The sequence below is a fragment of the Heptranchias perlo genome, chromosome 1, assembly GCF_035084215.1.
Source record: "Heptranchias perlo isolate sHepPer1 chromosome 1, sHepPer1.hap1, whole genome shotgun sequence".
In the NCBI taxonomy this organism is placed as follows: Eukaryota; Metazoa; Chordata; class Chondrichthyes; order Hexanchiformes; family Hexanchidae; genus Heptranchias; species Heptranchias perlo.
Window position 1 is genome coordinate 140,578,721 of NC_090325.1, and position 72,089 is coordinate 140,650,809.

Here is a 72,089-nt window from a genome sequence, read left to right on the forward strand (position 1 = left end):
TCCGATTTAAGAACGTATATGGGAATGGCCATAATGAATCCCATGGTAAGAACTCCATGACAGAATGGTGGGAAACAGAAGATTTCCCTGCCTGAAACAGCTGAAAGGTCTAGTGGTTATGGTACTGAACTTGGAACGCAGAGGTTGTGAGTTCATTACAAATTACACTGTGAAAGGTGCCATTTGCCTACATCTGATCTCAGAAATTAAGCAACAACAGACCTGGTTAGTAGTTGGATGGGAGACTGCCTGAGGATACCAATGCAAATACTATCTATCGACAGCAAATTAGCACAGAAGCTATTTCCGATGGTTTTTAAAATCGATTCACCACAAATTTTTGGCCCTTCCCATGATCCAGGCCAGTAAAGTGAGTTGTCCTGATTTTAGGCCCCAGAAATGCCGAAAACACCAAGGAGTTTTGGGGCTACTGTCCATAACTGGAGGTTTATTTGTTCTGTGCCCTTTTAGCCTGCTTAGGACCCCCCCCCCATCTCACTTATACTGAAGTCATTAATCCATTTGATTATCACTAATTACAGAAGGCCTTGGGTGTTAAATTGGACCGTGTAGCACCTGTTGTTTCTGCGCTGCACAGCCTCTCCGACAGCCAAGATGGCGTCTTGGATGCGCACGCGCGTTTCCTGCGTGATGTGCGCCAGACGCCATCTTGGTATAGGAATTTGTGCAGGCGCAGATAAGAAATGCTGGAATCATGTAAAGTAGGGAGAAAAGGGCTTCAATCAGTGTACAACGCTGATTCAAAGTGATAGACACCATTTTGGGACTTAAAACTCAATGCACAGCCTTAACCCCAACCATCTGAACATGTCTTAGAGTGCCCAGAGGTCCCCCCACCGGTGCTATTTAAAGGGACCATGCAGGATTTACAGGTTAGTGGCTGGATTAATTGCTTCTGGCTGCCGAGACATTTGTAACCATTTTTGGAGGTCTCCTAGGCTTCAATACTAGGACGCGGGGACATAGCCTAACATTTAGAGCCAGGACATGCAGGAGCAAAGTTAGAAAATGCTTCCGCGCGCAAAGGGTGGGAGACGTTTGGAACGCTCTTCTACAGACGGCAGTTGATGCCAGCTCACTTGTGAAAGTTAAATCTGAGATTGATAGATTTCTGTGAACCAAGGGTACTAAGGCATAAGGGGCTAAGGCGGGTATATGGAGTTAGGTCACAGGTCACCATGATCTCACTGAATGGTGGAACAGTTTCGAGGGGCTAAATGCCACTGCCACTTGCTGCCTCCTGATATGTGCCATCTTCTCCTGCAAGAAAGCAGGACGTGTACCTGGGTGATGTGCCTGTCATGGTTGAATAACTGCCAGTGTGTGTGGTATGTGGCCTGTGAGTTGTGGGTGGGCGGCATGAAACAGTGGTAATGTGTAAGGGTGAGAGGAAGCATCTGATGGGAAGAGTTGAGTACTGATGGAAAGAGTTTATTGGTATGTGGGGGATGGGGGGGTGTAGTGCATGGAGCAGTTGGTAGGAGACGCCACTTGATAGTTGACCTCACTCACCTTGACCACTCATGTCAAAGCATTGAACTTCTTCCTGCATTGCATCTATGTTCATGATGCTGTGCGCCTGGCATTGACTTCTTCCCCCGCTGCCTACCACTGCCTTTTGGATATACGTCTGGAGGGCCTCTTGCCCACCCCCCCTCCCCCCGCGGATATAGGATGTCCCTCCTTCTGTCCACCTCTTGCACCCAAGGTCTCTAGTGCATCAGCAGAGAATCTGGTGCATGCACTCTCACAGGCCTGGTACCAACTCAGATCGGCAGATTGGTGAGGTCTGGTGAGCAGATTGGAGGATGTGGGATTTAGTAATGCGCAACCTTTATTCAATATTTTAACATAATTCATCAGTGTGTAAACATAGGGATGGGATCTGCATCTGTATTTTACGTATGCAATGTCTGATCTCTGTTCAGACTCCATGCAGACAATAGACTGTTATTTTCAGCAAATAACAGATACCAGCTACCTTTAAGAGATTCCTAAGAAACATCCTCCCTTTAAGAGATTGAGCTCCCTCTGGTGGTGGAAAGTACGAATTGCATTCATTCCACGTACAAGGCCTGGAAAGGAAGGCTGATTGCAGGTAAGTGCTCCCTTGGGACCAAACTTGCATCTTGCCTGCGCAGGGTCCGTCGGGCGCGGAACGGACCCTTATCCAATTTTTCCCCCCTAGTGCCTGTGTCTTCACTAGAAAGTAATGGAGAAAGTAATACCTTACTGCACTAACAATTGTATGTTCACTGCTTGTTTCAGCCACATAAGTACAAGCGAGCAAGATCAAGTGCAAGTGGAAAGGAAGCCCAGGAAGTGGGACACTGGAGGACAAGCTCGCATCCTAGCTCTGCTGAGGAGGGCAGAGATCCAGACTTTAGGGTCATAGCCTTCAAAAACAATGCTTTCTGTGCAAAATTGCTGAACATATTGGACTGCCTGCCAGGGAGCTTCCACAACATCTCAGAGAATGTAGAGGAGTCTACTACCAACTTGTGTGCGGTTCTCGCACATGGCATCAACACTTTGCAGTCAACTATACAGCATGTGGTCACTTCAATGGCAAGGGCACCGATCAAGTGAACGGCTCTGTCCTGGATGGTGTCGACCTTCTTGAGTTTTGTTGCGGCTACAACCATCCTGGCAAGTGGTGAGTATTCCATCACATTTCTGACTTGAGCCTTATAGATAGTGACTAGGCTTTGAGGTGAGCCACTTATCACAGAGTACCCAGCTTCTGCCCTGCTCTTGTAGCCACGGTGTTGATCCGGCTGATCCAGTTAAGCTTCTTGAGATGCCCAAGATGGTGGGGTCTAGGCAATGATGGTGCCATTGAAGGTTCAAGGGGAGATGGCTGGGCTTTCTTTTGTTCCAGATGGTCATTACCTGACACTTATATGATGCGAATGTTATCTGCTATTTTTCAGACAAACTTGGAAGCTATCTAGGTCCTGCTGTAGGCTTGTACAGGCTGCTTCATCACTGGAGAGTCATGTAATTTGTACAAATCGACAAAACTGAATCAATTGTCAGAAGTTATTTAACAATGTTTTAAAACCGAGGGTGCAAGTCCCCCTACCAAAGGACCTTAACCTCCACTGAAGACAAGGTGGGCCAGTGACTAAATCAGGAGACCATGGGCAGGGTTAGAGGTGTACAAGTTGATAGTTTGCATATAAATTGTAAAAATAGTTAACAATAATCTCGATAAGTTCCACAACGGTATAACTTTTTGTTAATTCATCTCCCACATTTATCTTCAAAATTTTACATTCATGCTTCATCATTAATTATATGAAGAAAAACAGCTCCTTTCTGTACATAATGAATTGTTCACAATTTTATTTTTTCTAAGCAAATGCTCCTGGGTCATATGGAGGCATATTGGAGATTGTGAGAAACACTGGAATCATCACCGGGAAAACCAATGTTGGCTCCATCCTGGAGGAATCAGACCCCAGGAAATTGTACAGAACAACACAGGTATCACCAGCGCCACATGAGGAATTTTTTTTTATTTGTTCATGGGATGTGGGCGTCGCTGGCAAAGCCAGCATTTATTGCCCATCCCTAATTGCCCTTGAGAAGGTGGTGGTGAGCCGCCTTCTTGAACCACTGCAGTCCGTGTGGTGAAGGTTCTCCCACAGTGCTGTTAGGAAGGGAGTTCCAGGATTTTGACCCAGTGACGATGAAGGAACGGCGATATATTTGCAAGTCGGGATGGTGTGTGACTTGGAGGGGAATGTGCAGGTGGTGTTGTTTCCATGTACCTGCTGCCCTTGTCCTTCTAGGTGGTAGAGGTCGCGGGTTTGGGAGGTGCTGTCGAAGAAGCCTTAGTGAGTTGCTGCAGTGCATGCTGTGGATGGTACACACTGCAGCCACAGTGCGCCGGTAGTGAAGAGAGTGAATGTTTAGGATGGTGGATGGGGTGCTAATCAAGCGGGCTGCTTTGTCCTGGATGGTGTCGAGCTTCTTGAGTGTTGTTGGAGCTGCACTCATCCAGGCAAGTGGAGAGTATTCCATCACACTCCTGACTTGTGCCTTGTAGATGGTTGAAAGGCTTTGGGGAGTCAGGAGGTGAGTCACTCGCCGCAGAATACCCAGCCTCTGACCTGCTCTTGAAGCCACAGTATTTATATGACGTCACTACATGTAAACAACAATAAGAAGAACAACCTCCTAGTACTTTTAACGTAGAAAAACATCCCAAGATGCTTCACACAGGTGTAAGGAATACAGATGTCAAGCTAAAGAAGCAGAGATTAGGAGGGCTGACCAAAAGCTTGGTCAAAGAGGTTGATTTCAAGGATGGTTTTAAAAGAGGAGAGGAAAGCAGAGAGGTGGAAGGTTTTAGGTAGGGAATTGCAGACCGTGGGACTGAGGCAGCTGAAGGCACAGCCGCCAGTAGGGGGATGAAGGGAGGGGATGACTAGAAAATATTCAGAACAGATAGCATCTTAAAGAACTAGGGCTCAAAATTCAGCAATTTTGGCAGGAAAAGGTGGTATGGTGCCAGTGTAGGGGTGTATGTCAGATGTAGGCTTGCCAACTCTCCTGGATTGTCTCGGAAACTCCAGGAATTGCAGATTAATCTCCAGGACACTGCTGCAAGCAACTTAGGAGAAAAATCATACACATTAAAAAAAATGTTTTTTGCCTTTCCTTTGAAGACTTTAATTTAGTCGTCATAAAAATAATGAAGATGGGAAAATCAGCTGTTTGACTAACAGTCAAGAATAATCTAATCTGGTGACAAAGGGGTTGATTTTAGGACGGCCAAGCGGGTGCGTTGGGGGCTCGAAAAAAAGGGGAATCCCGGAGCGGGTCCGGAGCAATTAAAGCCGGCGGGATGACAATTTAAATACTTATCTAGTTGAGGTAATTGACAGACCTCAGTCACAGGAGATTTTGGCAGGGATGCAATTTTCATGGATTCTCAGCATGTTTCCCGTGCTGTGGGAAACACTCCCTGTTGGAGCAGGCGTGTTTCAGTCAGCAGCCAGTGGGAGATGCAAAGGATTTTTTGACAGTTGGGGGAACACCTCATTTAGTGCAGCAGGGCACTCTGTCTCTTCAGACAAAGTTTTGGCTGCAGCACCTTTGTCTTATCACTCAAAATTATTAATTTATACCCTAAACTCTGCTGTGCAAACACATTTACCTGCTTTGCGGAACCCCTCAAACTCACACCGTCAGGATGGGGGGGGCGCCATAGCTGCATTCATCACTTCATCCGAGGACGAGCAACATCACCAGCCTCGCCAGGCACGCCATCCGCCTCTGCCACGTGGAGCTCCACAACACAGTGCTGCGCCACAGGCACCCGCACAAAATAGTCCTGCAACTACACATACACCCACTGTAGGGTGACCCAATGGGTGGCATCAAGTGTGGGTGTTCATGGAGAACCTCATGAAAGGGACTTATTGCACAAGCCAGTCAAGAATGGCCAAGACGTGGCAGTAGTGGTGACAATACAATATTTAATGTGAGTTGAACCAAATCAAGTATAAATAAAAAACATGACAAAGCATCAAACACCCTTGTGCATCCCCTTTGTGCTCCCAAAACCTTTGCCTTACGCTTCCTACTACTCATACGTGATGCATCCCCTATGGCTGCAGCAGAGGTAGTGGCAGGTTGGATGAGGGTGACCATGAAAGAGATGCATCAGAGGGTGAGTATGAGACAGAGCCATGAGATTGTATGAGGATTGGGTTGAGTGGTAGTGGTGGGATGAGTACTGGGGAGGTGAGTAAGTGCAGGTAAGTTGAGGATGAGGTTTGAGTGGGTGTGAGGAGTGATGTGATATAGTGTTGGCAGTGCAGAAGGAGTTGTGGGGTGGGTGCAGTGATGTGAAAGACGGAGTGTAGGAGAATGAGTAAGTGTGCTCACTTTGGCTGACCTAGTTAGGTCATTGAAGCGCTTCCTGCACTGGATGCAGGTGCGGGATCTGTTGCTGATGCTGTTGACCTCCTCTGCCACCTCGACCCAGGCCTTCTTGGTGGCAGAGGCAGGCCACTTCCTCCTGTCCGCCAGGTAGAAGATCTCTCTCCTCCTCCTCACCCCATCCAGTAAGACCTGGAGTGAGGCATCATTAAACCTGGGAGCAGCCTTTTCCCTGGGCTGCTCCATGCTGTAATTTTGGCTGTTTGCTGCAGGAGCAGCATTGGAGGACTGCCCCTTTAAATAGGGCTCCTCCAGCTGACAGCCTGTGATGCGGGAGTGCAGTCCGCCCGCTGCGCAGGTTTCCAACGGGAAACCCGGAAGCCAAGGTAAGTGGCTTCAATTTACTCGCGATCGTGTGGGGAACCCACCGATTTCACTGGGCAGATTACCCACGTGCCCAGTCGACCCCCCGCTGCCAACCCGCCTCCCTGGTAATATCGGGGCCCAAGATTCTGTTCCTTTTCCAATTAGCGTGGGAAGGCAGTAGCCTGGAGGATAAACCAATGGCGAAGTATGGGTGGTCATGTGACGAAACCTCCAGGAATACACCCAACCAGAGTTGGCAAGCCTTGTCAGATATGCCAGAGTTAAAACAATTCTAAATTACATGCTGAGTTCCAATGGAACTAGGTGCTGGCAGATGTGTGCCCATTCCCAAAATGGTGCATGGATCCATATGACAGAATAATGAAGGCCAGAAATTCTGCCACTATGCCAGTGCCTGATTTAACTTAAGCCTGTGGAAAAGAGGAGTAAGTTGCCTGCATGACTGTCAAACCAGGAAATGGTTGAGTTCACAGTCTTTGACTTTCTACAATTATTGTCTGAATTATCAGCTTTGAATGAAATGATTCAGAAAATCTTTCCTTAGCTGTGCTGCAAAGAAAGGATTCTGGAAGCTACCTTGCAGCAGTTTCAGGCAGAGGAATCTTTTGTGACCTGATCTTCTCTCATACAACCCGTCATAAGACTCACTATGGCCACTCCCATGTATGTTCTTATGATGGAGGCAGAATAGGAGCAGGAGGAAGAGTAATGAAAGAGGCACGCAAGATAAGGCAGCACCAATGGTGACAGTCATTTGACTGGAGGAGGTGGACTTCAGGCACTCATGGAGCACGTGACAGGAAGTTCAGCTGCACCTTAAAGATCCCAGACTGATTTAAGGGGCATAGAGCAACAGGAGGCAGGAGTGTGGGTGAGGCCGTAAACGGCCAAAGAACCTGGCAAGGCAGGGGATGTGGAGGTCCTGCCGAACTTAATGGCAGGACCTCATTAACATTAACTTGGGGAGGGTCCCAGCAACCAGGAGGGGGGAGAAGCCCATGATCAGGAGAGGGGAGAGGCCCGCGATCGGAAGAGGGGAGAGGCCTGCGATTGGGAGGGGGAGGGAAAGAGAGCCTGCGATCGGGAGGGGGGAGAGGCCCATGATCACGAGGGGGGAGAGGCCCATGATCGGGAGGTGGGGGGAAAGAGAGCTCACGATTGGGAGGGGGGAGAGGCCCGTGATTACAAGAGGGGGGAGGCCCATGATCGTAAGGTGGGGGGGAAGAGATCCTGCGATCAGGAGGGGGGAGAAGCCCGTGATCACGAGGGGGGAGAGGCCCATGATCGGGAGGTGGGGGGAAAGAGAGCCCACGATTGGGAGGGGGGAGAGGCCCGTGATCACAAGAGGGGGGAGGCCCATGATCGTAAGGTGGGGGGGAAGAGATCCTGCGATCAGGAGGGGGGAGAGGCCCGTGATCACAAGAGGGGGGAAGAGACCCATGATCGGGAGGGCTGGGGGAAGGTCGGCAATGGGAAGGGCTGGGGGGCAATTGAGGCTGGGAGAGGCCAAAGACTTCCTTGAGGGGCTGGGGGGAGCACTCTTGTTCCTTCTGGCCCACAAGCAGTGCTGCAACAGGCACTTACCCTGTGGAGCCGGAAGCTCCAGTCTCCCTTTCTCTGCCGAGTTTCCCGACCTCTGGGAAACCCGTGCAGCTCCCAGTCGCACCGTGGGAGCCCGATGTAAATATGTTAATGAAGTGTCCCACCACGCTCGGATGCCCCGATATCCACCGCCATAAAATCGAGTCTAAAGTGTCTGAGAGGTGATCTTACAGAGATATATAAGGTAGTTATGAGAACAGACAAGGTAAACCCAGAATAGTACTTTAAGTTAAACATGATGTGGAGATGCCGGTGATGGACTGGGGTTGACAATTTTACAACACCAAGTTATAGTCCAACAATTTTATTTTAAATTCCACAAGCTTTCGGAGGCTTCCTCCTTCGTCAGGTGTTCACCTGACGAAGGAGGAAGCCTCCGAAAGCTTGTGGAATTTAAAATAAATTTGTTGGACTATAACTTGGTGTTGTAAAATTGTTTACAATTAAGTTAAACAGTGAGAGTAGGGCATGTGGTCATAGATTCAAACTAGTAAAAAGTAAATTTAGGACTGAAGCCAGGAAATTCTTCTTTGCACAATGAGTAATCAATGTATGAAATAGACTTCCAGGAATAATGGAGATGAAAATGTTAGAATCTTTTAAGAAACAATGGAATGGTGAAAATGCTGGGGCGGGGGGGATTCAGGATCTTTTTGGGAGCAAGAACTGAGATGGGCTGAATTGTCTCCCTCATCTGTAACTATCTTCTGTTCTTGTGATTTGGGAATAGGCGAGATCAGGTTTGACTGGGAGGATTTTCTTTCTATTGATAGTGGGATGGAGCTCAATATGTAAGGAAATGTGAAAGACAGATCCCTGTCCTTTGCTAGTGAAGTAGTTGATGGTGACTTTGGAGAAGGCCGGACGAATATCTTTAGCAGCTGTCAAGAGGTTGTTGCTCCTTTTCTGTCATCACCCAAAGTGAGAGAAAATCTTTTTTTTAAATTTCAAAATATACTTTATTTCATTGAATTTTAAGGATACACACTGTTCAATGTAAGTATCACAATTCAAAACCAATACATTCAAACCAAAACACTACAGATCATACACAAAAGCAATTTCATTATTACAATTCAAACACAGTATTTCTTATGGCTCATAGTGTACAATACAAGGTGGGCTGGCCTTACATGGTGGCCTTTCCCCCCCCCCTCGCCTCAGTGCATCCCACAGCACGTACTCCTGGACCTTGGAATGTGCCAGTCGGCAACACTCGGTCATGGACAGCTCCTTCAGCTGGAAGACGAGCAGACCAAAGGATCTCCTTCACCGAGTTGATGGTCTTCCAGCAGCAGTTCATATCTGTCTCGGTGTGCGCCCCGGGGAACAATCCATAGGGCAGCTCGTGGTCGGGCTGAGGTTCCGTGCTTGTTGGAAGGACCGCCCTGGGAGGGCCTTTCTCACCACCATCCAGGCTACATCCTGGTGCCTGTTGGTCAGTTCCGGCGACGAGACGTTCTGCCAAATGGCATCGGCCGTCTGGATGGGGGAGAAACCAATCAAGTCCACCCTCTCCGTTCCTTGCAGGACTCTTGGAACGTTTCGTATCGACCACTGTCTGACGGCCTTGTGGTCGAAGGGGTTCCTCCTTAGGAACTTCTCCACCTGGGTCAGGTGGGGGGGGGGGGGGGGGATGGTCCAGCTGGATGGGACATCCTATGCCTGCTCGGCCAGCGTAGCCAGACCCCGCCTTCTCAGTGGTTGGCCAAGTCGAAGCTCGGCATGTAGTGACACTTGGGGCTCGATTTTAGGGTCGGGTTACCTGCGGGTTTCCAGCGGGGGGGCCCCGAAAATCCCGATCTCCGATCACGTGACCGGATTCGGACGAAATCCCGGCCACTTCCGGGTACCGCGCTGACGTGCGGGGCTGCGCGCGCAAGCCCCGCTGGTGGGAATCCCGCAGGCAATTAAAGCCAGCGGGGTTCCACTTGAGAGTACTTACCTTGCTCGTTGTGGTCAGTTAATGAGCTGAAGCAGCTGTCAAAAGAGGAAGTGTGGGATTTTACGGTCAAAGCAGTCAGTTTCCCACACTGGGGGAAACAGGACCCTTCAAACCAGGCGTGTTGCAGCCAGCAGCCTGTGGCAGGTGCCAAGGTGCGCTCCACGGGGGAGAGCCCTCACCCATGCAGGAGGCCACCGCGTCACATAGGGCAACCCCTGCCCTCCACCAACCCCCGCCAAGCCAGAGGACAGACCGACACGAAACCGCAGCCCCAGTCCGAGGACCCACCCACCTACCCTGCACAACCCCTCACACCAACACCTGCCAGATGGGTGGTGCGTTGACATCGTCGGAGGACGAACAGGATGACCAGCCCCAGCAGCCTCGCAGTCCACGCCGTCCGCCTCGGAGAGGTGGGGCCCCCCAACACGGTGCTGCGGCACACCCACCTGCACAGCAGGAGGGAGGGCTACCGCAGAGAGAGACGCGTCGCAGAGGGCACTACCCTCGCCACAGGGTCCACAGACCGAGGCGCAGCTCCCCGGACCTCTCCAAGCAGCAGTGCACAGGGAGGCGCAGATTCGCTCGACATGTAGTCGTGGAGATCTGCAGCCTCTTTCATGCTGAGCTGCTCCTGGCTGGCCCCAGCACCAACTGCTTACCTGTCGCTGGCAAAGTCACCACTGTCCTCCACACCTTCTCCTCCGCATCCTTCCAGGGTGCAGCCGGCAACACCGCCGATGTCTCTCAGTTGTCTGCGCGGACGAGCCCTGCAAATACACCTGCACCTACTCTGCAGTAACACGATGGGTGGCATCAGTGGTGGGTCCTCATAGTGATACCCAGGAGCGGGCATTATTGGACACAATGGACAGGATTCGCGGAGACATGGCAGTGGTGGTGTCAATATAATGTGTGCTGTTTGTGGCTCTGAAATTCAATATGGGTAACACCCATGACAAACCCTCCGACACCCTTGTGCACCCCCTTCATGCTGACGAGACGTTTGCCTTACCCTGCCTACTGCACATATGTGATGCATGCCCTGTGGCTGCAGCACAGGTGGTGGCAGGTTGAGTGAGGCTGGCCGTGAGGGAGATGCACGAGAGGGTGAGTATGGGATGGAGCCATGAGATTGTATGAGGATTGGGTCGCGTGTTAGTGGCAGGATGAGTACTGGCGAGGTGAGTAGGTGGAGGTAAGATGAGGATGGGGTGTGAGTGGGCATGAAGGGTGATGTGACAGAATAGTGTTGGCGGTGCCGAAGGAGATTTGGGGTGGGGGCAGTGTTGTGGCAGACGGAGTGTAGGGGAAAGACTTCGTGTTCTCACTGTGGCTGACCTACTGCGGTCATTGCAGCGCCTCCTGCACTGTATGCAGGTGGGCGATATGTTGGTGGCGCAGGTGACCCCCTCTGCCACCTCGAGCCAGGCCTTCTTGGTGGCAGAGGCAGGCCGCTTCCTCCCACCCGCCGGGGGGAAGATCTGTGTCCTCCCCCTCCTCCTCACCCCATCTGATGATACCTGGGGTGAGGCATCATTAAACTGGGAGCAGCCTTCCCCCTGGGCTGCTCCATGCTGCAATTTGTCCCATTGGTTGCAGCATCTGTCAGTGGAGGACTGCCCCTTTAACTAGAGAGCCTCCAGCTGACAGATCGTACTGCGCATGCGCAGCCCGCCCGACGCGCAGGCCAGCGCCGTGGACCCCGGAGGAGCAGGTAATTGATTCCTATTAGTGGATTGCCTGCTACGATCGCGTGGGCAACCCACTAATTTCGCCGTTCGCGTTTTCGACGCTCCCGGAGGACCACCCGCTGGGAACCCGCAGGCCTGCTAAATTCGAGCCCTTGGTGTTTGCGTACTGGGGCTCTACACATATCCTAAGGCAGCCACACACAAAGGTGGCCATCAGGACCAGAGCAGTATTGGGGACGCTCTTTCCCCCTTTTTCTGGAGGCTTGTACATGGTGGTAATGCGGACGCGTTCTACCTTGGACCTTCAGACAAAGTGGAAGATGACGGCAGAGTTGTGGGGAATGGGCCAGACCCTAACCACGTAGAGCAACACCACGAGTACCTCACACCAGGTTCCTGTTGGTTATGGAGAGGGATCGCCCCACCCACATACCAAGCTTTTGTTTGGCCTTGGTGATCCGCTCCTCCCAGTTCTTTGTGCAGGCCAGGGGGCCCCCCAAAACCAGATCTCCAGCACCTTCAGGTAGTTGGACCTGACAGTGAAGGGGACAAGCGACCGGGCCTCCCACCTGCCAAAGAACATGGCCTCGCTTTTATTTCAGTTCACCCAGGCCCCCAAGGCCAGCTTGAGATGGTCGCAGATGCCCATCAGTGTATGGACTGACTGCTGATCGGAGCAGAAGACGGTGACGTCGTCCATGTACAGGGAGGCCTTAACCTGAGAGCCTCCGCTGCCTGGGATCGTCACAGCCCCACCCCCATCCCCCCCCCCCCGCCCCACCCAATACCTGCGTCCTTTATGATGGACTCGGCAAACGGTGAAATGGTGAAAGAGAGGAATTTTAAGGGGGCTTTTGAAAATGGGGGAGAGGTTTCAAGACAAAGAGATTTTGGGAGAGAATCCAATCACGGGAAATTGGGCAGCCATCTACATCCATCAGCGTTAGTCATTTCTAAGTACTTGAGGGCCACCTCTTGTGGCCCTTTGGGTGGTGTAGCCACACAGCAGACCGAATTAGATCCAAGATGACAGAGGTTCAGTTACAAGCATAGACAATTTATTTTGTTTTCACAGAATAAATCAACCCATTCCCCCCTAATTCTTTCTTCCACTCATGATTACACCGTACAACCATAGCCATCGTGGTCCCATGCTAACCACATGCTGGCTTGCATCAGGTTCAAAGTCAGAAGGGTCAGTATCGCACAAGTGGTCAAATGTGACTTTTGTGCTGGGTGTCCTTCTCTTTTTTCTCTCTATGGCTTGTCTTGGGTCTTGACTTGAACGTTTCCTGGTAACTTGGGCTTTGTGCCTGAGGTGCAGACAGATGGAGCTGCTGTTTGCAACTATTTTGTATATTTCTGAGTTTGTGTTTTAAGAGAGTGCAGTCTGTTTCTGTGGTGATTTCTGTAGGAGTCAAATCTTCCCAGCTTTCCCAGCTTTGGAAAGTCACCATAAGCATTTTATATTGTGATATGGGACACTCCCTTTGCTGCTTCAGTGGTCACTCAATTCTGATATGCAAGAGTCTAAAAAAAATCTTTCTTGTTTCCCCCAGCTTGGTACTGGACCATTCTAGTTCCTATCCTTAATGAAATGCGATATACAAGGCCACTGGTTTGCAGTGACTAAGTGAAATTCTAGTTTTACGACATGGGAATCCAAGATGTTTACCACGGTTTTCGGAATCACATTCTGGGTTCCACCGGTATTTAGAAATCAATGTTGCAGATTTGGATAATTTAATAATTATGACTTTATTAGCTATTCCTAATGACTGTACCCCTTGTGAGGGTTTGTTTAGCAGTGTAACATCCCTACTACACTCCAAAAGAACTGCCATTTAGTGATCAGAAATGGATTTAAAAATGTACAATCCTACAGTATACTATCAAGCAAACACAGTAACTCTGATTTTAACTCAAGGCACGAATCGGTCAGCAGAAAGCCCCCATGACATTGTGAATGTGACGCTCGTGTAATTTTAACTCCCAGGCCTTATTTCCATCTGATTGATGGGCTGCTCTCCCACTCATGTCTGGAATCAGGCAGCCTGCCCAAATGACACCTGCAATTTCTGGCAGATCTCCCAAGCTTTATTTAAAGCGGGGATGCACCTCTTAAAGCGAGGTTGCATTTCCCTGCTTTCATTTTTGCCTGAACAATTATGGAGAATATTTTGGTAGCACAGATGAGTCACGTGGCTGCCCCATCTTCCCCTCCCCCCCACCCCATTCCTGATTATGTGGTGCCTCCCTGATGGATGATATCAGGCCAAGGAGGGAGGCCCTCTTCCACAGCTGACGCAGGAGTATCCCCAAAGCCTTTTTTTTATTCGTTCATGGGATGTGGGCGTCGCTGGCGAGGCCGGCATTTATTGCCCATCCCTAATTGCCCTTGAGAAGGTGGTGGTGAGCCGCCTTCTTGAACCGCTGCAGTCCGTGTGGTGAAGGTTCTCCCACAGTGCTGTTAGGAAGGGAGTTCCAGGATTTTGACCCAGCGACAATGGAGGAACAGCGATATATTTCCAAGTCGGGATGGTGTGTGACTTGGAGGGGAACGTGCAGGTGGTGTTGTTCCCATGTGCCTGCTGCTCTTGTCCTTCTAGGTGGTAGAGGTCGCGGGTTTGGCAGGAGAAGAAGCCTTGGCGAGTTGCTGCAGTGCATCCTGTGGATGGTACACACTGCAGCCACTGTGCGCCTGTGGTGAAGGGAGTGAATGTTTAGGGTGGTGGATGGGGTGCCAATCAAGCGGGCTGCTTTGTCCTGGAATCTCTTCTTCCTTTTGGAAGTCAGGCGGGGAATTTATTAACACCTGGAAAACCTGGAAGATAAAGATCAATATGTGTGGCCTTCTCACATGGCAGGAAGGAATGGATTTAATTAGTTAGCAGGATATTCATCATCCTGTGTGTGTATATATGTTAGAAGCTTATCAAAACATTGCATGGCAAAATGTTTCTGATGGTAAAATAATCGCATCCTGTGTTCACAAACTGGAACAGATAACGAAGATATATTCCCTTTGGTTGTTGGAGGAGCCTTACCTTTTAAAAAATATTTCATCAAAAAACCTGCAAGAGTCACTTTTATGCAGATAAATAAGAAAGAAACCACTTTCAGAAGTAACCAACCTGGCACAGCAGTTAGTTCAGGTTGCATTGCATCACTTCCTAAAAACATCATTCAAAAACAGCTCCTGAAGAAATATTTGAGTCAGAAACACTTACAGGAAACAGGAAATGGTGATGCTTCTTTTGAGTAAGAGAGGAAATCAGAATACAATGGCACTGTATGCACACTCTCTATAAAGGTAACATGAACCAGCGGAATTCAAGACTGTATTTGGTTCTGACGGTGACCCTCTTATTTTCTGGCAACAGTAAGTGTCACTGTAAAATGTTGTTGTGTTAAACCTGGCTGAAAACTGCTGCACTGCCTGCCATGCAGCCTCTGGCTTACTTCAGTGAATAGTTACGCCCAGATGCCCGAGAGATTTGACAGCAACATGCTTTGATATTTAAGCGCACTCTAAAACAAGTATGTCTCCTTCAGGTTTCTTAATGGGACTTGATGTTGGCTATAATTTTTCTTACGACAGATTAACTGGTTTGGAGGCTGATTTACACGGTTATTTGAAAATTTATACATGTTCAAATCTGCCTGCATAGACTGTGGCATTGATCTGTTCTTTGAGTTTTTTCCACCCCACTTGAGAAATCCACCAACTGGCATTTGGCCAGATAAGGAGGTGTAAAAACACCTAGCACTCTAAAACTTATTGCTTGCAGTCATCCACAGTCACTCATTATGAGTGGCAGCCATTCACTATGATTTAAAATGTGATCTCTTTTGATATTTGTAACTCTAATCATAACTCTTGCTGATCATAAATGTAACTCAGCATTTTTCTGAAGTTGACTGTCCTGTCAGTATATCTAGTTAATTATGTGCATAAATTGCATATCTTTTAAATTCCAATTAATTTATTTATTGTTGTGCCTTGCATTTAATATAATCTTTACATGTTACTGAGGAGCTGTTGTATCGCTGTTTCCTCAAGGTTGCCTTTCAAATGAGCTCCTATTCACTATCAGGCACATCCTGTAGACAGGATGACTGTGCCATGAGGTTGCAGGGAATTTGTTGATGGCCCTGATCCTGCACATAGGACTGTGGAGCCGGGAGGAGCACAGAAGAACGTTTAAAATATTTTTTTAAACTCAGCTTTCAATGACGGCCGCGACAGCCGGTGAAGTACATAAGGGACCTCACGCCTGTTAAAGGCAGCCGGCAGGGACGCCTGAAAAAAGGCCTGACCCAATTTTGGATTGGACATTTTTCAGGTGCCCTTGAGGCGCAGGATGTTGGTCCCTGAAATTGGGCCTCGTTGTGCCTGTTTTACACCCAGAAACTGGGTGCAACAAGGTCCATTTTCCATCCCAATGTGTTATACAGGGAGCCCAGGTAATAAGGGAAAGGGAGAAAATAATTTTTAAAAGCAGAAGCTGCTTTGTGAATTTGACCTTTGTAACAAATCGCTACATTTCAAGGGAAGGGGAGGAACGGGAAAGCTGGCAGGGTCCCACCAGCCCACCCATGATGGCTGACCATGGAATGGCATTGACAGCAACTGGAGTGGTTTTCGTTCAGTCAGTCCTTGCCAGGGAAGGAAGCTGCACAGTGGGAGAAAGCAGTGAGAAATTAAAAGGGAAAAATATAAATAAAATTAATTGACGTTATTGTTATTTATTATGTTTGAGCTTTTTGCCATTGTTTTTCACATTGTAAAATATTAATTATTCATGAAAGAGAAGAAATGCTTGGCTACCTTCAAAGTGCTCCATGGTTTAAATTTTTTTTACAAATCTAAATTTACTCTCATTCTTTCAGAGATTCTCTTTTCTCAATCCTCTGTTTTGAATCCACCATTGTACAGTGTTGAGAAAATAGATTGCTAATGCAAATACAGCCTGCAGAATGAAAAACATCACAAAAGAAATGCACAAAAAATCATTTGCAGTACTGAAATACTTTTGAAATAATTAATTTAGTTCCCAGCTTGATGAATCTCTCTGGTTCTTTGTTTTGATATCATTTGATTCTAACTGCACCCATGCATTGAAATTATTGAGAGGAATACAAATGAGCTTGTTCAATTTGTAATCGATCCATGGCAGAGATTCTAAGGAGAGTGTCTTTCTCTGCAAGAGATAAATTGCTTTCACTGGATACTGAATGGTGAAGTCATGCCTTTCATTCCATTATGCGCCCTTCTCTCCATACAATTGCTTAAACCTCCTTCAGCATCTTTTTTTTATTTGTCTGATTGGAGCAATCTTAAAAAATAGACACCCAATTTTAACTCAGGACTGGAATCGTGGTGCAGGGGACCAAAGTGGGCGGCGATCCGTCTGGCTCCCCGGAGCGTAAGGCCCCGGAGATTTTAACTCCCGAGTCTCATGGGAATACCCCGACACTGACTCCCGCTCAGAGTCGGCAGGGATGACATTAACGCCATCCGTGTGGATGAAATTTGGGGGTGGGTCAGGCCCCCACCGGGGACCCACAGAAACAGTCCACGGCAAGGTGAGGAAGGGACAGGATCTGTAAAGTTTGCAATCGTGGAAGGGGTGTAAGCCCAGGGCGGGGGAGTCCCGAGGTATCCTTGTGGGGTCAGGAAGAGCACTTGCCTGGGCCTCTTGTGGCCAGCATGCTGCCTGTGGCCAGTAAAAGCTGGCAGGTCTGAGACTGTGCGACCCTTAGCCGACCTGCAATTAAAATGGCGTGTGCATCCCGATTACATAATTGGGTGGTGACCGCTATTTAAATTAGACCCCCAATTCTCTGGGGCAGGTGGCCTTCCCATGCCTGATTCAAGTAAGGTAGGTTGGTGGGGGACAGGAACACATTGGGAATGCAGCGCAAACCCCCTTGCCATCTTAAGCTCTGGAATTCCCTCCTTAAGAGTCTCCACTTCTCTACCTTTCTCTCCTCCTTTAAGACGCTCCTTAAAACCTACCTCTTTGACCAACCTGTCCTAATATCCCCTTATGTGGCTTGGTGTCAAATCATGTTTGATTACGCATCTGTGAAGCGCCTTGGGATGTTTTACCACATTGAAGGTGCTATATCAATGCAAGTTGTTGTTGTGGTTGTCACTATACACTTGTGCCTTTGAATAAGGTCTCTGAGGGGCAACATGTAAATGAGGAAAAGGAAAGCATCACTCCAAAGGTCACTGTGTTGAGACATGAAGAGAAACAATTACTGGAGATGACTATATTGGGACATGCAATGGAAATACTGCAAAAGAAAGGCAGTGGAAAGAAGTCGGAGTGATCGACTGTCATCACAAATTGCAACTCCTTCAAAATGCCACTTGCATCCTATCCCATATTAAGTCCTGTTCCTTGCTATGTTTCACTGGCTCACTATCCGACTACACATAAATTTCAAAATCCTTGCCCTCAACTACAAATCCCTCTATGACCATGCTGCTCTCTATCTCTGCAATCTCAGTCAGCCCTATGTTCCTGTTCACATTCTCCGCCCTTCTGATTCTGGCTTCCTTTCCATTCTGAAGGATTCTCGTTAAGCCCCTCTGCCTTTCTTGGCTGTCCTTCAAAAGCCTCCTCAAAAACCCCTTCCAATTGGCTTTCAGTCACCGCCCCTAATCCTTCTCCCTCCATTTTTCAGTTCCAGATGTTTTCACTTCTGGAAAGCACCTTGGGATATTTTATTATGTTAAAGGTAATCTATAATGCTAGCTGCTGCTGTTACTGTTTACTGTGTCAAACACCATGGAGAAGTTAAGGACAACAAATTAGAATAATGCACCTTGTTACAGAAGAGGAAAGGGAGTTTAGATATGGAATGGTTGTTAGAGAGGCAGAGGCATCATGGGAGATTTTTATTTAAGGACAGTGATGGTGGCAGATTAAAGAGGAGGGAAATGGAGCCGATACTAACTGTTTGTATTGTCTGTGAGCATTGTGGCACAGTGATGTGGTCAGGAGCTGGTCAGGAGCTGGTGGGAAGAGGATCAAGGAAGTAGGAATTGGGTCTCAGAGGAAATCAGCTTGGTGAGGGCTGAAGGGGAGATGGAGGGCATTAAAGAACAATATCTGGCTCTTCCAGGGTAAGGGAAAAGCTGGTGGGGACAGGAGATGGAGGAGAGGACGAGGTTCCGGCTAAGACAGTTGGAATGATGGGGCACGACGATCCCCATGCCTTTGTTTCCAGAATAAATGTCAGAATCCATCCACAAATGATCTTCAGTGTTGACCCCAGAAAAGTTAGTGTGGTCAGGCAAGGTCACCTAATTTACATAAGTAGGCAGGTGTCTGAGATGCACCCCTACCTAAACAAGTCCTTTAGATAGAGGCTTCCGAGGTGGTTCTCAGCAGTCTGGGGTCAAACCAAATGATTTAGTGTCCAGTGGACTATGTGGTAGTGCAGGGAAGTGCAGTAAGCAGGGTGAGGAGCCATATTTTGGTTGGGAAAAGTGAGCCTGACTGAAACATAGAGGTCCAGGGGTTCATGACCGAAGACTGATCAATGGTTGACCGATGGTTCAGAGCAGCTGGGTGATGATCCAGAGCAGTAGGAGATAGTCCAGGATTAATCCAAAGCAGGTGGTGTGCAATAATTTGCAACGTACCTAATGAGTGGAGATCTGGAGCTTTGGTTGTATTTGCTCTCACCATCTGCCGAGTCTTTATTGCTGTGGTCCTGAGAGTATCTCATTCCTCCAGCAATGCTCCCATGGTAGCTGCTGTGTTTCTGTTTGCCCCATAACTGGGTTTTTGAGAGGGGATGGTCTTCCCCAGCCAACCTACCTGCTCTCTAATTGGATTAAATTAATTAGTGTTTCCTTGCATGAGAGGCTGAGTTGGGCCTAGCAGCACCAGACACATGCAAGAGAGACAAGGGGCCATGTAGTGTCTGATGCCAGTGGTTTGGAGTTTACAAAGGGCCAATAGGTACAGTATCAAGAAAGCAAGTTGCCTGAGGGGATAAGAAGCTACAGCTCAGTGACTGGGGTGGCCAGATTAGTGGTTGAGTGGTGTATGAGTTGGCAGATGGTGAGATTGCTCACTAAAGCTCCTGGAGTAGTTATCCAGGCAATGACAATGGAAGAGCAGAGATCCAACAATCTTCAAATCCAAGTTGGAAGAACAGAGGCCAGGCGCTGAGGGAGTCGCAAGCTGGATCAGGGCGCTGGAAGATGGAGTGGGAAAGAGTGATTGGCATAAAAAACAACAGAGATTACTTGTGATGGTGAAATTAATAGAGTGGAAAACTGAAAGAAGGTTAAGAGAAGGTTACTGCGATGGATGGAAATCATAGAAGGGTGGTGGATGTCTGTTAATGCAATCTGTAGTGAGAGTTAACTCAAGCACAGTGCTTCTAACCTGGCTGACATATTTGAAATGGCTATACCCAACCTGGGAATGCTTGATACCAACACTGGGTGACAAAAGTGGAAAGGTTTTCCACTCCACAGCAGTGATTAACCTAATTTTGTTGAGTTCAAAATTGGGCTAAAAAACTTTCATGCCCATGTGTTGATAATAAAAACTAGTTAAAACATGATCATGTGTCTCCCTGATAGCATGGTGAGTGGATGATCTGCAAAGATTGTACACAGTATACAATTGTCTACACTTTTTATTCCCTTGCAGTGGAAAAAAATCAATATAACAGCCGATTTGCTGGCCAAGATCGGTGCTGCTCCACTCCCTCCCTTCTTGCTGCCAGTCCCTTTCCAGCTCAACTCAAACAATGGCAAAGGAGTACACATGTTAAAAGAAAATGAGAAAACACAACTTTTTTTTTATCAACTATTTTTCTCCCGGGTTGCTCTCAGCAATGTTCAGGGGGTTAATCTTTAATTCCTGGAGACTCTAGGATAATCCTGGAAGGTTGGCAAACCAAAAGTGCTGACCCATACATAGCAGAAAGGTTCCAAGTTTGGCCCTTAATCTTAGTCAGGTGATGGGATCATTAAATTTCATTGAGTGTTGTCCGGATAGAAAAGGAAAAAGCCAGCGAGAGATTTTTGCACCTGCTGCACAAATATGTAGGGACATCATTCTGGTTCTTAAGACAGTTTTTCTCTTTCGACCGCAAATATGCTTCTCCTTGAAAACCGGACTGTTGCATCCTTTTTTAACTACTTTGATTGTTATCCAGTGACTTCTCCTGGACGTGTGCTTGTCGTGCGAGGACAGAATTGAACTTACCTACGATATCCCCTGACTCCACACAGTGAGTCACTACATCATAAGCAGGGAAAACCTTTTCAAACAGTTGAAAGTTGTAAACATTCCGCAAACAGGCAGCTCTGGTTCAGAATAAGCATGGGCCTTAATGGAATTCTGATTGCTCACCAGTACTAATGTTATATTGGAGTTAGAAAAGTCTAAATTTTGCCCAATATTAAAGGGATTTGGAAGAAGCTTAGATGGAGGGATTGAGAAAGGTTTGGTGCATTGGATCCAATTCGGTAACTTGTCCATTTATTGTGCAGCCAACCTGTGCAGACAGCTTTCAAAGAAATATTTCCATTATTTAAAAGTGGGTTATATAAAAGGTAGTTATATAAATGGAAGGGATTAAATTCACCATCATATTTTGTAGGCCAAATAAAGCAAACAACAGTGTTAAAACTTGGAGATAGTGTACACCAAAAAAGGGGAAATATTGACACATACAAAGTGATACATTGTGTTCCTGTTTTCTTTTTTATGGGCTTCCTGTTGAATTTCCAACACTAATATTAAGAAAACGGGCAATAACGAATCAGCAGCCCATTTTACACTCTGCACGATTTTCTTTCAAGTTGAAGTCAATAGAAAAGAAAATTGGACGGGGTTTAAAATGAGCTGCCAGTTCACTATTACCCGCTTTGTGCTATAGCATGTGAGCAAGGCCAGATAGTGTCAGTGGGCATTACAGGATCGCAGATGAGCCTGATCCTGTCCTTATTTGGCATCCACTTGTACATATAGATACACACACAAACGCACACTGTCCAGCAGGAAGCAAAAGACAGCAATCAGGCTCGGGAATCCCAGCTGATTTTTCTTCCCTTCCCAAACATAGGGGGACTGAAACCATTTCAGCGCTCCCCCCATTGCTGCCCTGCTTGAAGCCAGTTATCTCAGCACCAACCAGGAGCCTCCCATTCCCCAAAAGAAGCCTGGGTCCTTTCTAACCTGAATGGCTCAATACGACAATGTGCAGGCCATTTACCCACTGAACCATCAAGTGAATTAGGGCATACTGTCAATAGAAGGGAGGCAATAGCAACCTTTTAAAAAGGAATGTGATTAAAAGGCTATGGGAAAATCTTATCAAATCCACCCAATTTCTGATATTCATTACCGAACCTCAGTTCTGGGCACCGCACCTCAGGAAGGATATATTGACCTTGGAAGGGGTGCAGCACAGATTCACCAGAACGATACCTGGGCTAAAAGGGTTAAATTATAAGAACAGGTTGCATAGACTAGGCCTGTATTCCCTCGAGTATAGAAGATTAAGAGTTGATCTAGTTGAAGTGTTTAAGATGATTAAAGGATTTGATAGGGTAGATAGCGAGAAACTATTTCTTCTGTCGGCAGAGTACAGAACAAAGGGAGCGTAACCTTAAAATTAGAACTAGGCCATTCAGGGGTGATGTCAGGAAGCACTTCTTCACACAAAGGGTAGTGGAAGTCTGAAACTCCCCCCCCCCCCCACCCCACCCCTGAAAAAAAGCTGTTGAGACTATGTCAATTGAAAATTTCAAGATTGAGATTGATAGATTTTTGTTAGGTAAGGGCATTAAGGATTACAAAACCAAGGTGGGTAAATGGAGTTAAGATAGAGATCAGCCATGATCTAACTGCATGGTGTAACAAGCTCGAGGGGCTGAATGGCCTACTCCTGTACCTATCTTACTATGTTCCTATGAGCCTCTGCCCCTTTCCTACTGGGCAGCTACATTAATGGTAGTTGTTTACTGCTCCTAAGGATAGATTTTCTGAGGCATGCTCTCAATGTGTGAGCTATCTGACCAAAGGCACTGTGGCTACTGCCCGGGAATGGTGACGTGCGTGGTGCGTGACCCCGATCTTGCCGCGCACGTGCATTGTAGGTCAACAACTGCTCTCGCTGCCGTTCACTAAAAGCGCGGAGCGGTGCCCGAAGGACGAGCACCAAAAATGCAGCCGATGCAGGTAGCCATAAGGTGGGGAGGAGAGCAAAGCCCAGAGGAAGGGGAGAAGCAGGAGCGCAAGGGGAAAGAGGGAAGCAGGAGTGCGGGGGGACAGGGGGAAGCTGGAGCACGGAGGGGGGAAGGGGGAAGCTGGAGCATGGGGGGGAAGGGGGAAGCTGGAGCACGGGGGGGAAAGGGGGAAGCTGGAGCACGGGGGGGGGAAGGGGGAAGCTGGAGCACGAGGGGAAAGGGGGAAGCTGGAGCACGGGGGGGAAGGGGGAAGCTGGAGCACGGGGGGGAAGGGGGAAGCAAGAGTGCGGGGGAAAGGGGGAAAGGGGGAAGCTGGAGCACGGGGGGAAAGGGGGAAGCTGGAGCACGGGGGGAAGGGGGAAGCAAGAGTGTGGGGGGAAGGGGGAAGCAAGAGTGCAGGGGAAAGGGGGAAGCTGGAGCACGGGGGAAAGGGGGGAGCAAGAGTGCAGGAGGAAGGGGGAAGCAAGAGTGCAGGAGGAAGGGGGAAGCAAGAGTGCAGGAGGAAGGGGGAAGCAAGAGTGCAGGAGGAAGGGGGAAGCAAGAGTGCAGGAGGAAGGGGGAAGCAAGAGTGCAGGAGGAAGGGGGAAGCAAGAGTGCAGGAGGAAGGGGGAAGCAAGAGTGCAGGAGGAAGGGGGAAGCAAGAGTGCAGGAGGAAGGGGGAAGCAAGAGTGCAGGGGGAAAGGGGGAAGCAAGAGTGTGGGGGAAAGGGGGAAGCAGGAGCTCGGGGTGGGGATGCAAGAGCCTGGGGGGGAGCAACAGCCTAGGGGGTGGGGGGAACAAGAGCCCAGGGGGAGGGGGGAACAAGAGCCCAGGGGGAGGGGGGAACAACAGCCCAGGGGGAGGGAGGGAACAGCAGCATGGGGGAAGGGAACAGGAGCTGGGGGTGGGGTGGGGGGAGCAGGAGCCCGGAGGGAGTGGAGCAAGTGGGTGAGGGGAGAATATGATCCCCGTCTAAGCCGGGGGGCGGGTGGGGGGGTTAGAGGGAGAACACGGTCCAGATGGGGAGATGGATGATGCCCTCCTCCTCCCGTCCGTCAGACCTGGATCACGCTCTTGAGCATGAATGGCAGCGAGTTGATTTCTCGGAAAGCCCAGCACGCGCGCGGCAAATGACGTCATTGGACGCAGTGTCACTATTCGCTTTGTAATGTAAATAGTGACCCGCCGTCCCCACTTTCTACCCAATAAACCTGAAAACAATCCATGACTCTCACACAATGCCCATCAGTCACCGCAGCTCTCTCCCAGAGTTACATAGAATTACATAGAATGAACAGCACAGAAACTGGTCTATGCCAGTGTTTATGCTCCACAAGAACCTCCCTCCCTCTCTACTTCATCTAACCCTATCAGTATATCCTTCTATTCCTTTCTCCCTCATGTGTTTATCTAGCTTCCCCTTAATTATATCCACACCAGTCACCTCAACTACTCCTTGTATTTGTGAGTTCCACATTCTAACCACTCTTTGGGTAAAGAAGTTTCTGCTGAATTCCCTATTGGATTTATTTGTGACTACCTTATATTTATGGCCCCTAGTTCTGGTTTTCCCTGCAAGTGGAAACATCTTCCCTATGTCTATCCTAACAAACCTTTACATAATCTTAAAGACCTCTATCAGGTCACCCTTCAGTCTTCTCTTTTCTAGAGAAAAGCACCTCAGCCTGCTCAGTCTTTCCTGATAGGTATAGCCTCTCAGTTCTGGTATCACCATAGTAAATCTTTTTTGCACCTTCTCCAGTGCCTCTATATCTTTTTTATAATATGGAGACTAGAACTGTTCACAATACTCCAAGTGTGGTCTAACCAAGGTTCGATACAAGTTTAATATAACTTCTCTGCTTTTCAATTCTACCCTCTAGAAATAAACCCCAGTGCTTGGTTTACTTTTTTTTATGGCCTTATTAACCTGAGTAACTAATGTTCTTTAATAAAAACAGAAAATGTTGGAAATACTCAGCAAGTCAGGCAGCATCTGTGGAGAAAGGAACAGAGTTAACGTTTCAGGTTGATGACCTTTCATCAGAACTGGGAGAAGTTGAAGATTAAACAGTTTTTAAGCAAGTACAGAGCCAGGGAAAGGGGAGGGGAGAAAGCGGTTGGTGGGGGAGAACGAAAGGGAAGGTCTGTGATAGGGTGGAGGGCAGGAGTGATTAAATGACAAAAGGGATGATGGTTCAAGGCAAGGAGGGTGGTAATGGGACAAGTAAAGAAACAAAAGACAGGTCTAGAGGAGCTGTAAGTGGCAACATCAGAACCAGTACCAGCATCTGCTGTCCGAAAAAATGGGAGCAGTGGTTATGATCTGAAGTTACTGAAATCAATGTTGAAGGTTGTGAAGTGCCTAAAGGAAAGATGAGGTGCTGCTCCTCGAGCTTACATTAAGCTTCATTGGAACAGTGTAAGAGACCAAGGACAGAGAGGTGGGAGTGGGACGGAAAATTAAAATGGCAAGTGGGGGGAAGACTTCTGGCCAAAGAAGTAGGCACGGAGGCAAAGGTGATGGAAGAAGAGCCCTAGCATTGTGTCAAGCACAGAATGTTCTTTAAGCTAGGAATTATTCTCATAGCTCTCCTTTGAACCTTTTCCAAGGCCATTATGTCGCCCACCATGTGAGGGGACCAAAACTGGGTGCAGTACTCCCGATTCAGTCTAACCAGCGACCTGTATAATGACAGAAGGATGTCCTTTGATTTGTACTGAATGGTTTTATCAATACAACCCAATACCGTTAGCTTTAGCTACAGCTTCTCTACATTGGTCATGAATCTTCAGTGATCTGTGCACAATAACACCTAGATCTTTTTCTCTCTCAACCTCTTTCAGTATTATCCCCTGTAAACGATAGCGTATTCTGTCTTGGTCTTACCAACATGCGTAACACTACATTTATGTGTTATTTGCCATTTTGGTGTTTAGCGCCAAGCAGGCCTTCATGGGAGCTTCACTGGATTCGTAGGCCATTCAAAGGTACATTTGCTGCTGCTCCTGAGATGCCCTTCCCGCCACGTATTGCAGCAGGCTTAGCCCCCAAGCATGATGGTGAGCGATGACTATGGGCCATGAGGTTGAGGATGAGGGGGGATAGTGCACCACAGCGACAAGAAGTTCCTCGTAACTTGTTGTTGGAGGTATGGGGTAGGTAGGGGCAAGTTTATGGAAATGATTGATGGGGTAGTAAAGAAGCGGAGGGTTATCATTGCTCTCCAGGATAACCATGGAGTAGTAGATGGTCTTGGCAGAGGAGGGTGAGGCCTGAAAACGCTTGATGTTGTCCATCCTGAAATGGTGATGGATGGTTAAGCGTGTTGTGCCCCGGATACACCCAAGCCTGTGCCCCTTGGGCTTGCAGGAATGAAGAAAGGGGGCCATACAAGGGGAAGGAAGGAGAGAAATAGTGGAACCAAAACAAGGCAGCCAATTTGCACACAGCAAGGTCCCACAAACAGCAATGTTGGTGAAGTGGCAGGGTGGGATCTATGCCTGCCCACACAATCCTGCCAGCAACTACTCACAATGTGGAGGCCTCACTCCCCCCCAGCAGACAAGGGAACTTCGTGGTTTACAGATAATGTTGATAGCATTCCACATAAGAGACTTTTGACAAAAATGAGAGCGCATGGAATTGGAGGCAACCTATTGACTTGGATAGGGAATTGGTTAGGAGGTTGGACAGAGAGTAGGAATAATGCGTATGTACTCAAATTGGCAGGTTGTAACTAATGGAGTCCCCCAGGGATCTGTATTTGGGCCATAGCTTTTCACTATATTTACAAATGACTTGGATGAAGGAGTAGAGAGCCATATATCTAGGTTTGCTGATGAAACTAAGTTAGATGGCACAGTAAATAGTGTTGATGGGAGCAAAAAGTTGCAAAGGGATATTGATAGATTAAGTGAGTGGATAAAACTGTGGCAGATGGAGTTCAATGTGGGAAAGTGTGAGTTCATCCCCTTTGTGCCCAAGAAAGATAGATCAGAGTATTTTCTAAATGGCGAGAAGCTAGGAACTGTGGAGGAGCAGAGAGATTCAGGGGCCAAGTACACAAATCACTAAAAGCTACTGGACAGATACAAAAATAATTTAAAAGGCTAATGGATTGTTAGCCTTTATCTCTAGAGGGCTGGAATACAAAGGGGTGGAAGTTATGTTACAGCTGTACAGAGCTCTGGTTAGATCTCATCTGGAGTACTGCGTTCAGTTCTGGGCACTGCACCTCAGGATGGATATATTGGCCTTGGAGGGGGTGCAGCGCAGGTTCACCAGAATGATACTGAGACTAAAAGGGTTAAATTATGAGGACAGGTTGCATAGACTAGGCTTGTATTCCCTTGTATACGGAAGATTAAGAGGTGATTTAATTGAAGAGTTAAAGATGATTAAAGGATTTGATAGGGTAGATAGAGAGAAACTATTTCCTCTGGTGGGAGAGTCCAGAATAAAGGGGCATAACCTTAGAGCTAGGCCATTCAGGGGTGATGTCAGAAAGCAGTTCTTCACACAAAGGATGGTGGAAATGTGGAACTCTCTCCCCCAAAAAGCTGTTGAGGTGGGGGTCAATTGAAAATTTCAAGACTCAGATTGATAGATTGTGGTTAGGCAAGGGTATTAAGGGATATAGAACCAACGTGGGTAAATGGAGTTATGGTGCAGATCAGCCATGATCTAATTGAATGGCGGAACAGGCTCGGGAGGCTCAGTGGCCTTCTCCTATTATTATGTTCCTGCGGCAGTCCAGCAGCCACCAGCCAAACATTAGGAGGAGGGTATAAGAACTGTTGTCACTTCTATAGTGGCAACTGTAACTGCCCATGTGTTTGAATTTAGCAATTGCCCCCCTCCCCCCACCCCTGTTCATTTGATTCCGGTGGGTGTGCCACAGCGGGGTCACGGGAAGGAAATCATGGCAGAAATCGAGGTGGCCAGTTCTGGGGTGGAGTTTGGGCTGAGGTGCCCTGTCCCGCTTCACTGGCCAGACCACCACCCAGAAGTGGGTGGTTTTCATAGGGAAAGTCCAGGCCTTTATGTCAGAGGAAGTTGTGGACATTCTGCTGCTCAGACCACACCGTGACTCCCTTGTGCAGTGCTGGTCACTGAGGCACAAGGGAGCTACTGATGTGCTGTGGCCAATGCAGAGAAAAGCCACAGGGAGGCTTGCTAGTATAGGAAGAAACAACATAGATTCAAACGTGGGAATGATATCAAGAAATCATTCTTCACACAAAGAGGGATTAACACTTGGTTCAAGGTGAGCCAAATGGCCTTGCTCATCCATGGTTAGCTTGTGATCTCTTTTTTTTTTGAATGAAGAGAAGGAGCAATGAAAGGAGGATGAGCAGCATTCATAGATACACATAACCCAACTGGAAGAGCAGCTGTTGGAGTGAAGAGAAGACACTATGCAGTTTGTGTTTCCTACAATTCCCAACAGCTATCGCCTGTATTCCAAGACACTGTGTGTTTTCTGTAACTGTGGAGCAGAAGACAATGCTGCTGTCCATTGGCCCCATACCTGTCTGTTATCCTTCCCGCAGCTTCATGTTTGAATCTCTCCGATCAGGTTTCAGCCCTAATCAAAGTCAATAGTGACATCCTCTGTGACCGTGGCCGTGATACACTATCCCTCCTCAACTTTATTTCAGTAGTTTTTAAATATGGTTAACCACACCATCCTTCTCCAATGCCTCTCCTCCATTGTCCAGCTGAGTGCCTATGCCCTTGTTTTGTTCCACTATTACCTATCCAGTCGGAGCCAGAGGATCTTCTGCAATGGCCTCTCTTCACCCCCCCACCCCCAGCACTGTTGCTTCTGGAGTCATCCAGGGATCAATCCTTGGCCCCATCCTATTCCTCATCTACATGCTGCCCCATGGCGACATCTTCTGAAGACATGACGTCAGGTTTCACATGTATACTGATGACACCCGGCTCTACCTCACCACCACCACCTCTCTCGACCCCTCCACTGCCTCTGTGTTCTCATTCTGCTTGTCCAACATCCAGTCTTGGGTGAACTGAAAATTCCTCCAATTAAACATTGGGAAGACTAAAGACATTGTTTTCGGTCCCCGCCACAAACTCCGTTCCCTCACTACTGATTACTCCCCCTCCCTGGCCACTGTCTCAAGCTGAAATAGACTGTCCACTACCTCGCATTCTATTTGACCCTGAACTGAGCTTCCGACCCCATGTCCTCTTTATCACAAAGACTGCCTACTCCCCCACCTCCACAAGATTGCCTGCCTCAGCCCCTGCCTCAGCCCATCTACTGCTGAAAGTCTCATTCATGCCTTTATTACCTCAAGTCTCGACTATTCCAATGCTTTCCTGGCCAGCCTCCCATCTCCCACCCTCACTATACTCGAGCTCATGCAAAACTCAGCTGAACGTATCCTAACTCGCAGCAATTCCCATCACCCATCACCCCTGTGCTCACTGACCTACACTGGCTTCCGGTCCACCAAAACCTTGATTTTAAAATTCTCATCTTCATGTTGAAATCCCTCCATGGCCTCACCCCTTTCTATCTGAACTCGGTAGTGTCAGCCCTGTGCATTCTCTGAACTCGGTCGTGTCAGCCCTGTGCATTCTCTGAACTCGGTCGTGTCAGCCCTGTGCATTCTCTGAACTCGGTCGTGTCAGCCCTGTGCATTCTCTGAACTCGGTCGTGTCAGCGCTGTGCATTCTCTGAACTCAGTAGTGTTAGCGCTGTGCATTCTCTGAACTCAGTAGTGTTAGCGCAGTGCATTCTCTGAACTCGGTAGTATCCGTGCTGTGCATTCTCTGAACATTCTCTGAACTCGGTAGTATCCGCGCTGTGCATTCTCTGAACTCAGTAGTGTTAGCGCTGTGCATTCTCTGAACTCAGTAGTGTTAGCGCTGTGCATTCTCTGAACTCGGTAGTATCCGCGCTGTGCATTCTCTGAACTCAGTAGTGTTAGCGCTGTGCATTCTCTGAACTCGGTAGTATCCGTGCTGTGCATTCTCTGAACATTCTCTGAACTCGGTAGTATCCGCGCTGTGCATTCTCTGAACTCAGTAGTGTTAGCGCTGTGCATTCTCTGAACTCAGTAGTGTTAGCGCTGTGCATTCTCTGAACTCGGTAGTATCCGCGCTGTGCATTCTCTGAACTCAGTAGTGTTAGCGCTGTGCATTCTCTGAACTCGGTAGTATCCGTGCTGTGCATTCTCTGAACATTCTCTGAACTCGGTAGTATCCGCGCTGTGCATTCTCTGAACTCAGTAGTATCCGCGCTGTGCATTCTCTGAACTCGGTAGTATCCGCGCTGTGCATTCTCTGAACATTCTCTGAACTCGGTAGTGTCCGTGCTAAATGTTCTCTGAACTCAGTAGTGTTTGCACTGTGCCTTGTCTTAACTCTGTAGCCTGCCTGACAATGACTGGATCAAATTACACATTGCAGACAAAGGGTTGGGTGAGTATTGTCCTCCCACTTCCTGTCGGTGACAATAACGAATTTTCTTATTTTCACCACAGTGGTGGAAATAAATGTGACCCGTTGAAGGTGACGACTCAGAAAATTTACCTTATTATTATGTTTGTTGTGAGTAGTGTTTACAGGCATTGAAAAACTGATGTGTTATAAAGGACAGAACCAAAACACTATTGTCGCCAAACTCCTCAGTTAAAAGATAATTCCTTGGAGATCCACTATATTCAGGGGTCAAATATCTGAATGCCATTACCAACTGATTTAAATATTCTAAATGACCTTTTATTGCAGAGGAAAGCAACCACTTTAGCTTCTTTCTTCTTGTGGTAATCTCCACCAACAGTCATGGGAAAGTTCTCTTTACAATCTCATCAGGGTCTTCTGAAGGAGCAGTATTTCTAATATTGCGATTCTGCCACCAATGATAAATAAACAACTTTTGAAAGAATCTTATTTTTATTCATTTTAAATAAAGTAGCACTCCGTTGTTCTGATGTGGGTTGCTGAGCAGACTGTGGCTGTGTGTTCCTGCCCATATGCAACCTGATACTGTTTCACAGGCAGCCTGTGGTAATAGTTGTAAACAATTTTACAACACCAAGTTATAGTCCAGCAATTTTATTTTAAATTCACAAGCTTTCGGAGGCTACATCGTTCACCTGAGGAAGGAGGTGGCCTCCGAAAGCTTGTGAATTTAAAATAAAATTGCTGGACTATAACTTGGTGTTGTAAAATTGTTTACAATTGTCAACCCCAGTCCATCACCGGCATCTCCACATCATGTGGTAATAGTGACAATCATTAAAGCTCCACTATCACTCATGTAACTCTGCACGGAGTGAGACAGAAGCAACTTGGGGGAGGGGGCGGGCGGTGACAATTGTCAACAATGTTTTCCTCCAGAGGGATAAGGGTACGTTTTATTCATATTTTATGAGCAAATTTAAAAAGTAACATCTATTACTCCTTTAACAAAATATGTGATAAACTTTGACACAAACAGGAAGAATTGTACCAGGGATGAGGGACTTCAGTTATGTAGAGGGATTAGAGAAGCTGGGATTGTTCTCCTTAAGAGCAGAGAAGGTTAAGGGGAGATTTAATAGAGGTGTTCAAAATTATGAGGGGTTTTGATAGAGTTGATAGTGAGAAATCGTTTCCACTGGCAGGAGGGTCAGTAACCAGAGGACACAGATTTAAGTTAATTGGCAAAAGGATCAGGGGGTAGACGAGAAGAATTTTTTTTACACAGTGAGTTGTTATGATCTGGAATGCACTGCCCGAAAGGGTGGTGGAAACAGATTCAATAGTAACTTTCAAAAGGGAATTGGATACTTAAAAAGGAAACATTTGCAGGGCTATGGGGCAAGAGCAGGGGAGTGGGACTAATTGGATAGCTCTTACAAAGAGGTGGCACAGTTACAGTGGGCTGAACGGCCTCCTTCTGTACTGGATGACACTATTCTACAATTCTTTGACAGACTTCACAGTTAAACCTGAGGCTTAACAAGGGAATATTGACATTTTGGCCCTGAAAATGCACCGATATGGGGAGGGGTGAGGGGCATGCGGGGGAGATGGTTGCATCCTGATGTAAATGCCAAGATGCATCCATCTGGGATGTGTCTGAGACTAACCCCGCCAAAGTTCACGGGGTTATGGAAAGATTCCCTATTTTGCATGGGAATAACGGGCGCCTGCGACATTAGGGGCACATCTAAGGTGCCCACCATTTTTAAGTGCGAGGAAAGTCTGGCAGAGGAGCTCTGGGATGGGGTGGTGCCAGGTTCCCCCTGGCAAAAAGTTATAGGTTCCTCCCCCGCTCCCAACCCTACTTACAAAAAGTGCCACTTTAAAATTATTTTTCAAAAACAAATTGGACATTTTTCTTCAGAGGTCCAGGCCATATTCTGATGTTTGTTAGTAGAAGTACATTGGAAGGGATTTTGGGGCTCTTTAAGAAATTGCCCTGTAAGTTCATAAACTATGTCAAAAATTAGCAAAGAAGTCAACAATGTCAAAACAAGCTGATTAGTTCAGAAGAGAATCCCAATTGGAACTGTGCATGTACGGATTCTCAGATGAGAACAAGATTGGCCTCAGCTGTGAGGTCCTCCATTGTGAAGTAGCCTGCCGTCAATGTGTCCAGTGTTAAACATCACGAATGGTCGCTTAGGGAAAGTACTGAGAGACTGCTGTGGCCCATCGGACTAAATTCCAATGGATGTCTTTAGGAGAGGAAGGATAAAAAGAGAATTGCAAAGCAAGTCTCAAGTACACTGGAGGAGTTGAGACTCTTGGAGATTGCACTAGGTTCATACATAGTGCAAAGTAAATTGGTTTTTAATCCTCTGATTCATTTCAACAGGTTATTCATTCCAAAAAAATGAAACAACTACATCAATGATTCATGCAGCCCAGTCTGCTCAAACTGAAAGAGGCACATTTGTTCCATTATCAACAGCAATTACACATCGTGATCTCTGTACCAACAACTGCTTGCCATTACAAGCAAATAAGCAAGCATTGCCAACAATTTCACAAAATACATCAGCGACAACTATTCTGGAAGATGTCCACAAAGGAAATGTCACAAGCACTAAGGCCACCAACACAAAGACGACTCAAACTGAATATCTGTTGAACAGAGCAGAAAATTCTACATATATGTTGATCTCCTCGCCATCTACTAAAAATATTTTGAAGACCAACCCAGATAGCAACAAAGTAATTTTAATGATTGTGCTTCCAATTCTGGGTCTTGCTCTGGTTGGTTTGATGATTGCCTTCCTGATAAACCATACTCATGGGAAAAAACAATGTAAGCAATAACATTTTGTTTTACTGATTTGCTCAAACAGGCTTAGTGAAATAGTGTTGTATTTAAAAGAATAAATAACAGGGAAGCAACTAAACGGTTGGCCTACGAAGAAGAAAATGTCACATTCGTGCAATAAGGGGTGCTGTTCTGAGGTTGGGGTTGAGGAAAAATGGGGGTTATTGATTTTACTTTCCATTGAAGTTAATGGAATGTAAAATTTGGCAAGGTGTACAAACAGACGGCCAATCTGATCCAGTCAGTTTCCAGCCCACCACTTAGGTTAAAATTGCCCCCAATGTTGAGGCAGAGTGGATGGAACTTTACTCCTATCCATTCATTCCACATCCACCGCCTGCAAGTAATTTCATGGGAGATCTACTAGTATGAAGGGAGGTGTGGGGGTGGGGAGAGGGAAGAAAAAAAATCATATTTTGTTTTACCTATTTGTTTGAACAAACTTGGTACAATAGCATCTTTTAAATAAGAAATTTGGAGCCTCAGATTCATGTTAGCAGTAATAGCTTTTGCTTTTTAACTGCAGTGCCCCATAAATACACTTATAATCTCCAATTTTAACTGAGGGCAAGTGACGAGTGTGGGGCCAGCAGTGTGGGCCAGGCTCATCCCAGCTCGCCAACGTGAGGCCTGAGTCATTTTAATCCCCGGCCTCATTTAAATATACCAGGCACAATTCCCGCCAGAAGCCGACGTCAATGATGTCAGGCAGGCAGGAGTCGGGCGAGCACAGCAAGAGACTGGGACCAGGGACCCGTGGTAATGGTCACCTGCAGTCAAGTAAGTGGTGAGGGGGAAGTAGGCAATCGCGATCGGGGAAGGGAAGCCTAAGGCCCTAGGATTACTTATGGGGCCCGGAGGAGCATTGCTGCCCCCACTGCCCATAAGGAAATGTTTCTTTTTAAATTACTTACCTTATAAGGCCCTCTTCTGGGCCTGCTGCTCCTTCGCGCCCGGTGCTCCTGATGAGGCTGGTACTGGACGCTGAACGCCGCTGTCCCTTGTTAAAATATAGCTGAGGTCTGAGTGACATCATCAGATCCTGACTGTTGAATTTCAATGAGGCCCTTGCCTGCCTGGTGTGAGGGCCTTGCTGGCTGGCCAGTACGCGCCTGTTAAAATGGCGCATCACACGAGGCCAGCAAGGATCGGGTGAGTAGGTCATCGCAAGGATTTTAACCCCCCGCACACCCGTTCTCTTTGGGCATGTAGGGTTAAAATCAGGGCTATATCATTTTAAATAATAGTTAAAAGACTGACTCATTGTTGTAATGAGAACTGTTGCTAAGATTTTTTGCAAATCTCTGAGGATGCAGTTGTTTATATCCATTTACAGAGTATACAACACTCATTAAATATTACACAGTTCACAATCATTTAATGTAGACAAAAGAAAACAACTCATTATGAAAAGATCTCAAAGGGATTCAGAGCAAAATATACAACAAGCACTTGATAAAGAGACACCTGGGGCCTCAGCAGCCAGTCTATCCCAGATCATTATTTATTAAGAAAGGTTTTAACTAACACAGCCCCACAGTTTGCCAACTTCAGCTTTTGTTTCTTGGATGTTAAAAATAATCCTCTCAAGGGTGTTCAATCTACATTTCTCTCCAGCCACACAATTTGATGTCATAAAAACTCTTGCAGCTTGAGAGGCCTCACTTCTCTGAGCAACCAGGAAACCAAGAACTGCATTTGGTTGATAAATTCTACAGATTCCTCCAAGACAATCCCATGGATAAATGGGAATATAAATCTTGGAAAGCTTTGATTAAAAAGTCAATGACTGATCTGACATAGGCCCAAAATTCTGCAGTCTTCCTACAGCATGGAAAAGAATGTGGTCCTAACTGCTCCAACATTAACTGCTGTGCCAATTATTGTCAAGCTTGTTACCCTCCCTCTATGTATAACAAAACCTTTTTTTTAAATTCAATTTAATTATTACAGTCTGTTCCACTTATTCCATCACAAGTATTTTTTTCATCTCAAGGTGCCCACTTCCATATTAAAGCATTTTCCCCATAACTGTTGCTGAATGTCACTGGACAGATGCAAGTTATCATTTTAAAAAGCACACAGTAGCTCAGTGGAACCCAGGAGTCAGTGTGTTGTCTGCTTGACGAGCTGAGGGACCCACATTTGCAATCCTCCAAGCCGCAACTGATATTTGAATTCAGTCTTCCGTCAGACTCTAATTTTCTAATCTTGTCTGAATTGATAGGCCAATACTGAGCACTGGGTAAATTGGAAAGCCAATAGGATGGGGGAATATTAGTGAGAGGTCTGACTTTGATTTAATTTCAGTAATGCTTACCAACCACAGACCAGCTGTGGAGACGTCTGTCATTGCCTGCCTCTCTTTTCAGTTGGAGTCGAGCCTACATGACTGAGGAGTCTAGAAAGGGGGAAGGTGCAGAGTAAAGTTTACCTTTTATCTTTTTTTGGTGAATTTTGCACTTATCAAAATTACTGAATGGTGGAACATTTCCTTGTTTTGGGTACCCATTGTTAGTACTAAGCACTTCCAAGTCAGGTTTAGCACACGTCAGATGCAGAGTAAAGCTCCCCCTGTCTGTCCACCAATGCACCTGAACCTTAGAGGAGCACCCTTACCATTCATAGAATCATAGAATGGTTACAGCACAGAAGGAGGCCATTTGGCCCATCGAGCCTGTGCCGGCTCTTTGTAAGAGCAATCCAGTTAGTCCCATTCCCCCACTCTTTCCCCATATCCCGGGGCAGTCTGCGATGTGGGGCCAGAAATCACTCCCGAAATAACGGAGGAGCTCAACAGCACTCTCCGTTTTTAGTGGTTAATTGAAGGAGCAAATTCCCATATTCACACATGTGCAGTGTAACGGGGAAATCCAAAACTTGCTCCTACTGGTTCACCGGCAATATGACAGCATTGAAATAAAGGGACATCACCCGCTACATTCAGGGAAATCGTTGAAAAAGTGCCAACTTGCTTATCTGCCCAGCTGGAAAGTAACTAATTACGCCAGCAAACAGGTATGTTTAAAAATACCAGGTCTAAACTAAGTTTTAACAATGCTTTAAGTCTTAATGTCTGCCAAACGACTAAAAATTAACTTTTAAAATGTGGAGTCTCATATTACTCCTTATTTTAATAGTTTATGGTCATTTAAAAAAAAATGTAAAATGTTTACTTTTCCCTTCTGTCTCTTTAATTTAATTCAACTATTTGGCTTTTTATTAAAAAAATTAAAATTTTTATTTAGAATGACATACAGAATAATAACTTTAAATGAATGAATCTGCTTGTGCAATGCAGATTTTGTGGGCGTGTCTTCTCCTCTCACACTTTTCCAGCCGTGCGGCAAGTCACGCTGCTCAGAGGCTGGGTTGATAGCGCACAACTTTTTAAAAAGTTCATATTCAAGCAGTTCGATGCCACAGAGCCCACAGTAAGTATTTCCGTTAATTTAATTCGCAAGAGCTGCAGTGAGCATTGCCTCGCAGCTCGGAGTGATTTCTGGCCCGTTGTGTTTTCCACCTCAACCGTGCTTACAACCTGTCTGAGTGAGATTGCCAATTTAGTGCCACATTTGTGTTGAACTCTGGCCAGTTTTTTGCTGTGGGCCTGCACCTTTCAATAACTAGATGGAGACTGCCCAAGTTTAATTCAGATAGGACCCTAACAGGCAACAAAGAGAGTTTATCATCCCATTAGTCTGGGCAGGATTTATACCCAAGTGAAATGACAATGTAGTCACTCACTGCACTACCTACTTCCCCCTTTATTTAAAGACAACACAAAAGTCACCTGATTTATTCCACAAACTAATTAGGATGAATCTAACAGTTTGCTTCAACCATTTCCTAACGTATTCATGCATAGTTGCTTGCAACCATGGCGACCTTAGAAGTTGGACATTAAATGTTGCCCTTAAAGCAAGTGAAGTGCCTGGAATAAAAATATGAAATAGCGAGGATATTGAAGCCTTTTCCAAATTTCCCAAGTAAATGGCTATCATCTGCACATCATTAGATATCTTACAATTTAACCCACTCCAACACAAATACTTCTACTTACTGACAGGCTGGCAGTGGATACCTCTAATTAAATATGGGCATACAAGGGATAATTTTATGATTCGCATTGCTCTGCAGAGCTTTGCCTACCCGGAACGCACATCAGAAATTAATTTTAATAGATGGCAAATCATAGGAAGCCTGTGCTTGAATTCCTACCAGAGGTCAAATTTGTAAAATTACCTCATACTCATTTTTAAGGCAATGATTTTCATCCTATTTAAAGGAACTTTCCCCCCAAACCCCCCAATTTTCTCCCTTCCTCACTCGAAGGCACCAATTCTTACTGGCATACAATTCCATATGCGTCAGCAGTCCTCTTTTACCATGCACAAATGGGTGAGCAGATAGACAGTGTTGGCAGGTTAATCAGCTAGAGGGTGGGGCATTGCAGCCGAGATTCACCTGACCAACACACATGTCCCGATTTTAACCTCCCGCACTCAACAAGAACAGGGCACGCAATGAGTTAAAATAGGGGCAGGGTACTTACATCCCCCTTCGTGCCGCACTCCCGGGTTTTGGGAGGCGATCTCCACAGGCAGATTAGAGCCTCATAAGTATGCAAAAGGGATCCTATGCCGCAAATAGGTCACCGACGTGATTTTTAACTCACAGTTGCGCGAGTCTTGATCAGAACCGCCAGAGAAACCTGGCAGCTATCAGGATTAGGGCCAGAAGAAGTCCAGGAAGGTAAGTTAATTTTTCTATGGTTTACTTGTGGGCAGGAGGAGCAGGAGTGCCCCCAGCAGCCAATTTACTTTTGCAACCAGAATCAGGCAATGAAGCCCCTTCCTCAGAAGGGTTTTGCTCTCCATGACAGCACTGTCACCATGTTGTTTGCTGACAGAAGCAATTCCGGAATCCACCCTCCTCCCTCTCGCCCCCCTCAATGAACTAGATACAATGAATGTGCTGCTAATTGACTTCAGCCCATACAAGCAGAATATAATAATTATAAGTAAAGTGTACTAATCCTTTAAATTAGTTTTTTTTAGAAATAAACACCTCATCACATTTACTGCTGATGGGAAGATGCTACAAGGGCTGTAGCATCACAATAATTCCAAACATGTTCACAATAACAACAACTTGCATTTATATATCGCCTTGAATGTAGTAAAAACATCCCAAGATGCTTCACAGGAGCACGATCAGACAAAACTGAAACATTCTTGGGGGGAATCATTTATAGCAACAGAAAAAAATATATTGCCCAAATTTAGCGCTGTGGGATGCAAATGCTTCAAAAAATACTTGATCCAATTATATTAAAGAATGAAATGTATATTTATTTTGTTTCAACAAACCAGAGCCTATTTAAGAACTCAATTTTAATTCCTGAGAATACCAGCATTGACATGCCTAATTTACATTTAATCTTCATTATTTTCGAATTTGACCGTTCTCTTTTTTTAGGGACAGCTACACATTTTAATCTCCCGGCCAAAGCATATAAAAAATAATATAGAACCTAAGACAATTCAGCTTTCAGAAAATCTGCTTAAAAATGTATTTCAACTAAATATCTACAAACTTTTTTTTTCTCAGCTCTAAATGATGATGTTAACAGTGAAAATCCAGCAAGGTATGGTGTTTAAAACTTTTAACTTTTGGGTCACATGGGTTGAATGTAGCCTTTACCTTTATAAGTATTGTAATAGTTAGATCCCCTTAGATCTCCACCCTACTGCTGCCCAATCTCAGCCCCGCAATGTTGATAAATCCATGTCCCTGATAATGCTACTTGGCGTGACACCTCCATTTTTATAAAATCTCATCTTCAGCAATGTCACAGGAAATGAGCAAATAAATTCTGAAATATCTAGAACTCAATGGATAAACTTGTGGCACAATATTATTGATAACAATATGGGTGCATTTACACACTAATTTTATCATTTACATAGTGTATGTTGATAATGCCCCTTTAACTGATTCAGCTTTTCAATTATCCCTGATTCATTTTTCCATCATTCTCTTTTTCCTCATTCATTTCATACCAGCCCAAGAAATCCAAGGGATGTGATACTGATGGTCACACAGTGATTGCCACACCAGTGCTCTCCAATGTGACCCCAACACAAAGTACTGGGTTAACAGGAGGGCACCTAATTTGTATAGAGCTGGCTGGTATCCGTTTGCTCCATGTGGCCAGAAAATCACCGCTGTGGGGGGATAGGAAAGAGACCCCCTCGAAGATCCCAACCATCCCCCCTTCAATCCCCTGCGTGGTGGGGGGGGCGGCATCTGGATTTTCACAAAAAAAACCTCTCACTCGTACCATCAGGAGTCTAGGCTGCACCCATCACCTGGACCTTCTGCTGGGCCCCACTTGAAGGCCAGTAAGCCTCATCTGTCTCAGTGTATCATTGTCCAGTCTAACACTGGGTCCCAAATTGAACTGGGGAAGCAGAAACTCCTGATGTAGGCAGCGCCTGCCCCAAATATCGCCTCTGGAGCTGCCCCCATGACACCATTGGCCGTGTAAGGGGCAGGTGAAGGTTCTTCCTCTTACAACCAGAAAATCCCAGAAATGACAGGGACACGGCACAACCATGTTTCCGCCACTTTTTGCTGGATGCCACTGAACTCTTGTTAAAGTTACAGCAAGAGTCTAACAGAACCCCTGAGGAAATTCAGGGCCAATATCATATTTTTTCTGTTATGTAACTATGGCGTGACTGCAGTTCATTTTGTATCCTATTTTTCTGAGACGCACAGTGAAGTGTCTGCATCATCAAAAGTCTCAGTTAGACTCCAGCTCTAAATTCAGATATATTCCACATTTGCAGCTGCTTTGTGCAAGTGGTATTCAGTCCAGAGCAGAGTCAGCACTCCTCCCTCCTGATGCAAATTAATCAAATGTATCTGAATCAAGCAGCTGCTGTTAACCACCTCAATTGAAACCCGAACTGTTCCTCTGCTTGACATGCCAGGACATGCATTAGACAGGTAACCAATTAAGGCAGCTCATGTCAAAGATTCAAATATGGACTCCACACTGAAACAAATGTTTATTTTTAACTCTCCCTCAGACTATTAACTAGTACAAAAATTCAGATTTTATTATTTTATAGCATGGATGTTGATATAGTGTAAAGGTTGGTTAACTGTGAAACTAAAAATCACCTTTGATCTCTACTGTCTTACTCAGGCAAAGGGGAAAGGAGGGGCAGCAGAAGGGTATTAAGGGCACTAGATGGATACCGTTAGGGTGTCCTGTGTCACAGTGCTGCCACTAACCAGCCATCGTGTATAAGACCGTAGCACATCTTATAGCTGCAAATAGTAGGTTTTGCGTCACCTTTTCTGTCTCCTGTCTTATTGGTTGTCATTAAATTCAAGCCGAAGGTAGAGGCAAAGCAGTTCAGTGGCATTGAAACCCGCTCAGAATGTACAGTAAACACTATGCAAAGTGCTTGAGAGATGCCAATTTCTTATACTGTGATCAATCGTTTCTTTGATCTGTATGATCAATTCTATGGACTGGGTTCAGCTAACAGGATTTCGATAGCTAGTCAATTTGCAGTCGTGAGGTGCCTATGATGTTAGAAAAAAAAACATTAAAGGAGTAAAATTACTGTATGTGTTAGCGTTAGTGCATGTGCTGCGTGCTAAAATGTAACAATTTTATACGTTAAAGTATTAACAGAGCAGTTGCAAACTTTTATCTATGCTCCTAAAATTGCTTCCTCTGGCAATAAACAGCTGGAATGTACCTTTTGCACTGGCCCAGCAGTAATGTTTTTTCCCACTCGTTAAGGATTGTTCAGTCGCAATTGACTGGATTTATGCAAAATTACTCAGGCATGTATCAATGACACCAGCTGAAGTGCTAGTGGTAGGAATAGGAAAGTGCACAAAGTGGTCTGAAGCAAACAAATGACATATGGGATCGTGGTGAGTCTTGGAAAAATCTTGGATAAAATGCATAAAGTGGTTAGACCACTGCACAAAACCACAAGCTAACAGAATGTGAAAGTGCTGCACTTGCTGCGAACATCCCTCCTGAATGCCATTGGTTTTGTGTTACTGTTAATGTCAAACCCATCGGTAATGTTTTTGCAACACTGCATAGCTAGAGATAGGATAGCAGACTGAAGAGTCGTACCACACAATTCATTAACATTATGCCCCAAATTTCCTCAGCTCCGAATTCCCCGACATATCACTATCAGGGCGGGACTCCTGCCCACCCTTGATTCCGCTGTTTCCGGGGTCAGGCATATCTGCACGTATCGGGTGGATGCAGCTGGGGCGCTCGCTTCAGATAGTGAGTGCAAACTCACTGCGGCTTCCTGCCACTGCTCGTGAGCTGGCCAGCTAAAGATCTTCAAAGTTTAAAAAACAAAACGCCTGCTTAACAGACCAGTTTCCCGACTAAACTTAAACGCTCTGCAATCAAGTGCCACAAGGGAAAGTGGCCCTTTAAACCTGAAATACTTCCCTGATGCCTGTAGCAACTCTGGACACTCACTCACCAACGTGTGAATTATGTCTCATGACCGTGCATTTAGTGTCTGTCTGTATCCGTCCGTTTATTATGTCCCTGCCCCAAAGGTCGTTTAGATGTGCAGAAAAAAAAGAGGTGGGGACCTGGCGTAATCGGGTCCTTCCCAGATTCTGCCTCCCCTGAATACAAAGATTTTATGCCCAAGTTATGAGGCCATTCATTGTATTGCGTGATTGTTATACAAGGAATCACCGAGCATAGGAGTCGGGCGCTACCTCCTCCAGTTAAAGAATACTTGCGTGCCTTGTCATTTTTCCATATTTGCAAATTTAAAAGTTCTCCCGTGTCATGGTTACGGACCTGAACTTAAGCGACGTGCAATGTGACAGGTAATACTTAATTGCAATTTTCTGTGTGTATCCTTTAATATCCCACTCCTAATACTTACCTCCTTATTGAGGACTTTAACATGATTTCATCCTCATAGCTCTGAATAACCTTTGACCTGTTTCAGGAGTAAATAGATATAAATATTTTGTAGTTAATAAACCATACACCAGGAACATTCCTGCAAATAATTATTTTATCGCAGATTACATTGTTTCCTTTGGATAAAGCAGAATAGTTCCTATTAGGGGCGTGAGTTGATGCAGAGCCTTCAGGAGATATTGGTTTGTCTACCCCTTCACCTGAGGCAATCAGAACAAAAATTCACTAGAGACAAGCGCTCTCCTTCAGTGTTGGCCAATATTTGCGGGTGTGGATGATTAAGTGCGTGGTTAGCAGTTTTAAGAATGGCTCACTGCGGCTTCCTACCACCGCTGGCTGAAAATATTCATAGTTCAACAAAAACATCCGACTCCGAGCATGTGTGTTCAGTTGCTCATTAGCTCACAGACTGAAGTTGTGCACTGAGACAACAGAACAAAAGCTTAACTTCTAGTTAACGCGTTCTCTGTGCGCTAAACGTAATTTCACCCCACTAGTGACTTGATGAGGCCGAATATCCTCATTCTGACCCACTCCTGCTCCAGCTCTGCCAGAGGAGCTACAAAGTTGGCAGGAACCTGCCGACCAAAGAAGGAAGTTTGCAATAGCCGTGCTTGGGATTGGAGCCCTCACCTGCCCCAATCAAGAATATTGTCATGGGCAGGGCAGGAGTGGGAACTCTTTTTGGTTTAAATTCCTTTAAAAAAGTGTGGGGGGTAGTTAGGCACAGACGTGTCCCTCCACCGATGACACTGGGTCAACCCATGACATCCTGACTGATCAATCACCATAACCAATTAAATAAGAATTTTATCATCCTTGTTGATGATGCACTCCAGTCCATGCAGTGCCCATGGGTAGTGGAAAGTCTCCGAAAGAAAGAGGAATGTTGGCTTCTTCAGTGACACTTGTGAGCACACCTTGATTGTGGCCTGGACTCCAGAAGACTTGGCAGGTAAAACATTTTTTCTTTTTTTTAAATTATCGGCCATAAAATTATCTTTGTGAGAGGGAAGCCTCTGACAGGCTGAAAAGGTGTCAATCTTTTGTCTATGAGGACAGGCAGGCATCCGAAAATCGCCCATAGTCGTGTGCACACCCGCCACGTATGCAAATAACTGGACCTCCCTCTGACGATGTGTACAGTGGTGGGGTCAGCACCAGAGGTCCCCAGTGGGTGTGATCCTGGAGTAATTGTTGGGATTGTGCCCAAAGGATTTCCAGGGCCAATATTTTAAAGACTGGGCAAATACAGTTTTTTGATACATTTGATATGATACTGATTTTCAAAACTCAACAGAAAATATTTATTCATACATATTTTCCTTTATAAGCCCTATTTTTGAGGAAGACATAGCTTCTGTGATGGAAGTTGAAATGGATGAACTGGACAGATGGATGGGCAGCATGAAAAAAAGGTGTAAGTGAACAATTTCTCAGCACAGTCAGCTTGTTCCATTTTAATAAACAATCTACAAAGGAGACAGTGTAGGGCTTTGGGTTTGCACATCTAAGACATGGGTTTGAACCTGCCCAGCTTGACATGAGGGAACTTTCTCTTTTCTCTCCCTCCTCTCTATCTCTCTCTCTCTCTCTCTCCCCTGTTCCCCCTCTCTCTTCTCTCCCCTGTTCCCCCACTCTCTCTTCTCTTCTGCCCTTCATTCTTCTCTCTTCTCTTCTGCCCTTCATTCTTCTCTCTCCTCCCCTCGCTCCCCCCCGTTCCCCCTCGCTCCCCCTCGCTCCCCCCCGTTCCCCCCCGTTCCCCCTCGCTCCCCCTCGCTCCCCCCCGTTCCCCCTCGCTCCCCCCCGTTCCCCCTCGCTCCCCCCCGTTCCCCCCCCATCCCCCTCGCTCCCCCATCCCCCCTCGCTCCCCCCCATCCCCCCTCGCTCCCCCCATCCCCCCTCGCTCCCCCCCATCCCCCCTCGCTCCCCCCCATCCCCCCTCGCTCCCCCCCCCATCCCCCCTTGCTCCCCCCCATCCCCCCTTGCTCCCCCCCATCCCCCCTCGCTCCCCCCCCATCCCCCCTCGCTCCCCCCCCCATCCCCCCTCGCTCCCCCCCCCATCCCCCCTCGCTCCCCCCCCCCCCCATCCCCCCTCGCTCCCCCCCCCATCCCCCCTCGCTCCCCCCCATCCCCCCTCGCTCCCCCCATCCCCCCTCACTCCCCCCATCCCCCCTCGCTCCCCGTGCTCTCAGGTCGTTGAAATACATACCTGTTTGGGCCTCTGATGTCCTCAACTCCTCTTCCTGTTGGCTTCACCTGTTGAGAAATCCACAACAGCCAACGTTTAAAATTACAGTTGGGGTCTGGCGATTAGGTCATCGGACCCCAATCTGCACATTTAAAGAAGGACCCCATTGGTTTCAGGCAGGTCTCCTTTCCACCATGTGGTTAGGGTTAAAGTCAGCCCTATACATTTCATGTGTATAGATTTCTTATTGATGGAGTGCAGGGGTCTAGCAGTAAGTGTTATTACAGGTACTTGTATGTCCCAGCTTTTATTACTTTTTTCAACTTTCTCCCCTCCCGAAGAGGCCAACTCTTGCTGGGGTATGGTTCCCTGGACAATGGAAACCCTCCAGCACTCCAGAGAAGTGGCGATTCTTCACATGTGGGCCTAAACAGTGAATGGAACCCTAGATATATTCATTTCACAGGAGCGAGCCTGCTGTGATACATGGGGAAGGAAATCCCTCTGCATTGTGTGTATTCCGTATAATTTGTGTCAGTGGAATTACTGTGTTTGCATTCTCCTTACTGATTACGGGACTGTGTTTTGCTTAGGTTCTCCCCCTTCAAATATTTACAATATTTAACCTTCTCAGTACGGAAAGAACATATCTGCTTTCAAAACGTGTGCCTTTTCTTTCATATAAAATCTGCAAAAAAATTCTTCCTGGAAATTCCTGATGGTAATTATCATAAAATGGAATATTTCTTAACTCATAATATCCTTGGGAAAATTTCCTTAAATTACATATTTTGGATTTCAGTGCAGAAACATTATTAGTTGTCAGAGAAGACCCATAGGTGCACAAACTGCTAGTACCCCTGCCCTCCAGAGTCAAGTTATGTAAGGTATTTGAAAGTGTTGCTGTGTTCCATCTACCAAATTCCCTTCTAAATCATTTCAGCTCAACATGAGAGTTTATCAGATGTAGGCGAGGACAAAGACCTGAAACCCAAGTCAAGGTAAGTGTCAGAGAGAGAGAATATTAGTTTTGTAATTCTGAAGGAAAATAAATCTACTTGTATTTAACTCCATAAAAGTATTGCCAACATAATCTAGCATTTAAACAAACCATGCATAGATTTTTTTTTAAAATCCTACTTGTCACAGGTCAAATAAGTGACTTCATTATCTGACACTAATCAAGTTTACAGTAGAGTGTATTTTAATCACACAATCTACTGGAAAGCCATAATCACACATACTGTGGCATGTCATGGCAAGGACAAACAGGAAGTGGTCTCGAGTAAAGTGGCAGCAGAAGCACAAAGTAGAGTAAACCACTGGAGGTATCAGTTAACCAAAGACAGGGGTCTAAGCGACAGAAAGATGATTCATCGCACCTTGGCAATAAGAATAAAAAGGTGTTGGGATTTCATTTGATATTTACAAATGAAATCCCAACACCTTTTTATTCTGCTATATCCTGACAGGTTGACACCTTAAGAATGCAGACTGCATACATCATCGATATTTGAAACGTTCTGACATAATAAAAGACTATGTACGTGCAAGTTTTATTATTACTAATATTGTATATAACCGTATGCATGAGGCTCAGTGACTAACACTTTTTAGTGAGATAATTCTTCTTTCAAAAATGTGAAGTATTGAAATGTCAAAGTTTATATTTCAAAAGATAGGACTCGTTCCAGTCAGAGCTGATGTGAGTTCCCTACACTGAAATAACCTCAGATTGAATAGTGAGTTAATTATTTCAATGATTTCATGTTTTGTTGGATTTCCATGTAGGTGAGATATTGTGGTCATTCTCAGTCTCAGGTTAACACAATGAAACACACGTGTACAAACAAGGGTGTGTTTGTGGAGAGTCCTCACTAAAATAAGGGATAATGTGAAGTAGGAGGGATGCTTTCTCTTCCAGAGTGAAGCTGTATATATTACACATTTAAGTGCCATATATGGCTTCACTCAGGAAGAGGTAAGAGGAAATGGGGAAGCATGTAACAATCACCTGACATAAGATGATCCACCTTTGGAGGCCAGAGCCTTTCGGGGAGAATGCTCACTTAGAGTTTATGATCTTTCTTCCTTCTGCTCTAGTCAGTTTGCAGCACTGGAGAATTTGACAGGAAGTCAGCTGCAACCAAAACCCTCAGACATACCAGAATCTAACTAGAGACTGATTTTTAAGGACTGAATATTGGCAGTGTTCCGCAGTAAGTTGGAACAAGTCCGAGCAGCCTTTTTGGATTTAAAAAAAACATAAATAACAGGTTTCTTTTAATGAAGAACACCTTGAACCAATCTATATTTTTATTAACTGTGTCATAACATGCCAGAAAATGAAAAAAAGAAACCTCAAGCAGGATCTTAGGAGCAGCTGCAGACACGGAAGGGAGTGTAGTCTGGAAAAGGAAAACTAGTCTTTCCTGAAGAAATGATCATGAAACAAAAAGCCAAAGCTGCACATTGTGGTCTGATAGTACGAGCAGGTGGTGATCATGGAGTCACCCTGGAGAGACAAGTTGAAGCTGCAAGAAATAATGAGAAAAATAAAGAGAGATTATTATTGGCCAGGAAGAGTGAAAGCTGCAGTGAAGGTAGCAAAGAGTCGGCACAAACACAATGGGCTTCTGTGCTGTAAAGTTCTATAGTTCTGTGTTTTTTTTCATCTCTCTTAGCCTCAATTTATCTCTGTCTGTTCAGGAGCCTGTTTTTTAAGGTATTTTTCTCCTTTATTTCTGGCTCTTCCCACACCACACGCCGTCCCTGGACATGGGCTCCCCTCCCAGGCTGTTGACGTTGCTGTTCTGAAACTGGATGTTTGGCGGTATGAAAAAGTGGCCAGGGGTGGCTCTTCCTCTAGTTTCTTCTCCCTCCCTCTGGGGATTTATCTGGCCTCTACTTGACACCTTCCCACGATGGGATGGCTGAGATTAGAAATAGAGTGCAGAGGATAAATGATGTGAGCTTGTGTCAATGGCACAATGCTTTGAAGCTCCAGCACATGACTTCCCCCATTTCCCTCTCCCTTTGGCTTTCTTCTTTTCTCAGAACAATGCTCAACCATCCTGTCTTCTTTTATAAGGTGGCATAACAGTCGACAATAGTAACGTGGACAAATCTTTTGAGAATGTGTCTCTGGTGGGTGATGGGAGTACAGAAAGACTTGGAGAAATTGCCCTGGGTACCAATGGGTAATTGAAGACTTTCCATAACATCATTCATGCTCCAGCTCAAATCACCAAACGATAAATAACTCAAAGTTTGAACAGCAGGAGAAGCTATGTGTGACATGTCACTACTGGCATTCGGTGTAGTCTTTTCAAATATATTTACACCTGATATAAGCATCAGTAACTCACGTGACACTCCTTTAGTCATAATTTTGTAAAGGATTTGCGGTTTTGAAAGCTCTATTTTTATAGCTTTGCTTCAGTCATAATTTCATAAAGGACTGACAGTTCTGACAGCTCTCTTTGATGGACCCTAGTGAGGAATAAATTACCCTCATCGCCCTCATCAAGCCCATTAGCTGCGTGACTTTGAACTGTACCCTGTCCATGATCAGGGGAGTTTCTATTCTTCAGCCTGTGAAGCAGTGTTACAGTGGGACCCATAGTTTGGTCTGGGTGCAGTGATGCTGGGATAGCTGCTCTTTGTGTGCTGTTTGTTCCTGCAGTGCACTGAGATGACCATATATCATAATGCAAGATCAGCTTATTAACATACAGTGGTATACATGTCACACTGGGAGTGCGTGAGGATTAAGGGGGCGAGTTAGCTGGTACCAGAAACTCTTAAAGAGCTGCTGTTCATCTTAAAGCTGTACTGCTACTGAGGAGAAGAAATGGCTGCAGCAAGGTCAAGCTGTAGATCTGCGTCATTTTAGGATGTAGCTCTGGAGGTTCTGCTGCAGGAGATATTAATCAGAAGAGTGGTCCTTTTTTGTCATGAGGGGCAATCTGTTGTGCAGCATAGATAGAGGCAGTAGAAAGGGTCAATGCCATTTTACCTGTCCACAGGGCGCAGGGGCAGATGCAGGAGGAATTTATAGGTCTTACCAAGGTGAGTGTCATCATACTTTTCCAAATGTTACAATGTTGCCTTACAATGCATGTTCACAGAATGCCACAGTAACCTGGGCACTGCATCACAAGGGAGAATAACCAGAACTCTGGGGTTTAGTTAGTGAGTTACAGAAGGCGGCACTTGGTGAAGCATGCAGCACGAGTGAGGAAGTCCCAGGCGGGTGGAATTCAAGGAGCCTCAACCTGTTGGATGGAGCGTCACCTCATGGGCCCAGAAATTCGAACCGTTCAAAAATATTTTAATAGCTCATAGCTCAACATCAACCATTCATATGGGGTTTATGCCAAGCAGCCAAGACAGTTTGAGGGCATTTATGGAGGGGGTCCAGAAATTGTCCGTACAGTGCTGCATGCCAAACTGACCAAATTGCACCATGAAAAATGTAGTCACTCCTTGGTCGTTTATAATATAGCTCTCTTGGCCAAGGCCCTAAGCTCAGCCATAGCATCTTTAATGAATGCTGTGACTTAGGCTGTAGAGATCTTGGGCTTTAATCTACAGCACTCTGTGTTCTCGGCAACTCGATAATGCAGTGCTTCAACAATCTCATAGCTGCACAGTGTCCTGCTCCCACACAAATCTCCTGCCATGCTGAGGAGAAGCCGATCTCGGGGTTCCTGTCGGCCAGGTGAGCTTGTTGGGCCTGGATGAAACACTCCTGCTCCTCCCGGCCCACAAGCAGTGCAATAAAGGCACTCACCTCATGGATCCGGCCCTTCCTGCCTGCTTTCACCTGACGTGAATCGGGAGTGATGGGAAACCTGAACAGGTAAGGTTAAGTTCATTTTAAGTGTCCAATACACAAAATATTAAGTACCTCAAGTAGCTCAATGGAGCACATTGCCCTTTTAAATATCGGCCCGCCAGCTTTAAGTGGGGGCGGGACTTCCTGGTGTCTGCTGTGCACACTTATACAAATCTGACTGGGTTAAACCCAGAGGAGGACGAGTTGGAGCCAGGATGGGGTCCCGCTCTAAAAAGCTGTTATTTTAACCTCAGACTCGCCCCCAACATGCCCGTACTTGGGGGTTAAAATTTACCCCTTAGAGACAGCACATAATCTTATAGTCAATATTATGGATTTTCTCAGACACTTGGAGAATCTCGATGGCCATTTTAAAATGTGTACTCAGCTTCTTGGAAAAGAGACAGTGTTAAAAATCCTGCGGCTGAATGGAGTTTTCATTTTCTTCCCCTCAGACTGTGGAGGGGTGATCTGCTCAGTGGGAGAATTCACCCAAGTACATTTTTTCATTGGAGTGAATAATTTGCAAGTATCACCAAATTGTCTTTAACATGGGTGAGAGAACAGTTGGAATTCGCTGCTAGCAATATGGTGGCCAGTTAATTCTGCTGAAATCTCGGGGAAGAATCCTTTCAATTTCTGTAATTCCCAGACACTCTAGCTGCTGGTGGACAAGTGATAATTCATATGTGTATTACGTTGTGTTTTTATTTATCAATCAAAAATATCCCTAAACTCAGTAAAATGATTGCTCACTCTCATAGGAAAAAAAGCTGTTAACACATTCTTAGATTTGGCACCAACTGAATGCAATGCCAGTGGTAAGTAATGAATGTCTCCTTAGAAGCACTGCTCAGTGATTGCCTGACCTTCATTACCCACTCATGCAACTCAGGAGTCCCATTTTCTGATATCACTTGTGGACAAGATGAACAAACATCACACATATACTGTTATCACTTGTGCTTAATGGCACAAATAGAGATAAATGGGTTTGATCTAGTAGCCGTTACTGAGACGTGGTTGCAGGGTGACCAAGGTTGGGAACTAAATAGTCCAGGGTACTTGACTTTTAGAAAAGACAGACAAAATGTAAATGGAGTGAGGGTAGCACTGATAATAAAGGATGAGATAAAGACAGTAATGAAAAAGGATTTTAGCTCAGATAATCAGGATGTAGAATCAGTATAGATGGAGTAAAAAATAACAAGGGGCAGAAAACACTGGTAGGAGTAGTTTATAGGCCCCCTAACAGTAGTTATAGTGTTGGACAGGGTGTAAATCAGGAAATTAGAGGAGCATGTAACAAGGGTAATGTAGTAATTGTGGGGAACTTTAATCTTCATATAGACTGGGCAAATCAAATTGGCAAAAGTAGTTTGGAGGATGAGTTCATGGAATGCATTTGAGACAGTTTCCTAGAACAAAACATCATGGAACCAACCAGGGAACAGGCTATTTTAGATTTAGATTGTGAAATGAGACTGGGTTAATTAGTAATATTGTTAAGGATCCTCTAGGGCAGAGACAGGATGAATTATAATGAGGAATAAGGAAATGGCGAAGACATTAAACAAATATTTTGTCTCTGTCTTCACAGTAAAACATACAGGAAATAGTGGGGAACCAAGGGTCTAATGAGAGTGAGGAACTTAAAGTAATTAAGATTAGTAAAGAAAAAGTACTGGAGAAATTAATGGGACTGAAAGCTGACAAATCCCCTGGACCTGATGGCCTACACCCTAGGGTTTTAAAAGAGGTGGCTGCAGAGATAGTGGATGCATTGGTTTTGATTTTCCAGAATTCCCTAGATTCTAGAAGTGTCCCCATAGATTGAAAGGTAGCAAATGTAACCCCGTCATTCAAGAAAGGAGGGAGAGAGAAAACAGGGATCTATAGGCCAGTTAGCCTGACATCAGTACTGGGAAAAATGCGAGCATCTATTATTAAGAACGTAGTAACAGGGCACTTAGAAAATCATAATATGATTAGGCAGAGTCAACGCAGTTTTATGAAATTGAAATCATGTTTGACTTAGATGAGGTTGACTGAGTGTAATGGATCCAAGTTTGCTGACTATACAAAGCTAGGTGGGAAAGTAAGCTTTGAGGAGGACACAAAGAGTCTGCCAAGGGATATAGACAGGTTTACTGAGTGGGCGAGAAGGTGGCAGATGGAGTATAATGTGGGGAAATGTGAGGTTATTCACTTTGGTAGGAAGAATAGAAAAGCAGAATATTTTTTAAAGGGTGAGAGACTAGTAAGTGTTATTCAGATGGACTTGGGTGTCCTTATACATGAATCACGGAAAGTTAACATGCAGGTACAGCTAGCAATTAGGAAGGCAAATGGTATGTTAACCTTTGTTGCAAGGGGATTGGAGTATAAAAGTAAGGAGGTGTTGCTACAATTATAGAGGGCTCTGGTGATATCACACCTGGAGTACTGTGTACCAATTTAGTCTCTTTACCTAAGGAAGGATGTATTTGCCTTAGAGGAGTTGCAACGAGGGTTCACTAGATTGATTCCTGGGATAAGCGGGTTGTCCTATGAGGAGAGATTGAGTAGAATGAGCCTATACTCACTTGAATTTAAAGGAAGGAGAGGTGATCTCATTGAAACGTCTAAAATTCTTGGAGGGCTTGACAGGGTAGATGCTGAGAGGCTGTTTCCCCTGGCTGGAGAGTTTAGAACTAGGGGTCATATTCTCAAGATAAGGGGTCATTCATTTAAGACAGAGATGAGGAAAAATTTCTTCACTCAGAGGGTTGTGAATCTTGGGAATTTTCTACCCCAGAGGGCTGTGGATGTTCGGTCATTCAAGACTGAGATCGATGGATATTTGGACACTAAAGGAATCAAGGGATATGGCGATAGGGCGGGAAAGTGGAGTTGAGGTAGAAGATCAGCCATGATCTTATTGAATGGTGGAGCAGGTTTGAGGGGCCGTATGGCCCAATCCTGCTCCTATTTCTTATGTTCTTATCACGTTGTTGAAACATCTCATTGTGCGTCATATATTTAATTACTTTTGGAGCGATTGTAGCTATCTAGGCAAAACATGCTATATGTATATTCCCACAGATCACAAACTAGCCCAAGCCTTTAGCACACCAAGCTTTGTGTTATCATACATAAGTCTTTAGCCTTACATTGGACCCCAACTAAATACCAGATGCTATAGGCAAGAAGGCAGCAAACTTTAAAGTGTTGTGAAAGTCCTCACCGTGGCCACTTGTGTGAGGCTATCCAGTGCCTAAAGAACCAAGCCATACCCAGCATAAGAAAACACCTTCGGGAGAGGAGAAGGGACAATATATAGGCAGCAAGGGGTTTCAAAGTCATTAAATCTCTAGGTGTGTTGTAGACAGAGGTGGAGTTCTTTTTTTCCATTCTCAGGATGTGGGCACCACTGGCAAGGCCAGCATTTATTGCCCATCCCTAGTTGCCCTGAGAAGGTGGAGGTGATCCTTCTTCTTAAGTCGCTAGTTGGTGGTTTGGTACCACTGAGTGACTTGCTAGGCCACTTCAAGGGGCAGTTAAGAGTCAACTACACTGAAGTCGCATGTAACCCAGACTATTTAAGGACAGCAGGTTTCCTTAGTGAACCAGTTGGGTTTTTACAGCAATCTGATCGCTTCATGGTCACTTTTTTTAACTGATACCAACATTTTATTTCCAGAATTTTTTTTAACTGAATTTAAATTCTCAAACTGTCATGCTGGGATTTAAACTCTCATTCTCTGGATTACAAGCCCAGTAACAATAACCACTACACTACCATGCCTCCGCTAGTACCTTAAACAAGTGGCCACCATGGGAACATTCCCAAGACCCAAGTTTGGTGCCTTCTTGGGACAGTTTTATTCCATGTTAGCCCAGGGTTTTTTTTTGCTTCTTAGTGAACAGCAAATATCCATGATCCAAATCTGTGTGTAAACCTTTGTGTGTAAAGTTAAAGAAAAATTATTTTAAGTAACAGTCACTGGTTTATAACAACAATTTAGTGAGAGAATTTTTCTTTAAATTTACACACTGAGGAAATTATACTCTTGGCATTGGATTTTATTTCACTGCATGTTACAAGAAAACAGTATGACCAGCTTCAGAGCTTTGTTAACAAATCACCTACTTTGCCATTGGCAGAAACATGGTGTAATGTGCAGATGGATTTGAAGAGGGAGGGATTTTCTTTTTAGTGGATAACAAAATCAAGTTTAAAATAAATTAAATAGAACAGTGGAGAATTTATTTGGTACTGCGCTGTCGAGAAAGACACTGATCCATGATGAAGGTCTCTCATTACAACAGAAAAAAAATGGGGTGACATTGGTCATTGGAAAGTGGAAAGACAGAACCAATCTGGGAAACCTGGGGATATTTGCTTGGACATGCATTGCATTGATGTGCTGTCAAGGTGTACCATATGATGCCTTGTGGGAAGGTCTTCCAACATTGTCACAGTGACAGCAATTGTACTGTTGTTGACACACACCTCTAGCCTCTTTCAGAAGGTTCTCACAACCAGTGGCAGACTTCACATAGGTGACTGGATATACACTTTGTATTGTTGTGCCATGGTTTTGTGGTGGTTGGTGTGTGACTGGGATATCGAATCGCTTAATCTTCACACATGGGGAAAAAAAAGATTTCCTTAAATGTGTTTCTAATTTGATCAGTACCTTTCTGCTGAATGCTGAGGAATCATCTGCAATTTTTGATTATGATTTTATTCAAAAATCTTAAAATTATGAATATCTTGGGAGGAAAGAACTGTACAAGTGCCAAGCTCTGCACATGCAAAGGATGTGCTGGTATATGCAGTTTCTAAATTTGTATTTTAATCTATTATTACTTGGTGAATTTTACATTCTTGGATGGAGAAATCACTGTTCTAGTTAAAATGCCAAAAACTACCTCCATTGTTGCACAGATAGTGTTGAGCAAGTTACACAGGTTGTATCCCCCAGTTATCTTCACTTTTCCCCCTTCTCTCCTGAAGTTGCCAACTGTTTCTGGGGTATGGCTTCATATCTGTCAGGAGTCGTCAGTACCTCGCCCCTCACCCAAATGGCATTCTTCACGTGTGAGCTCAGCCAGTGAGTGTTAGTAGGCTGTTTGTCCATGGAAGACATCATAGCCAGCCCCAATCCTGTCCTAACCCAATGTCCCAGACTCAGAATTTCTAGTAGACATAATGGATAGTGACTAGAAGCAGGACCTGTGCTAGCTTTTCCCTTCTCTCGCCCAGTGGTGCTGTGGCAAATTGTAGTGCCCCAATTGCTGATGTAGCTGAGGTCAGCTAACTCAGCACAGACCAGAAATTAAACCCGGAACTTCTGGCCTTTGTGCCTTAATTATACAGGGGCTGTGTCTTTACCTAATAGCCCATCAGCAGATCTCCACAACAGTTTAAAACAATGGAAAAATAAAGTCAAAGTCTCTTATTTTGTTGTGGACTTTTGGAAACCCACCACAAAGACACTTTTAATTCGAAAGAGGTTTTGTAGAATCTTGTCATTTCCAATGTTGAACAGATGCTGATTCAATTCCTGTTTGCTACTATTAGCCAACATTGAGTTTTCTATCACTACTGCATTCATTAGGTCAGGCAGAGCTCTTTGTGAATGGTGATGTGGGGATAAAGGGGTACATTATTTCTTTATGATCTGAGCAAGCTCATTTGCGATCGATAAATGCCGGTTTTTCAAATTCTTTTACAGTGATCCTGAATTATGAAACCTTCAAGTTAATTGACAAAGACTGATCCTTATCATCGAACACAACAGTTAATTTGCACCGCAGCATGTCTTCTGTGATAGTTCTGAATCTTCCTCTTTTTCATAACGTTTGCTTATGGATTGATCTTTAACAAATTTCTTAAACTTTATTTGTTATTAAGTGTTTGTTTTTAGTACGTTGACCAATATTTTTTTAATTAAAAGTGTGAAATATAACTGCAGAGATAAAATGAAAAAACTGCAAAAGCTGAAAATCTAAAATAAAAAAACTAGAAAATGTACAGAGAGTCTGTCAGCATCTGGAAGAAGATTGATGAAGGGTCTCTACCTGAAACGCCAACTTGTCTTTTTTTCTTTTCTGATGCTGATGGACCTTTTGTTTGTTACCAGAATTTTCTGTTTTCATTTTAAATATAACTGTGATGTAACAATACATCGGTTCATAGTTAGTGATTCCTGCAGAAATGTCTCTAACTAACCAAGCTTTCCTCACATTCTGTTTTGTTATACAACAAGATAAAGGATGACGAAACAAGAAGTGAAACAAATGTTAGAGGGAGAGGAACAAATAACATGCAGGATTCCAGCCAGTCCTTTGCATTTATTAAAGCAGTGCTATTGGGCCTAAAAAGGAAGAAGCACCAGGGAAATGTGGAAGGAGATAATATTTCCAAGGTGTTGACTTATGTTGTTCACTCCGTTTATCACTTTTTTTTATTCGTTCATGGGATGTGGGCGTCACTGGTGAGGCCAGCATTTATTGCCCATCCCTAATTGCCTAATGAGCCTGTAGAGGTACTCCACCTGAGCCCCTGCCCTAACCGTGCACCCACCACCCCCTCACACATCCACATACATCCTCCACAGCAGATCTCTGAACTGTTGACAATGTCGTGCTAATGAAGGCAACCAGTCCAGGATGAATAATGTAAGATCTAATGTTAGGTGGATATTCACATAGATTTTGCACGGTTTGTAGAAGGAATGGGTTCATTGGGACAATTGGGCTTATCTTACTCCATGTTTGCTAATGAAACGCAACTCCAGCACACAAAACCACTCAAATCTTCTTAGAGGAAACTCCAATATCACAAACATCCCATTCTAAGCAGCCTTTTCAGCTACATTACAGTCACTAAAGGAGCTTAAATCCTAATATGATCAATGTCTGATTCCGCGCTGTCTTTACCTGGTGGGAATGCTGCAGCAGCTTCCCGCTCAGGCTGATGAGTTGATAGTGTAGTTGGGTCCGATGACATCATCGGGATCTGACATGTATATGTAAAAAAAAGACCCCGCCGACTTTGGGTGGGTGGCCTTGCCGCCTGTTCGGTTGAGCAGGTTAAAATCGGGAACTGGCAGCAACAGGGTGTGTAAATAACCCAGGCGATTTTAACTGCCCACCCACCCAGTTTCTGCGAGTAGGTAAGGTTAATATTGCCCACTTAATGTTTGAAATCCTAAAGGGGATATGACCTCTTGATATGGATATTTAGTTTAGAACATATCGTTTAGGATTTAGATCTGACAGTGTATTGGGATATGCAATTCCCTGAACAGTGACGTTCCAGTCTCCGGTGGCACCTCAAGTAGGTACAAAATAGCTTTCTGGAGGCTCAGTTCCAGTGGCATTGCCAGATGCCTGCGAGTGGATCACCTGGAAGCCCTCCCGATGAGGGAACGAGATATGCTGTCGGGTGGCCTAAGAGCAGGTGACAAAAATAACTCAAGCAAATCCTAATTCTGACTGCATTTTGTACTGTTTGCTATTTATGTTTCATCCAGTCACTAACGTGAGCTAAAAAGTCAGTGCAAGTATGAACTGGGGAAACCCATTTTATACTCACACTGACTTTTTCCACTCATATTAATAGCCGGAGGAAAATATACCGAGAAGTTCTTTTGTTTAAGGTAACAAGCAGTTTTAAATTAGGTACATCTGTAGTAAATATAAATGTATTTTTCTTACCATACATGATATTACAATGTCAAAAAGTTTTTGTATTTTTACATATTCAGTGAAGCTGATACTTCATTTTAAAATAATTATTTCTATGTATTCTCTCTTCAAACTTTAAAATTCTGAATAATTAAAAAAAGGATAATTCTTATTCAACATCTTTAGAATTTTGTCTTTATTGAAGTCTGCATATCTTAATTGGACCAACACAATATGTGCGTACTGATTTCAATGCTCAAGTATCAGGATTTTGCTGATTAATGCCATAACTCCATCCTGTGTACAGCACTGCTTTTACAACAAAAGACCAACTTGGCAGACAGACATATACAAACCCTTCAGGATTGTTCTGTTCTGAGGTCTCAGAAGGGGAATTGGTATCCCACTGTCTTTGTTGCTGAGTTTATAAGCTGCAAATAAAATTTATCATTACATGTTTAAAATCAAAATTTACTTGGCAATTTAAAAGTTTGCAATGGAACAGACTCAACTGGATTTCACAGCAGAATCACTCAGGAGAGGAAAACATATCACCCAGAGTTATCTTGGGGTGAAGAGGGTTGATATACTAATGTGCTGCTCAACAAAGTGGGAGGATGCAATATCATGTTTTGTTTGCAATTCTTCACATTGTGGGGGCAATTTTAACTTTGGGCAATGGTGTAAAATGGGCAATATTGGATTAGGCATCCATTATATACCACATCCAGTTTTCATTGCCACCATTGCCCAAAATTAAAGTTATCTCCTGTGGGTCCCAATCACAATTAGATTGCCATAGGAAGGCAGCAAGCAGAGTTCAGATGTTTTTTCATGGTGGATTTACACTACAACTGTTGGAGTGAAGTCCAGAATTAGGCCTAACCTGACATGGGACCGAGGCAGAATGTAAGTCCCAGGAGGAGGGAGTTTCACTTGGCTTTGCTCAGGAGTCAGGTTCGGCCCTAACACTAGACATAAACTATATAAATTTAATGTGAATGTGAAGCCAAAACTACTTTGCATTGACATTAAACTTGCAGTGTAAATGCACCCTTACAGGCACGGACAGGTGGAAAGGGAATTAGTAGGAAAATCTGCTGAAGTTACTTTTTGAATTCTTAAGTAGCAGGCCTGTCGGTACATTCCTTTGATCAGTGAATGGGATGTGACGCAAAGGAACCAAAAGTAAGAAAGAGAAAACTTAGGAATTAAAAAATAAATCTGGAAAATTGTAAAGAAAGGTTGTGAGAATGCATTATTCCAAAAGACCACAGATGGAGAATCAATTGAGGTCTTTAGAAAGAAACTCAACCCTTATTTGGCACTTAGGGAGGGCTGTCAGGGGCTGGTGTGCGTCTGCACCCAGGTGGCGGCTTTCTGCCTTCGGACCCTGCAGCAATACCTGTACGTTGAGGATCCTCCGAGATTGTGTGCGCTGGCAACGTATTTCTTCCGCCAGTTGCACGGCCTGAACTATGACACGCAGCTCCTGTTTATCACGTTGCCGGGCGGCCGCACGTCTTTGCGGGAGCGGCCTGTCTTTTACCAGGATCTGATCAGGGTCTGGAATATGTTTGCCTCCTGCCGGTGCTCTCCTCCGTCGGGGGTGGCGGCCGTCCTGCAGGAGCTGCTGCTCTGGAATCCGTTCCTTCGCGGTGTTGGCTTCGGCGGCTCGCGGCTGACGGAGGAAAGGGCCCTGGCCGTTAAGATAACCAGGGTCAGGGACATCCTGGATGGCGGAGGGACGGGCTGGATGGCGCTGGGGCCACTGGCTGCATGGATGTCCTTGCAGCGTGTCCGGGATGCGGCCGCCGCCATCCGGGCGTTGAAAGTGGCACTCGGCCCTGACTCCACTCGGGGTGTGGAATAGGCTCAAGCGTGTGGAACCATCCCGTCTGATCTGACCCCCGTTCGGACGGAATTCCTCATCGGCATCAGGTCCCGAAACCTCCCTCGGGGGCTGTGCCTCACAACTTGAGCCGTCTCTTGGAAATTCCCTCCATGCCATTTCACTCTGCGCGGAGGGATTTTCTGTACGGGCTGCTCCTGCACACTCTCCACTTCCTCGCCCTCGTCTCTCGCCCGGACACGCCCTGGCGTACCAGCCTGCCGTCCAGCGGAGGCAGGGGTCCCCAGTGGAGCGGTCTCTACTCGGGGATCCTCCTGTGTGCCATTGGGGATCTGAGGTGGAGAGTGTTGCACGGAGCAGTCGCGACCAATAGGCGGTTATGCCATTTCATGGACTCCCAGGCCGCCTGCAATTTCTGCGGCCTGGACGAGTCCGTGTTTCATTTGTTCACAGGGTTCAGCCCCTGTTTGACTATTTAAGGGGGCTGTTCCTCAAATTCTGGCTGCACTTCAGTCCTACGCTCCTGATCTTTGGCCGCTCGGTGAGGGGGGGAAGGGGGGTGGGGGCGGGCAGGACGGTGGACATCCTCGTGGGCCTGCTCCTGGGCCTGTTCAAGGTGGCTATCCACAGGTCCAGATTAGACGTGGCCCATGGGGGCAGTCGCTCCGACTGTCTGCCTCTCTTCCGCGGAATTCTCCGCACCCGGGTGGCCCTGGAGAGGGAGCACTCGGCGTCTGCCGGTACGCTTGAGGCTTTCCGTGACCGGTGGGCAGCGTAGGGACTGGAGTGCATTCTGGACCGACATAATAAAATTTTAATTTGACACTTATTTTCGTTTTTTTTTTGGTTTCTGCACATGAACACACCCTAAACCACACCCCCACCTTATAAAACACAAAAAAAGAAAGAAAAACCCTTATTTGGGAAGGGTTTTAAGAGATCTGGAAAAAAGGTGAGGAATTGGGGGTTAAAAAGGTAAATCGCTGCCACAGCTAATAAAATGGTAGAGCAGCACAATGGACTGAATGACTGACTCTTGTTCCTATGTAACTCATTCTGGCAGAGTAATAGTTCTAAACAGGTTTGTAAAACCAGGTTCTTTCAATTTGATTGAAGTTTTCCACAAGTGAATAACACAGCTCTTTCATCTCTGGGATCTGGGCTTGGATCCAACCCAGGCTAAAAGAATGAAGGACTCCTCTTGCTCATTTATTTTTCTTTTCATTTTACAAATGTCCTATCTCTAAGTGCATCGAGTCTAGAACGTCTCCACCCAATTCCCAGATAATTAAGGTCACCGCATATAACTACTCAAAACTGAGCACTTATCTGGCTGCCATTTTTACCCAGGCAGCCCATATGGATGGTGGTGGAAGAGAATGAAAGAATTGAGTTGGTGCAAGTAGGGGCACTTGGGGTTAAGATATATTGTCAGGGCAGGCAATCAGCTGTTTTTAACTAACTGTGAGTACAACTGACGCAGGAGTTTGCGTTGTCACTGACTATAAAAGGAAAATTAAAACACTTTCTAACACTGTCACTTTGATGAATGCACAAAATAAACACAGTTAAAAGGGTTAAAATCTTAGCTTTAATAAAATGTTATCGGGATTATTTCTCACCAGTTAATATTGCTGCTCCATGTGGAAATGTAGCGTTAAGTCTGTGTTGGGTGATGTGGGCATTGGTTCCTATTTACTGACATGGGTTTAAAATAGTCATAATAGTTTTCTACCAATGGGCTGAATAACATGAAAGTTGAGGGGGGAGAGATCCAAATAATTTTAACCAATCTGCATTTCCCAAATAATTATGTGAGATATAGGTGAAGAGATATCAATCCAAACAGGACTACCCATAATGAGTGACAAACCCATTTGCTCCTATTGTGGTAGCCATTATCGTTTAGGGGGAGGATTGGGGAAAATGAAATGTTCAGCACACAAATGGAGGACAACCTGGGGAAGATTTTATCTAATGGGGAGAGTACACAGGGCCAGAATGTCTTACCTAGGCCTAACAGAGGACCAATGTGTTAGGAGACTCAGAGTCTTCAGGGAAGTACATACACAGTTTGTGAAAAAGTAGCAGTTGGCCTGAAGAAATTCTCTGTTAGTAGCACTGCTCTGCCCATGGCTGTGAAAGTCACAGCAATCTTGATTTTTTAAAATATTAGTTCTTTCCAATCAGCTGTAGGGAATTTGCAAGCATCAGGCAAAATCCACCTACATACCAGACGTGGCTGTTCTGAAAAAGTCACATACTTATCCATTTCCACAAATGTGCAGAGAACTGGTTGGAGACACAGCTACAATATTATATCATTGCTGGGTTCCCCAGGATCCAGAGCATGATAGGGAAGGGGGTTAATTGTATCCATATGATTTTATATCAATTAGTGTTAATTGTATTCAGGTGGTGCATATCAATTGGGAACTCTCATGTATCCATTTATAAGAGAGCTGATCTGGGGTGTGGTGGTGTTAATGTGGATCTCTGTGAATAAAGGCTTGAAGCAACTGAAAACTAGGCTCCAGTATTCTATCCTTCACTACCTGACTATCCAGCTTTATAACAAAAGGGTGTCTACTGTCAATCTGAGGGTATACCTCAAGCACAAAGGTCTCTGTTCACTCAATAAGCAGATAGTCATAGAATTTACAGTACAGAAACAGGCCATCCGGCCCAACTGATCTATGCTGGTGTTTATACTCCACACAAGCCTCCTTCCAGTCCAATTATATCTTCCCATCCTACCTCCGTATCCCTCAATTCCCTCCTCCTTCATGTATGCATTAAGCCTCCCTTAAATACATCAATGTTATCTGCTTCAACCACTCCATGCGGCAGCGAGTTCCACATTCTCACCGCACTCAATGTAAAGAAATTCCTCCCAAGTTCTTTATTTGATCTGTTAGTGGCTATCTTATATTTATGCCCCTTTGTTCTTGACCCATCCACAAATGGAAACAATTTCTCCACTTCCATTCTATTGAGCTGCTTCATAATTTTAAAGTCATCTATCAGATCTCTTCTTAGTCTTCTCTTTTCCAGCTTGCTCCATCATTCCGGATAGTTGCATTCTCTCAATTCTGGCAACATCCTTGTAAATCTTTTCTCCACTTTCTCCAGTGTTTCAATATTGTTTTTGTAGTATAGAGACCAGAACCACACACAGTACTCCAAGTGTGGTTTAATCAAGGTTCTGTATAAATTTAACATTACTTCCCTGCTTTTGTATTCTATTTGTTTAGAAATGAACGCATGTACTTTGTTTGCACTCTTTATGGCCGTATCAACTTTTGTTGCTACTTTTGATGATTTACGTATCTGTATTTCCAGATCTCTGCTCCTCTACCCCATTTAGTTTCTTACCGTCCAAGGAATAAGTGTCCTCTTATTCCTCCTACTGAAATGAACCACCTCACATTTTGCCATATTGAGTTTTATTTGCCATTTATCCACCCACTCTGCAAGATTATTTATCTTCCTGTATTTTGGTGCAGTCCTCCGCATTATCAGCTATAACCCCAATTTGGTATCATCTGCAAATTTTGACACCATACCACCCGAGTTCATTTCATTTATGTATGTGGTGGACAACAGTGGTCCCAGCACAGAGCCCTGTGGGACACCACTTCCCACTTTCTGCCAGTCCGAGAAACCTCCCCTAATTCCTACCCTCTTTGTAGTCATTTTTCAATCCATTCTGCTATCTGGCCCCTGACTCCACAGACACTGACCTTTGTGATGCATCTCTTATTTGACAACTTATCGACGGCTTTCTGAAAGTCCGTGTATACCACATCCACTGCATCGCCCTTGTTTACTCTTTCCAGTACATCTTCAAAGAATTCAATAAGATTGGTTAAACATGACTTTCCTTTTAGAAACTCATGCTGACTATTTTTTCATTATATTCTCTATCCCTAGATGTTTTGTTATCTGATCTTTTAACAAAGATTCTAGTATCTTTCCGACCACTGACATTAAGATAACTGGTCTATAGTTTCCTGGAATAGTTATATCTCCCTTTAGGAATTACATTTATTGTTTGACTGTGCTCTGGCACTGTTCCTTTAGCTATTGGATTTTTATGTATGGATACTATTGCCTCTGCTATCTCCTCCCTAGTTTATTTGAGTATCCAGGGGTGCAATCCATCTGAACCTGAAGTCTTGTCCTCCTTAAGTTTGGCCCTTTGGCTAGTATCTCCTTTCTTTCTATCTTAACTGTTGTAATATCCCTCTTGACTTCTTCTATTGTTTTCATTTTCTCTTTATTAGCCCCTTCAGTTAAAACTGAGACAAAGGATCTATTCAGTATCCCTGCTATTTCAGTATCATCTCATGTGAGTTTATATTGCTCATCCCTTAGTGGCCCTATCCCAATCTTAATTCTCCTTCTGTTACTTATGTGCCTATAGAATACTTACTATTTCTCTTTATATTCTTTGATATTTTCATTTCATATTTCTTCATCACCTTCCTCATTGTCTTTTTAGCCTCTGTATAAGCTCCTCATATTCTCTTTTGTCATCCTGTCTATTGTTTATGTACTTTGCATATGACTTTTTCTTTAGATTCAATTTTATCCTAATCTTTTTACTTATCCATTGCATCTCATTATTGGCTAGTGTTTTTTTTAGTGGAATATATTTCTCCTGAACACTATTGCTTGCTCCTTTACATATTGCCCACTGTTGTTCTATCTCTTTGTCAATATTTTACTCCAGTTTACCTTCTTTAGCTTCATCCTCATTTCTTCATAGTTGGCTTTTTTCCAATATATTACTTTGGATTTTGTACTATCTATATCTCTCTCAATCATTATCTTAATCCTTATTATATTGTGATCACTATTCCCTACATGTTCTCCCACACTGACTTCTCTTATCTGCTCCGGTTCATTTCCCATTATTAGGTTTAGTAGCGCTTCCTTCCTTGTTGGACTTTTTACATATTGGGTCACAAAGGAGTCTTGTACACACTGTAAAAATTCCATCCCTTTCTCCCCCTTCTCCCTCCTCCTGCCAGTTTATTTGCAGGTGATTGAAATCCCCATGATTGTGTTTATGTGCTTTTTACTCCTTTCATATATTTGCCAACATACTTGAGGGGTGTGCTCTGCCGGTCGATTACCAAAGAGTGAAAATTGGCCCCTAGGACTCAATACCTTCAGGAGAGGAAGAGTGGAGAAAAATTGGCAGGAAACAAAAGTGTTTGGGAAACACTATGAGGTTTCCGTGGCTCTTCCACTGAAGTTACAGTGGACAAGTGGGAGAAGCCCCACAGAAATTCGCTCTCTGTGTGATAAAAAAGAAGGGTGTGAAAAGACCATTGGACCCATTAATGCTCATCACATCCATTAGATGGTGCAAGCTCATGCAGCATCCTCCCAAATGGTTAGTGATGATAACTCCCAGGGGAGGCAAAAATCCAAAGTAAAATACCCATTGCCAATTTCAGGAAAAACAGAGTTCACTGTAAAGCTTAACACTGCAACATAAAGATGTAACTGTGCTGCTTGTATGTGTTGTTATTGTGCTGATAACTACAAATAAACCCCAATTTTAACCGGGAGTTGGAATCAAGTGGGTGGTGTTATGTGAACGCCAAACCCCTCTGAGCTTGGCAGCGTGAAGCCTGGGTGATTTGAACTCCCAGGTCTTATCTGCATGAAGCCAGTTAGCTGCCCTCCTTGGGCATTGAGTCTAAGTTATCGGTGTATGGAAGACACGACAGGAATGGAAATGGTAGCCAGTTCTTCCCCACCCTAACCCAGGGTCACTGAGGCCAAATGTCACTCCTCCATTGTCGGCCCCTTTAAAAATACAGTAATATTTATTCTACACTGTTTAAGGGGCAACATCTTCATGAATAAATGTTTGGAAAACTTGTTTGTTTACAAATACACAACACGATAACTAAAATCACATCAAAATATATCATTACATCACTTGTATAAGATATCATGATGATGGAAATTAAACTTGTTTCACCTGGCTCGCTTCCAAACAAAGAGAGGTTTTGCCAAAATTTCATTCACGAAGGCAGTGCCATATTAATACTTCACTCAAACCAGCTCAAGTGGAGGTTTTGACCCAGTCAATGGGCAATCAGCAGCAGAGCACCATTAACCTGTTTCATGGTTCCCTCCCCTCCCCTTTTTGTTTTCTTCATTTCTTTTAATCTTGATTCCATTAGTGCAGGGACATGCTCTTCACACCAGCAACAGGATATATATTTAGCGGTGTAACTCCACCCTTTGTTCATACTGAGGGTAAGCCTAAGTTAACCTGTTCAAGTTGCTGACCAAAGCATTGTTTCTGTATGAGCCTATTGAGCCCTTGCATCAGGTGGACAAGTCAGACTTCATGGAGAGAACAACAGATGAAAATAGGCCATGTGTAAATTCTCCCACACACCAAACACACAAAGCAGTACAGAAAGATTAACCATTTTCAAAATATGAAATATTCTAATTAATGTGAGAAAGCACTTTGAAGTACTACAGTTTGGTGACCTGATGGTATATTAAGACCAAAAATAAATAAAATGCAAAATATTCATTTTCTGCAGGATTATCCACTCCTTCCCTCCTCAGAGAAATGACACAGAAATAAAATACAGCCTCTTAAGTTTCAGGGCATAGCTTTGGTATCTTTATCATTCTGTGCTTCACAAACATTTTGCATTTCAAAATCAATTTGAGTCCATCGTTATTCTAGTTACTTAAAACTTTGCATTGCCAGAGAAGATTAGGTTCTGCACTCCTGTCAAAAAGCCTAATTATTGCCACTTCAGAATATTCAATCCCAGATAACAAGTGTGTCGAGAGCTAAAATTAATCATTCTGTCAGGATGGTATGTTTTGGCTGCAAACCCCCATAACGCTTTTCAATACTTATGACAGATACTAATTCTCAATGCTGTAGCACACTTCTGCAGCTTCATGTTTTATTACTTCTGCTATCTTCAGTTCTGTTGTTGTGCAAAAATAAAAGGAAGAAAAATGTGTGGGATGCTGATTGCAGGACTGCAGCAAAGATTGGATAGTGCTGAGATGCTTATACACTTGTTTTATATTCAGTGAATACAACGGAGATCTCATTAATAATCTAACAGCTCTGGGTCTGAGCTGTATCACCAGTAAGAGAACAACAGTTAATAAACCAGAGAAGGCAGTATGGGTTCTGAATGCTACTGCCAAAAGGTAACAAGTAGATGAAGCTAAAATAAGAACATAGCAAATATGAGTACGAGTAGGCCATGCGACCCCTCGAGCCTGCTTCACCATTCAATAAGATCATGGCTGATCTTCTATCTCAACTCCACTTTCCCGCCCTATCCCCATATTCCTTGATTCCCTTAGTGTGCAAAAATCTATCGATCTCAATCTTGAATATACTCATCGACTGAGCATCCACAGCCATCTGGGGTAGAGAATTCCAAAGATTCACAACCATCTGAGTTGTTAATTGACAGGAACGCAGAACCTAATCTTCTCTGGCAATGCAAAGTTTTAAGTAACTAGAATAACAATGGACTCAGATTATGTGATTTATATCAATTAGTGTTACTCGTATTCAGGTGGTGCGTATCAATTGGGAACTCTCTTGTATCCATTTATAAGAGAGCTGATCTAGGGTGTGGTGTGGGTGTAATGTGGAGCTCTGTGAATAAAGGCTTGGAAGCAACTGAAGACTAGGCTCTAGTATTCATTCCTTCACCATCTGGCTATCCAATTCATAACGAGTGAAGAAATTTTTCCTCATCTCTGTCCTAAATGGCCGACCCCTCATCTTGAGACTATGACCCCTAGTTCTAGACTCTCCAGTCAGGTCAGCCTCTCAGCATCTACTCTGTCAAGCCCTCTAAGAATTTTATACGTTTCAAAGAGATCAAGAATTAGTGCTATCTGATCTGAACTGAGGCTTGTTGCTCAGAAAGTGGCAGATCCTACAATCAGATGTAGGACCCCAATTTACAAATTCAAGCAGTCTCCCGCCTGTTTTGGGCAGGAGCGTCTATTAACGGGCCCGCCAGTAGAAAAGATTCCTGGCGCAACTCATGTCCTTGACCACCGCATTACCACCAGAAATCAGGCGATAGCGGGCAGAAAAATCTCACCCTATAAATGTTTTCATTCCCTTTCTTCCTTTTTCTGCTAATTTTCTCCCTATCTCTTCTCCTCTCCTCTCCACAGAAGGTTGACCCCCTGCTGGGGTATATTATCGTGGGTACTAGTCACTGCCGCTCCCCCCTCCCACTTTGTTCAAGTAGCCATTCTTCTGCCGGGATTTCGCACTTTGTGTTTGCCTGACTTGACCTCATCCGACCTTGGTGGATTTCACGGGGTCGGCCTAATTGGTAAAATTTTCATGGGCTCCGAGCAGGAATGCTGACTGAGCCATCGGGTGGAAAATGGCTGTTAGAGGAGGGCCCAGGCTGCTTCTGGAATAGCTGAGAGGAGGACCAGGTTAGTTAAGCATTTTAAAAATCACGGGGTTGAGGAGTACAGTTGAGGCTCCACAGTCAATTGCTCTCCTTAACAGGATTTAAAAAAATTAAACACACTTTGGCATGCCATCAAAACACTGGATGGTAGGAATACGTTGAGTCACTTGTGTCCAGCATTGCTATGGCAGTGAGGACAGAAAATGTGACATCTGACATCATTGCTGCACAATTTGAATATGCCTCACCCATATTTGGGCACTTATATTCCATGGCCACCATCATTTTCAGCAGACGATCCCCAAAATGACAATGATCAGCAGAGAGCTGGTGGAAGAGCTCTCTGGCTGATTTCCCACCAGAGATCTGTACAAAATCAGGTGGAATCTGAATATCAAATCATGTCTTTCAAGTGTGAGCTGAGACAGAGAGTGACAGTGAGTGACAGTGAGTAACCAAGGTGGGTCTCATAGCTGAGCCCAATCCTCTACTCATTGTCATCCGAATGTGCACATCTAGTGGGAGTAGATGGATAGCAGTCAGAAGCTGAAACTCTAGATGATCTTCCCCTGCCCAGTTCACTTCACTGCTATCCTAGCTGAGATCAGCTAATTCTGCACAAACCAGAAATCAAACCTGGGACCGCTCTGATCTGCAGGGCACAGCTACTCACCCGCTTAATCAGCTGAGTCGCTCACTCTTAAACCATGGGGCACACCTCACTGATGCGGCGTGAGGCCTCGGCAGGTGGAATGCGACAAAGAGGCGAACTGCTGGAGCTGGGCTTTGGCTGCAGTGCTGTGAGGCAGAGATGCAGCTCCAGTAAGTCAGAGCTTTCACAGCAAATGTTCTGTGGCCACAGCAGCTGCTCCTGACCAGGCTCCTGGCCATCACTGCAGACACTTCCCAACAGCCAGGCCCTCTTCTCTCTGTTCCTTTGTACCATGGATTTATTTCCACTGCTAAAGAGCGTTGCCAGCCTATGAGCAACTAAAACAGAGCCGGGCGCTTGCTAACCTAGCCCGTCGAACACCGTGTTTGCGTTTCTAAATAACGGCCATAGTGGTGGTCCCAGACTCTAAAGTTGCAGCTAAGGAGAATGACCCAACCCTGACCCTGAGGTGAGAGAGTGCTGAGCCTGAGGAGAGCAAACAAGAATCCTGAGTTCCACCAGGCTGCTGCTAAGAACAAATCATTGATGGCATCTGCCAGGTTGATTAAACAGTCCAAATTCCTAGTTGCAAAGTCATGAACAGCTAGCAATGTAATTTGTTCTTTATTTGCTCTCTGTCAACAAAAAATTGATTATTTTTATGTTCAAAAGAGAAACAAGTGCAAAATCTTCTAGCCTTCAGCTAGAATACTACTGCCACCCCTCCCTGGATCCCACCCCCTTTAGGACTGATTTTATACCATTCATAGAATCATAGAAAGGTTACAGCACGGAAGGAGGCCATTCAGCCCATCGAGTCCGCGCTGGCTCAATGCAAGAGCAATCCAGCTAGTCCCACTCCCCCGCTCTATCCCCATTGCCCTGCAATTTTTTTCCTTTCAAGTACTTATCCAGTTCCCTTTTGAAGGCCATGTTTGAATCTGCCTCCATCACCCCCTCGGGCAGTGCATTCCAGATCCTAACCACTCGCTGTGTAAAAAAGCTTTTCCTCATGTCACCTTTGGTTCTTTTGCCAATCTATGTCATCTGGTTCTTGACCCTTCCGCCAATGGGAACAGTTTCTCTCTATCTACTCTGTCTAGACCCTTCATGATTTTGAATACCTCTATCAAATCTCCTCTCAACCTTCTCTGTTCCAAGGAGAACAATCCTGGCTTCTCTAGTTTATCCAAGTAACTGAAGTCCCTCATCCCTGAAATCATTCTAGTAAATCTCTTCTGTGCTCTCTCTAAGGCCTTTAAATCTTTCCTAAAGTGCGGCGCCCAGAACTGGACACAATATTCCAGTTGTGGCCGAACCAGTGTTTTATAAAGGTTCATCATGACTTCCATATTTTTGTGATCTATGCCTCTATTTATAAAGCCCAGGATCCCGTATGCTTTTTTAACTGCTTTCTCAACCTGCCCTGCCACTTTCAATGATTTGTGCACAAATACCCACCGATCTCTCTGTTCCTGTACCCTTTTTAGAATTGTGCCCTCTAGTTTATATTGTGTCTCTCTTCGTTCTTCCTACTGAAATGTATCACTTTGCATTTTTCTGTGTTATATTTCATCTACCATGTGTCCGCCTATGCCACCAGCCTGTCTATATCCTCATGAAAACATTTTGAGCTGAGCCATCAGAAGCTGCAAAGAATGTTTTTGACAGAAACCTGTTACATTTTGAAAGTTGAAATATTTGCAAAGCCATAGTTCTACCAACAGGGGGCAAGCTCAGTGCGACTGAGAACAAGCTGACAATTACAGTTCCAGCTGAACTCTGAAATGGCCTTAATGGGTAATGAAATTATGGCCTTTCTTTAAAGAAAGAGCCTACCATATATGGGACTACGGTACAAAGAAGGATTAGCTTTCAAATTAGCTATTCTAGCAGTGTTGTCCTACATGTGCAGTCCCCCAACTTGATTCAATAAAAAAGTCAATGATCCAACTAGGAGTTGGTAATGAAGGCTAATTCTCAATCATTTTAAAGTATAGACACACTACAATCACAGAAACAGGAACATTATTACTATTAAAGGAAAGAAAAGAGCTTAATAGAAAGTGCCCTGAAAAAAACATGTGAATGCACTACAAAGACACAATGATTGAAGAAACTAATATTACTGTTTTCAATTCAGTATTAATGGATGTGCGGGTGTATTACATTGGCATATGGGGCCTGTGTTATAAATGAGCATGTTTCATGATTCAAAATCTTAAAGTGCTATTAAACCCCAATAGGATATTACGCCAGTGACAGCCCATTTTAGGAGTTCTTTCATGACTGAAAGATCCATCACTCAGGAGCACTGTGGGTTCAGGTCAATTATAATGATCTTTGGTGCACGTGAAGGAATGCCAATAATGTTCATTCACTGGTGCAATAGGCTCTTTATTCCATGGCTTGATTATGTTTAGATTTTAAACCCTGTCTTGCAGATTAAGCTAGTGAATGATAAATTCATTTAATTAAATAGAGAAATAGAAGTTACATTGAGTTACATAGAGTCTAGAGCACAGAAACAGGCCATTTGGCCCAACTGGTCTATGCCGGCGTTTATGCTCCACACGAACCTCGTCCTTTCCTACTTCATCTACCTCTATCAACATATCCTTCTATTCCTTTCTCCTTTGTGTGCTTATCTAGCTTCCCCTTAAATGCATCTATTCTATTTGCCTCAACTACTCCTTGTGGCAGCGTGTTCCACAATCTCACCAGTCTTTGGGTAAAGAAGTTTCTCCTGAAATACCTATTGGATTTATTAATGAGTATCTTATATTGATGACCTCTAGTTTTGGACAAGTGGAAATGTTTTCTCTACGTCTACCCTAAGGAGACGCCAGTTGTTAAAAAAAACATTTGAGCAGTTTGAGCTCATAACCTTGGCCAACTCTCCAATGTAGTACAGAGGGAGTGCTGCATTGTTGGTGTTGTCATCCTTCGAATGAGTAGTTAAACCAAGGGCGCCTCTGCCTGTTCTGCTGGTTCAGGTGGACGTTAAGGTCTGGAATTCCCTCTTCCCACCTCTACCATGATGACACCATGATCATGGCCCAGTTTCCTGGGTTAGGAGCCATTAAGTATTCATGGTGGGCTCCCAACAAGTGGCTGAGACTAAGGCCATCAGTAGATAAATGCTGAGGCATGAAATGGAGGGAGAGCAGACGGTTACAACCTCATTTCCTCTATCAGGGGCCTTTGAGGCCTTCCCACCACTACCCCAGGGTCTATTGCCAGGCTTCAACTGGAGGTCGCGAGGAGGTGCCCAACATGGGGCAATCCCTGTGATTTAGGCAAAGCACCGCCAAGCAGTATAATGACCAGCACAGAGACTGAACCAACAACCTTTGTGTTATTAGCACCACACTCGAACCAACTGAGCTGACCGGTCCCAGCAAGGAGGGCATTGGTAACTTGCCTTATAGAAGCATTATGGGAGCCTTGTTTTTAGCAAAGTAGAGAAATTTCTTTGATTAGGTGGCCTGAATGAGAGGCATGTGAGTTGATGGTCACAGACAAGTGTCTGTAGATAAATACATCTTCGTAGTAAGAATGGGAGAGATGTAGTCAGGAATCTTCATGCAGTGGGTTGAAATGGTATTCTTGACAAGGCCCCCTGTATCAAATAGCACAAAATGTCTATGCAGCCAGCAATGAGTTGTCCTCTGCAACCTCATTATGCTGCTACTACTCACTTGCCAAATGGTGCTTCTGCCCTTGGAAGCCTTTCTCTTCTCCAGATGGTGTGAAGCCGAGAATACTAAGGAGTGAGAGAGCAACAGAGGGACGAACCATGATTTTTCAAAATTTGTTAGAGTCGGGGGTTGTGCCAAAGGACTGGTGGAATGAAAACATTACATCTCTGTTCAAAATGGGGGAAGGGACAGATGACTATTGAGCACTTAGTCTTATGTCAGTAGTAGGAAAATTACTGAAGACCATAATTAGACTTAAAATAAATTAACATTTAGATCTTAGAAAGTCAACCTGGAATTGTGAAGGGCCATGTTTGATTTTAAGAGAATAATGGAAAGTATGGATGGTGGATGAGGTAGATGTACTTTATGTAGACTTCCAGAAAGCATTTGATAAAGTTCACACCTATATATTGATCTAGACTTAAGATACAAAGATTGCTGACCATACCAAAATGCAGTAAGTATCAAATTTCTAGGGAGAATGCAGCAGGCTACTGGATGATATAAATATAATAGGAGAATGGGCAGATATGGATGAATAAGAAAGAAATAACTTGCATTTATTTGGCACCTTTCATGACCTCAGGCTGTCCCAATGTGTCATAGAGTCATAGAGTTATACAGCACGGATAGAG

General features: G+C 44.9%; 1 protein-coding gene across 3 annotated transcripts; it reads left to right on the top strand.

The window, feature by feature from the left end:
- The first annotated feature begins 2,284 nt into the window (after nt 1-2,284).
- Nucleotides 2,285-56,955, top strand: tmem154 (transmembrane protein 154). Of its 3 annotated transcripts, XM_067991992.1 has the most exons (7): nt 2,285-2,677; nt 3,383-3,510; nt 32,602-33,054; nt 38,683-38,719; nt 43,411-43,496; nt 45,211-45,268; nt 54,831-56,955. In XM_067991992.1, exons 3-7 carry the CDS (start codon nt 32,637-32,639, stop codon nt 54,844-54,846), a joined length of 615 nt encoding a protein of 204 aa, XP_067848093.1. In that variant the 5' UTR covers nt 2,285-2,677; nt 3,383-3,510; nt 32,602-32,636; the 3' UTR covers nt 54,847-56,955. The 3 variants fall into 3 exon arrangements, with proteins under 3 accessions (XP_067848093.1, XP_067848075.1, XP_067848084.1); XM_067991974.1 differs by lacking the exons at nt 2,285-2,677; nt 3,383-3,510 and adding an exon at nt 14,670-14,926; XM_067991983.1 differs by lacking the exons at nt 2,285-2,677; nt 3,383-3,510 and adding an exon at nt 14,670-14,857.
- The last annotated feature ends 15,134 nt before the right edge of the window (nt 56,956-72,089 follow it).

Excerpts from the sequence above, each read along its gene's own strand:
- tmem154 (XM_067991974.1), top strand. The coding sequence starts at position 14,839 with ATGCACACTCTCTATAAAGGTAACATGAACCAGCGGAATTCAAGACTG. Across the intron at positions 38,720-43,410 it reads AACAGTGAAAATCCAGCAAG|CCCTATTTTTGAGGAAGACA; the intron begins GTATGGTGTTTA and ends TTCCTTTATAAG. Across the intron at positions 43,497-45,210 it reads GGGCAGCATGAAAAAAAGGT|CTCAACATGAGAGTTTATCA; the intron begins GTAAGTGAACAA and ends AAATCATTTCAG.